General features: G+C 55.7%; 3 protein-coding genes across 7 annotated transcripts; 1 reads left to right on the top strand and 2 right to left on the bottom strand.

Annotated features, from left to right (window-relative positions):
• Positions 1–3393: 3393 nt before the first annotated feature.
• Positions 3394–12359, bottom strand: CCDC9 (coiled-coil domain containing 9). 2 transcript variants are annotated; one of them, XM_063139970.1, is made up of 14 exons: positions 12213–12359; positions 11912–12016; positions 11378–11530; positions 10965–11219; positions 10777–10860; positions 10423–10602; positions 8901–9106; positions 8454–8500; positions 7991–8117; positions 7686–7782; positions 6557–6944; positions 6159–6320; positions 6003–6043; positions 3394–3971 (listed from the first exon to the last, which is right to left on the bottom strand). In XM_063139970.1, the coding sequence occupies exons 1-14, from the start codon at positions 12213–12215 to the stop codon at positions 3954–3956; spliced, it is 1866 nt and encodes a 621-aa protein (XP_062996040.1). In that variant the 5' UTR covers positions 12216–12359; the 3' UTR covers positions 3394–3953. The 2 variants fall into 2 exon arrangements, with proteins under 2 accessions (XP_062996040.1, XP_062996041.1); XM_063139971.1 differs by having other exon boundaries at positions 10423–10599.
• A 14689-nt stretch (positions 12360–27048) lies between these two features.
• Positions 27049–39531, bottom strand: SAE1 (SUMO1 activating enzyme subunit 1). The gene is made up of 9 exons (XM_063140709.1): positions 39346–39531; positions 36054–36165; positions 34072–34245; positions 33688–33830; positions 33289–33388; positions 30985–31090; positions 28860–29004; positions 27669–27738; positions 27049–27297 (listed from the first exon to the last, which is right to left on the bottom strand). Exons 1-9 carry the CDS (start codon positions 39456–39458, stop codon positions 27205–27207), a joined length of 1056 nt encoding a protein of 351 aa, XP_062996779.1. The 5' UTR covers positions 39459–39531; the 3' UTR covers positions 27049–27204.
• A 554-nt stretch (positions 39532–40085) lies between these two features.
• On the top strand, positions 40086–63896 carry ZC3H4 (zinc finger CCCH-type containing 4). Of its 4 annotated transcripts, none has more exons than XM_063139665.1 (14): positions 40086–40280; positions 50061–50277; positions 50930–51040; positions 51404–51620; positions 52383–52528; positions 52618–52714; positions 52891–53036; positions 53943–54059; positions 57578–57689; positions 58053–58162; positions 58345–58709; positions 59108–59388; positions 59604–59861; positions 61642–63896. In XM_063139665.1, the coding sequence occupies exons 1-14, from the start codon at positions 40093–40095 to the stop codon at positions 63138–63140; spliced, it is 3864 nt and encodes a 1287-aa protein (XP_062995735.1). In that variant the 5' UTR covers positions 40086–40092; the 3' UTR covers positions 63141–63896. The 4 variants fall into 4 exon arrangements, with proteins under 4 accessions (XP_062995735.1, XP_062995733.1, XP_062995734.1 ...); XM_063139663.1 differs by having other exon boundaries at positions 52380–52528; XM_063139664.1 differs by having other exon boundaries at positions 52380–52528; positions 57578–57694; positions 58058–58162.
• Positions 63897–67738: the final 3842 nt, after the last annotated feature.

The following is a 67738-nucleotide window of genomic DNA, read 5'->3' as shown; positions in this document are numbered from 1 at the left end:
GAGAAAGTTCCGGAGATGAGAGATATAATTGTGTATCATCGGCATACAGGTGATATTGGAGGCCATGAGATTGAATAAGCTTACCCAAGGGCAGCATGTATAAAGAAAACAACAACGGGCCAAGCACCGAGCCTTGCGGAACACCTACTGAAAGGGGAAAAGAGGAGGACGAGCTGCCGTTAGCCGACACACTGAAAGAGCGACCCTCTAGATAGGAGGCGAACCAGTTATAGACAGAGCCACAGAGTCCAAGGTCATGGAGGGAATCTAAGAGAAGATCGTGATCAACTGTGTCAAAGGCTGCAGTTAGATCAAGGAGAATAAGAACGGAATAATGGCCTTTAGACTTGGCAGTAAGAAGATCATTGGTGATCTTGGTAAGGGCTGTTTCTGTGGAATGCAAAGGACGGAATCCAGATTGAAAGGGATCCAGAGCAGAGTTACTAGAGAGAAAGTCAAGACAACGAGAGTAGACCACACGTTCCAGGATCTTTGAGACAAGAGGCAACAGAGAGACAGGTTGGTAGTTAGACAGAGATAGTCAATCAAGAGTGGGTTTTTTGAGAATGGGAGAGACTATAGCATGTTTAAAAGCAGAAGGAAATGAACCAGAGGACAGAGAGGAATTAATGATGTGGAGCAAGGACGGGAGGATAGCGGGGATAAGATTAATAAAGTCGTGAGAGGGAATCGGATCACGGGAACAAGTGGAAGGCTTCGACGAGCGCAGTATTTTAGACAGTTCATCAGCTGAGACCGAAGGGAACGCCGAGAGATTTGCAGGAGGAACTGACAGGTGAGGAACAGGAGTTGGAAGCAGAGCAGAGCTGGCCAGACCGGAGCGAATAGTTTGGATTTTAGCATTGAAGAAAGAGGCAAAGTCATTGGCAGACAGAGAGGCGGGGAGAGATGGTGGATTAGGCTTCAGAAGAGAATTGAAGGATGCGAAGAGCCGCTGAGGGTGCCTAGCATTTGACTGGATCAACGTTGAGTAGTGCTGCTGTTTGGCCAGTGAAATGGCGGAAGAGAAAGAGGAGAGAACAAATTTGTAATTGACAAAGTCCGCCCAGTCCCTGGTCTTACGCCACAGGCGTTCGGCTGCCCGGGAACAAGAGTGAAGGTAGCGGAGGAAAGAGGTGAGCCACGGTTGGGGTTGAGAGGGGCGAACTATCCGAGTTGTAGATGGAGCAAGATTGTCAAGAGTTGAAGATAAGGAGGAGTTAAAGGAGGAGATGGCTGAGTCCAAGGAGACGGCTGTGAAGACAGAAGGAAGGGAGGAGGCTAGAGACTGAGAAAAAGCCTCATAGTTGATAGAATGCAGGTCACGACAAGGGCGTGAAGCGGGACGTGAAGGAGGGGGATTGTGAGTAATATTGAAAGAGACTAGATGGTGATCTGACAGAGGAAAGTCAGCAATAGAAAAGTCCAGGACAGAGCAGTTCCGAGTGAGGACAAGATCTAGACAGTGTCCAAGGGAATGTGTGGGTGCTTCAGACCAGAGCTTAAGATCGTAAGAGGAAGATAAGGAGCGAAATCGTAGAGCTGCAGTATCGTGAGGGTCATCCACATGGATATTGAAGTCGCCCAAGATCAGAGTAGGAGAGTTGTCAGAGAGGAGAAAGGACAGCCATGAGTCGAGATCAGAGAGAAATTTAGAGGATGAGCCAGGGGGGCGGTACAGAACAGCAACCCGCAGTCGCAGCGGAGCAAAGAGTCTCACCACATGTGCCTCAAAGGAGGAGAAACAGTGTGAAGGTGGAATGGCACAGGTCCAACCACAGTGTCCCACCCATGTTCCCTAGCAACTGGTGTACATAACCTTACTGCCTCAAATACTGGAGGTAGCACTTAACCATCAGGGCTAGTAGCCAGTGATAGCCTTCTCCTCTAGGGATTTATCCAAACCCCCTTTTAAAGCCATCCAAGTTTGTGGCCGTCACCACATCCTGTGGTAGCAAATGCCTTAGTTTAACTATGTGTTGCGTGAAGAAGGACTTCCTCTTATTTGTCCTGAATCTCCCACCACTCAGCTTCATGGGATGATGGCCCCTTTGGGTTTTGAGAGAGGGAGAGAAATGCCTCTCTGTCCACATTCTCCACCCCAGGCATCTTTTTGTATCCTGTCCACCCTCAAGCCTCCACTTTCCAAGTGGAATGATGCCAGCTGTTCGCTCCCCTCCCTGTTCTTCTGCTGAATACACACAGGTCCCACGCCTTCAGCTCTTCCGTCGGTGACTCCTCTCAAACTTCCTTTGCTCTTCTTATTAACATTCTACAGATTTTTCATTTTTCAGCACAATGCCATCAGCACAATGCCTCTGTCCTTCCCTCCTTCCCTTTTCCTCCTGGAGTTTCCCTCCCTGTCTTCATAAATTCCCATTGCGAAGAAAGAGAAGATTAAAGAAAAGCTAAATGGATAAATTACGGAAGAAAAAAGAGGAAAAGCGAGTGGCGAGGAGGGTTGCTGGCTTTGGTTCCATAGCAGGTCACATCATTCAGTGCAATATAGTTCAAGAGGAACCTCACCAAATAAGTGTGTGCAGGATTACAGTATGAATGGAGGAGGCAGGCGGACAGAGAGGCAGGGTGCCTCTCTGTAAGGGGGAGGGGCTGGGTAGCGGGAGCAGGAGGGGGCGTGCCTTGGCTCCTGCCCTGTTTGTGGCGGCCCACTGGGGCACACGGTTGGCCTGTTGTGGAAGAAGCCGAGACTAGGAAGCCCACACACACCCCGCTCTTCTGTAGCCCTCTGGACCCCAGTTGCAGGGGGAGGGGCAAAATAATGGAGTGGGGGAAGTGCCTCCTTGCCCCTCTGTGGGCCTTCTGGCCACATCTGCCTGGCTACCAGGGAAAATCAGCTGCTGGGCAGAGGGACCTTCCTGGGGCTGATCCAGCACAGCTCTTTGGCTGGGAGGGGGAGAGCCCCGCCAGCCATCTAAGCAGTCAGACCATGGAGCCTGGGGAGGCAGTGGGCTCCATGGTTGGAGCCCACCGTGGCTTGAAGAAGCAGACTGGACAGACACTTCTCCCAGAGATGCTCCACCCTGGATGCCTGCATTGAGCAGGAGGTTGGACTGGACAGCCTCAAAGGGGACCCGTCCAACTCCAGGATTCTATGATTTTTGGCTGTTCCCATCCCAACGCCACAGGTGAAGCTGGGGCCTCCCTCCCCCCACCCTTTTCATACCATTCTTCCACCCCCACCCTACTTTTAGAGACAGTAACCAAGATTTAGCCTTGACATGGAGGGGCACATAGGACAGAGACAACCACACGCTGCAGAAAACCAGAATGCCCCACGGGAGTGTGCAGCCCTTGCCTGCCCCCCCACCCCCACCCCCGCTTGGCCTCTCTCCTCCCCCGTCCCTAGCTCTGAACAAAGGAGTCAGGGCAGACTGATGGTGTAAAGGCTTTATTGTAAGAAACCCTTTCTTTTGTGCATGGTATGGAGCAGACACAGACACAACCCCACCCCCACACACACAAAAGCAGCAGGTGGGGAAGAGGCAATGAGCTTGACCCCCTTTCACTCACGGGAGGGGCCATATTCCCTTATCCTGGAAATGCCCAGGAAATGATACACAGAAGGAAGGATGGGAAGCGAGATAACAGACCAGAGAGAGAGTGGGGTGGGGGCTGGAGGCGGACCAAGCAGAGCCCCATCCCCAGATGCACAAGCCCCCCCCCCCCCACACACACAGCAGGAGGATGTAGGGCCCACAGTGCCCAGCTGCGCATGAATGGAGCGTTCACAGCACTCAAGAGTGGCAACGCAGGCTCTGGATTGCCAGTCGTGATGGGGGAGCAGAGGTCTACCCAACTGTGCAGGCCGTGCACAAGGGAACGGCTGCAGACGTGGGTGTGGGTGTCACAACTGTGTCCAGCCGCTCCCAAGAGAAAGATGCTCCCCTCCCCTCAGGTGAGGAGAAGGCTGCCTGGAGATGGCCTCCTCTGCTTCAGGCCTCCCGGTGTTCCTGGTGGGGGCGGCGAGAGAAACAGACAGTCACAAAACAGAAAGTGGATCCTGAAAGTAGGGAGGGGGCAGGCAAGCAGGTAGCAACACCCCCATCTTGCCCAGTGGCCGCTGAGACCCCTGGAAGAGGGACTCATTAAAGGCCTAAAACACTGGCACTGAAACGAACACATGAAAACTAAGCAAGCGCTTAGTTCATCCAGCCCAAACGCTCCTGACCCCAGGGGCCGGGGTGGGGGGAGGCCTAACTCAAAGGACTGCCCTGCAGTGCCCCAATGTGCCAGCAGAGGGAAGCACCCTCCTATTTCAATAACACCCAAATTAGTGCAGTCTATGTTGGGGGGGGGGGGGCAGCAATGGGCAAGAGACGAGGGGGGAGGAGCAGAGCCACACCCCTTGGGCGGCGGGGGGGGGAGGGAGAGAAGGGAAGAGAGGGCGCTTGACAGTGATGGGGGGCTGTATATCCCACCTGGCTTCCTGCTCCTATCCGAACATATCTTAATGTCTTCTTTGCTCCTGTCCATGCAGAACGCAACACACCCACCCCAAAGAAAGCGGACGTGGATCGCCTGCAGCACAGCCCAGCCAGTACCAGACCTCATCGCTCCCCAACAGTCTGTGCTGAGTTGGGGAGGGGCTGACCAGCACCCACCGCATGGACATTCCCCATCTCTCCCACCCCACGGCACATGGTGGGCAATTCCATGTGTAAGAAATGTAATAAATAAATAAAAATAAATAAACTCACAAAAAGATGAGCCCAAGCAAGGCAAAGCCAGAGAGGAGGAGGAGGAGGAGCTTTAAGGAGGCGCAGGGAGGCAAGGGCAGCCCGTCTCCATACCCACGCCTGGGGGCCGCCTCCAGAGCGAGCCAAATGCACCTGGGGAGGAGGTGCACCCTCCCCAGCCCCTGCTCTAGAGCACAATCCCAAGAGCAGGCTCTCAGTTAAACAGTTTAGAGAAAGGAGTGAAACTCATATTCACCCTATATCTCATCAAGCTTATTTTACTTATCTGGGGGAAGAAAACCTTTATAAATATTAGAAATAAATGTTACCTCTGTACAAACACGATTAAGATGGCAGATATTTAGTTCTTCAAATAATGTCAGTGCTAATAGAAGCTCCTGCTAGGTGTGGGAAAGCCTCAGCTGCACGGGGTGAGGTTTCCTACTTCTGGGGGCAGGGCGGGGGGCGAACTGGCATTCACTCCCACCCCAATATTTCTCTTTCTAGTCCTGTAGCCCCATCCACACTTTTAATCCCACACCCACAGAGACCAACTCAGATGATAAAGTGCATTCAGAGGCTAATAAACTGAATCAACCAGATTTGAGAATGGGAATTAAAATGAGAAATGCCGGTACAGGAGAACCACCCCTTCCTCAAGAGGAGGGCTGAACACACCCACCCCACCGGCACAGCGTGTTCACATGAATGGTGCCAGAGCTACCTCCATCATTCAGGTATTGGGGGGGGGGCGGTGTCCTGGCAGGGTGGCACTTCTGGGTAAAGTAAACTGCTTTATACTGTAAGTCGCTTTTGGAAGACAGCTAAGAAATATATTAAATAAATATAAAATGAAAGCTCCTCCTTGTGGGGTAGACACGCAGGGTGCACCCTTGCTGCACCCCAGGGCTTTGCTCAGGCGAAGGAAGCCATCAGCTGGTGGGCGGGCAGGAACACTGGTGGACCTGGAGGGAGGCACAAGCCGCCCCACCACCACCACCAGGGCAAGAGAGCCATGCAGAGAGAGGGACAAGCACATGCCGACAGACAGACAGATGGACGGGTAGGCGTAGGCCGGCAGGCAGGGCGCCAGTCCTCTGAGCAGCAGCTGAATGGATGGCCAGAGAGGAGGAGGAGGAGGAGGCGGCATGCGGGAACCAGGCAGGCAGAAAGAGGCACCAGCCAGGAGTCACCCAGAGCCATGCGGAGGCAGCACTGCGGGCGGCGGCAGCGGTGGCACTGCTGCTAGGGGCGGGCGGGCGAGAGTTTACAGAAGTGCACCCGCTGGAAGTTGGTGATCTCTACCGTGCAGGGCGCAGCTCCCGAGGCCGGCTCCAGCGCAGCTCCTGGGAAGACAGGAGAGAAGCCGTCAGCGCGTGGCACAACTGGCCCCCAGGAGGGAGGGGCGGACGGCTACCCCTGCCCACTACCCAGGGGGCACCTCTCTTTCCCCCCACCCACCTTGCTCTCCAGGCTCTTGCAGGTCCTCCTGTTCGGGCTTCGGCCCTTCCAGCCCCTTGACCATCTCAGGCTGCGAGGCTCTGGGGTCAGTGGGCGCCTCTCCTTCCACCACGGGAGATGAGGGGGGGCCCTGCTGGGCCAGAGAGTTTGCAGGGCTCCTCCCTGCAGCAAGAGAAGGGGCGGGAGCAACCCTGAGCAGAAAGCCAGACAAGGCAGGAAAGCCTGGGAGAACTGAACGGAGAAAGAGAGGAAGGCAGGGGTCCAGCCCAACCGGGGATGATCTGAAACCCACCCACCCCCGCCCGCAGGACCCCCACCACTTTGGCCCAGGCCAGAGCTCCGCTGTCCACCAGCACCCTCCCACCCACACCCACCCTGGCCCAGGTTTTGCTTCTCACCAGCTCTGGCAGAAGGCTCCTCCCGGGGGGGCATAGCAAAAGGGGCCTGGGCGGCGTCTGCCCGGGGGGAGCTCAGCTCCATCGCCTCTCCCCAGTCAGAAACCGGCTGGTATCCTTCAGCTGGCGAGAAAGGGGTCAGGGCGTTCCCCTCTGGGCTTGGCATCTCCGCTGGGGGGGGAGGCATGGCCAGGGACAGGTGCCCATTCTGGCCCGGCCCCTCGGCAGAAGAGCCCCCACGACTGTCGCTGCCTTCAGCTTCTTCTTCTTCCTCTTCCTCTTCTTCTTCTTCTTCCTCCTCCTCCTCCTCCCCCCCACTGACATCTTCCCATTGGTCCTCCTCTTCCTCCTCCTCTTCAGCTACTATGTGGGGGGAGGCAGGTGGCGCCACCTGTGGGATGGAGGAGAAAGCAGCCAAGAGTGAGCGGGTGGTGGAGGGGAGGGGAGGGGAGGGGGACACACCCGGTCCACAGTGGGAAATGGCCTTCATAGGCCAAAGGCTTAACGCAGCTCCCGTAAAACAAAACGCTGTATGCAGGGAAAGATATGAATAGAAGAGTCAATCACGAAAGCAAAGCGGAACAAAGAAAAATGCCCCGGACACCCCCCAAGTTGTCCATGCAGCTGAGCCTATGCGGCAGGGCCTTGCTATTTACTGTTTTACTCTGTACAGCACCATGTACATTGATGGTGCTATATAAATAAATAAATAAATAATAATAATAATCATAATCATAACAGCCATCCAGGAGGCCACCAGCCGAGGCTGCCGGGGACGGGGTCTGGTCTCAGCTGAGAGCTGCAAGGGAAGGGACCCCCCTCACCCCAAACGTCTGTGGGGCAGCAAGAGGGCCTTGGACAGGTGCTAATCACTGCTCCTGCACAAGCTTGCGTCCCCCATCACCACTGGACAGGAAATAGGCAGCCAGGCAGGCCCTGTGCAGAGCTGGGCCAGCCCAAAGGCAGCGGACCATTAAAGGCTATGGGAGGAAGGGGCTTCCCGGTGCCACCACAGTCCAAGGCCTGTCCAGTAGTGCAAAGACCCCCTGCCCAACTCTGGATCAGCTCAGGCTCCTGCTACAGGAGGGCTTCTCCACCAGCACCCCCCGCCGCCCCACCCCCACACACATACCTGCTCCATGGCGGCAACATCCGACTTCTCCTGCGCAGGTGCCGGGGCTGGATCTGCCACCACTGCCTCCTCCTTCTCCCAGCGATTGTCATGCATGCTGCAGAGGGAAACATGAACCAGGGAAAGACCTGCCACAGACCGTTCCCAAGCCCTGGAAACCAAGGGGTGGAGGGAAGGAGGGAGGGAACGGACAGCCCCAGGGACCCCAGTCCCTCCACAAATACAAACACAGAGCAAGAAGCAGGGCTCAGGGGTCCACGGTCCCAGCACCTGCCCCACGGAAGCCTTCATGAGGCCCGGCTCACCTGTAGGGCTTGGAGGGGCCGCTGGCTCGTGGGCGCCCACGGCCTTTGCCCTTCCTGCGCCGATCGGCCTGCTGCTCCGACAGGAACTCTCCAAAAGTGGGGCGTTTGGGGGGCCGCTTGGACTCATCTGTGAGAGAAGGAAAGGAGGGCAGGTGTGAGCCACAAGCCAGCACAGCCGCCTGCAAGCCAGAGCTCCCACGGTCCAAGGAGGGCTGGCGCTGATGTCGCACTCAGAGCCACTGCACGAGGCAGCGGGGGCCGCCTTCCCCCACTCTCTCCATGCACTCAGCCACGCTTGTCGTCAGGGACGCTGGCACTGGACAGCACCCACACGCACGCATGCCACCCCATGTCGTTGGGAAGAGGGCTGTGGGGCACCTCAGCCTCTTACCCAGTCCCCACTGCTGCCCCCCAGGATGGGGGTGTGGGGCTCCCCTTCCGGCTTCCCACATCTACTCCTTACCTTGCTTGCAGCCTGAGGAGACTCCAGTCTTGTCACCCTCTTTAAAGCTGGAAAGGGGAAAAGGAAAAGACAACAATGGAAGAGGCTTGGCAAAACCTCCCCTCCTTCAAGAGAATGCGCCCCGCAGCTGACCCCCTCCCCAAACGTGGATGTCTTGGCCTCATCTACACCAAGGAGGAGGATGTTGCGCTATGAAAGCGGCCCATGTCCATGGGCCCCAACCGTTGTCCGTGCACTTCAATACCGCTCTAAAGCAGTCGTGTGGCGCCTGCCTCTTTCATAGTGCCATATCCTGCTTGGTGTAGATGAGGCCTTGGACTGCCCTCCCTCCAAACCCCAAAGCCAGGCTCTGCCCCAATCCAGAACTGCTCCCAGTTCAACCCCCTCCCCAGCCGGCCGGCCGGCCAGCCAGCAGCCCCCCACCCCACCCGGGACCCAGGCACTCACGCCGCATCCATCTTCTCAGCATCCCACTCGCGACGCCATTCTCCCGTGGGTTGCCGGTGCCGCGCCAGGCGCTCCCGATCAATCTGTTCTCGCTCTTGCTTCCAGCGGATGTATTCAGCCCGCTCGCGGCCTGTCATGGAGAGCGTCATGTCCAGGGCCGCCGCCGCTGCCACTGCTGCGCCCCTGCGCCGGGCACTGCCGCGACCCTGGTGGGAAGAGACCGGCTTGCTCAGTGGAAGGAGCGGGTGTCATCTACCAGCACACACACACACACCCGCAGCTGGTAGATGACGGCATGGAAACAGCTGGCACGGGGAACCCAGGCAGGGAAAGCAAGAGAGGGATAATTGGGAAGGGCTGCTGCCACAGACCCCTTTGTTTTGTGCCAATTGGAAGTGGGGCCTTTGAGGCCATCAAGTCCAGTCCCCTGCTCAGTGCAGAAACAACAACGGAGAACAGGTTGCAACCCTTTTGAGTATCGCAGAGCACTCTCCCCCTCCCTCACCCAGTCTTCCCTTCTCAAGGCTAAACAGACGCAGACCCGTCCACCTTTCCTCATAGGACTTTGCTTCTCGTCCCCTGATCATCTTTGTTGCCCTTCTCTGAACTCACTCCAGTTTATCTGAGCAATTCATCAAGTCTGGAGTTTACTTGAGGTGAGGTTTGACCAGTGCAGAGTAGAGTGGAACTATCGCTTCCCGTGATTAAGAAACCATGCTTCGATCGAAGCCACCTAAAACTGCATTTGCCTTTTTTGCAGCTACATCACGTTGCTAACTCACATTCAGCTTGTGATCAACTACAACCTCAAGATCCTTTTCAAACATACTATTGCCAGTATAAATCTTACTTGCACCTGTGCATTTGATTTCTTTTTCCTAAGTGAAGAATTTTGCACTTATCTCTATTGACTTTCATACTGTTATTTTTGCCGTTTTCTAATCTAGGCCATTTTGCATTTGCATTCCTGTCTTCTACGATGTCAGCTCTCCTCCTGCCCGATTTTGAGTCATCTGCAAGTGCTGAGCATCTCCCTGACCTCTTCCTCCTAGTCCTTAATAAAAGCATTGGAAGAATCATAGAATAGCAGAGTTGGAAGGGGCCTCCAAGGCCATCGAGTCCAACCCCCTGCTCAATGCAGGAATCCACCCTAAAGCATCCCTGACAGATGGTTGTCCAGCTGCCTCTTGAAGGCCTCCAGTGTGGGAGAGCCCACAACCTCCCTAGGTAACGGATTCCATTGTCGTACTGCTCTAACAGTCAGGAAGTTTTTCCTGATGTCCAGCTGGAATCTGGCTTCCTTTAACTTGAGCCCGTTAGAGCTGCAAGGCACAGGACGGCACCCACACAGAATCTACCTCAAGCAGGAGGACCACGGGCGAGCATCTTGGGAGACAGTCCTCCAAACAGCGGTGGACTCGCCCAGCAGCAGCGCCATCCAGGCCACGTTTAACTAGCATGCAAACGTGTGGCCTCAACACACACACCCCCATTGCCAGCAGCAGCCGCTCCGTGCACCTACCGGCAAGGCCCACTCTTTGCCCTGCTCCATGCCCGTCTTGACCTTATCGAAGTCCGGTCCTCCCCAGTTGCGAATGTGGCGCCGGCTCCCCTCCCGCCGGTCCGACTCAGCAAAGGAGCCACTGCGCCGTGGGTCGTCCAGGAAGTTGCGCACTGGATTCTTCTCTTGGAGCCCGTCCTGCTGAGGAGAGACGCCTGGATGCAGCATAGCTCGAGGGGACCTCAGCAGAGGAGCGTTGCAGAGTGTGCCCCGCTCAGCCTCGAGTGGGGATCCCACCGGCGGCCCCACCCATCCGCAGCTCCTGAGCCCCCTCCCCTTCCCAGGACAGCAGCGGTGAGGGCCCCCTAGACTCACACGCTGGCTGCGCTCGTACTCAGCAATCTTCTCCATCTCCTCGTTCATCTTCTCGATGTTCTGCCGGCGACGTTCCTCCCACTCCTGAAGAGGGAGGGAACCTTTGCTTAGGAGGAGGAGGAGGAGGAGGGGGAGAGCACCCTTCCTGGACCAAGCTCCCACCCCTGGCCCCTGCTCCTCCCCCTCACCTTAGATCTCCTGTCAGGCCCTGCATCTCCTGCAGGCCCCCCTCGGCCCCGGGGCCTCTGGCTGCGTCCTCCGCGGCCCCGCTTGCCCTCCCCAGGGCCATGTGGGCCAGCCTCTTCCCAGCTGGGCTGCTCAGAGAGGTTCTTGGCTTGCGCAGAGCGGCTGCCTGGATACGGCCCCCCACGGGCATTGGGGCTGCTGCGCAAGGTCCGGGTGGGGGCGGGGGGCTTCCTCTCACTGCTGACCACACGCTTTTCCTGAGGAAGAGAGAACAGAAGGATTGAGGGGGCCCACAAGCCTCCATTCCCCCTTGTCCAAGCCCTCCCCCAGATACTGTGCCCCATGCTGAATTATAGAGTCCCGGAGAGGGGTCACAGATCATGCCCCCCCCCCCGTTGCAACCACATGGCCTCACCTCTGGGGAAACCAAGACCCGCACTGTGAGGCTGGGGGTGTCCAGCTCCCCTCGCCTCCTCTCCGGCACGTCCCCCTCTGCAGACCGGGGCCTCCGGGCTCCAGTCACAGCAATGCCCTCCTGCTCAGCCTTCTTGCGGTCTTCTTCGATCTCCTGGGGGTCAGGATGGGGAGGAATTTGTTGGGCCAGCCACGAGCCCTTTGCCTGGCCCAAAGCCCCCACTCTACCCCCAACTGCCCCTGCGGCAAAGGCCGGGCTGAGCTCCTTAGCCTCTCCAGCCTCAGGGCTTCCACCTGCGCCCCCTCCCCCCTCCGCGTTCACTAAGCGGCTTCGGATTAGGCTTTGAAGCGATTCTGCCCCGGGAAGGCAGGCAGGCGGGGGAGGGGAAGCGGCATGTGCCCCCGGGGGTCCCCAGAACAGGCGACGAAGGCCAGGCGTCCCTCCCCCGGGACTGGCGTGAGGGGCTCACAAGTGTGCCCCTCTGCATACGGAGCTCTGCGCGCTCAGCGCGGCCCAACAAGGCCTCCTTCCCACCTGGTAACGCTTGATGAGGGCCCGATTCTTGCGCCGCAGGGCCTCGATCCGCTTGTCCAGTTCCGCGTCCTTCTCTTCCTTCGACTTCAGGTCCAAGGAGGCAGACTGGAGGGGAGGGGAGAGGGAGAGGAAAGGATCAGAAAGGCGGGCGTCTGGCTGCCAGCGCCCCTGCGCCCCGGGAACCCGGCCAGCCCAGCCTCCCTCCCTCCGTGCCGCTGGCAGGCGAGCGGGGCCAGGGCGCTGCGCTGCCCCGGTCCAGCCTGCGCGCAGCCTCCTCCCAGCCAGCCGCTCCTCGGCTTACCATCTTGGCCAGGGCCAGAAAGGCCGCTCCGAGGCCCGCGGCGGGGCAGAGGCTCGGGCGACAGGCGCGGCGGGACCCAGGCGTCCGAGCTTCTGCCCTTCCGGCCTGCAAATCCAGACGCCCGGGCGCCGCCTGACCTCCTCCACCCCTTCCCCCTCCCGCGAGGAAGAGAAACAGTTCCGCCCCGCCCGCCACGTGGGCCCCGCTTCCGCTTCCTCCGTGGCCGGGGGAGGGGACTCTGGGCCGTGCCTCCCCCTCCGCAGCGGAGCGCGGCCGTGGCACCCGGGAGCCGCGCTAGCCGAGGAGGGGGCGCGCCCGAAGGGGCAGGCAGTCAGCCGGGCAGCCACCCGCGGCCGGGCGGGCAAGCCTCTCCCGGCTCCGCTCAGCCTGCCGCGCGGCGAGCGGATCCGCGGCCGCAGACACCACCCGCACTCGCCTAAGGCTGCCGCCCAGTTGCGCGCCGCTCGCGCGACCCTTTCGGCCTTTGCGCGAGCGAGGCCTTCGGCAGCCGCGGAGAGCGCCCCTTCCCGAGGTCTCCGCGGGGACGGCAACCTCGGCTGAGAAGCGGGCGCGCTCCAAACCTCGGCGCGGGAAGGCGCGCCCGGCCGGGAGGGGGGGGTGGCAGTTTTAGGCACCTCCCGGGCCGTAGGAGTTGCAAACGGCAAAGATTCGTCCATGATTGACTAACTTACCGTTGAATAAATGACCTCTGGGTGCTCAGCGGGCAGAGAGGAGACCGCGGCCTGGAGGGGGAAAGTCCCCTGCGCCCCACCCACCCCAGCCTCTTCTCCGTAGCTGCAGGAATGCTGACCTACCTCACAGGGATGTTGTCGTAGGAGCCAACGCAGCGGTTCCTGGGTTCAAAAGCCTGCGCGGCGGCGGGTCTCAATGTGCTTCGCCGTCGCTCACCCTGCAGGCGCTCTGTCCGAGCGGTTGCCCTTTCAGCGGCGCAAGGATGCGGGGGGGGGGGACACCCCTCTGGTCCATGAGGGCGAAAGGCCAAACTGCCCACTGGGTAATCTTCTTTTATCAGGACTGGCCCAAATCCCACCAGCACCTGCGCGCCTCACGAGATCCCCGGAGCTCTTCCTCAGGCTAGCCCAGAGGTGTGCAATGTGTGGTCCGCACGCCAGATCCTTTGGCCTGCAACTCGCATCAGCCCCAGCCCGCATAGCCAGTGGTGAGGGGTGAGGGGAGTTGTAGGCCAAAACATCTAGAGAGCCACAAGTTGGCTCGAGAGTAGAAAGGTGACTCGCGGGGGTCCGTTCCTGATCGGCTTGGAGGTCCGGCTGCTGTTGCCCTCGACCCCCGCGAGATGGCAGCATAGGACGGCAAGGCGGCTGAGCGGGGACGCGCGTCGGCGCGAGGGGGGGGGGAGAGAGAGAAGCACGGGAGAGAGGGTGGCTTCGGACGGGTGTCGGGCAAGACCGATGCAGGACCTCGTCCCGCACAAGCGCCAGGGGCGCGCTCGTGCCCGGCTCAGGCTGGGTCAGATCTGCCTGCTTTGAGTAGTACCCAAAGTCCTCCTGATCTTACCTCGGGCTTCATGTATCCCTGCAAAGACGAGCAAGAAAGTCACCATGTGTTTATTTCATACCCTGACTTTCTGCTAAAAAGAGTGCAGCTCACAAATACAGATAAAATGTGACATAATTGTAACATAACTACATTAAAGCACATCAGTGAAAAGAAACAACATGCTCCCACCAGTTAAAAACTTAGTTCAGTCAACAAGATGCCTCCTTGAGCAAGATTTCCCTGGTAGACAACCGGTTTATAAATCAAGCACACACAGAACCTAAAGCCTGTCTGAGTGCAAATGTCTTTGCCACCGGCAGAAGCACAATAAGGGCAGAGCCAGCCTTGCCTCCCTTGGCAGGGAGTCCCAGCGCCTGGGCGCAGCCACCGAAAAGGCCGCCACCCACATTCTGCCCAAGGTGCCTCTGAGGGTGGTGGGGGAGGGAGAGAGAGAGAAGCACCTCTTGAGGAGCTTAAATCCAGGTAGGAGCATTAAGGTCAAATCCGTTTTGACCTTGTGTCCTTTTGAAGAGCCTGGTCCCAAGTCCTGTGGGGCTTTATAGGTCACGATAAACACCTTGAATTGTGCCCATAAACAGACCGAAAGCCATGGAAGCCATTGTCACAAGGGAATCATGTGCTTCCTCTAACTGGCTCCCGGCAACAATCTGTCCACAGCACTCTGGACCGGCTGAACATACAGTAAGAGTCCTGGTGCTGGATCAGACCAAACAACCATCTAGCCCAGCATTCTGTTTATTATTAATTAATTAATTAATTACATTTCGATACCGCCCAATAGCCGGAGCTCTTGGCTGACACAGTGGCCGACCAGCTGACCATGGGAAACCCCAAGCATCACACAGTTGCAACAGCACCTTCCCACCCATGTTCCCCACCAACTGGAGGTAGCACATAGCCATGAGGACCAGTAGCCATTGATAGCCTTCTCCTCCGTGACTTTGCCCAATCCCCCTTTTAAAGCATTCCAAATTGACAGCCATCACTACATCTTGGGGTAGTGAATTCTATAGTTTAATATGTGTTGTGTGAAAAAGTTTTTCCTTTATCTGTCCTGAATTTCCTACCCATCAGCTTCATGCGATGATGGCCCCCTCCCCAATTGGGTTCTAGTATTAGGAGAGAGGGAGAAACATGTCTCCCTGTCCACCTTCTCCAAATTGTGCATCCTTTTGGGCACTTACCCACCTTTTTTCAAAGCTAAACACTCCCAGGTGTTGTAACCTTCCTTCACAAGGGAGATGCTCCCGCCCCTTGGTCATTTTAGTTGCCCTTTTCTGAACTTTTCCCAGCTCTGCAATATCTTTTCTTCATTTTTTCTTTTTGGTGCGGTGACCAGAATTGTACACAGTAGTCTAAATGTGGTCGCACCATGGATTTGTATATGGGCATAGTTTTCATAGTGCATGGCTGGGCTAGGTTTTCAATGCCCAGCCCCAGCCATGCATGATGGGAAGTGTAATGATGATGATGATGATGCAAGAGCTCTGGGCTGGAGCAGGGTGCCCGTTGCTAGCCCAGTCTACACAGCGGCGATCTAGGGGGTGGTTCCTGGCTGGCTGCTGTCCCAGCACCCACCAAGCTGAGGTCCTTGTGCTTGTTGCTGAGCCCCCTGACATATTTTGCAGGCTCTGGCGGAGTGTCACATGTTGGTCCTTCCTCCTCCGGCTGGTGCAGCTGCCAGGGACCGAATGCCCCAGACGTGCCCCCGCCAGCCTTCTGGGCACTTGCTTGGTGCAAAGGAGGAGGAGGAGGAGGAGGAGGCGTTGCTGGTTGCCTGCACCGTGAGTCAGTGATGCTCTGTTTCCATGGCAGTTGCTTTTCCTGCTGGGATGGCGAGCCCGGATTGGCTGAGGCTGCTGGAGTGGAAGAGATGGTTGGAGGGGCTGGACCCAAACACTGCCGCGGCTTCTGCTGTTGCTGCAATGGGGGCGAAGGCAAAAGAGCGAGTTTGGGGTGGGGGCTCCTGCTCTCGCTCGCTCTCACACACATGGAAAGTGTTTTTCTGGAGCTTTTATTTATTTATTTGCTTCTAGGAGAAGAAAACTTCACTTTTGGCTCTTTGCGGGTGCTGTCCATCTGCTGAGTAGGGAAAGCAGGAGACAAGCTGGCTGCAGGCCGGGAGAAGGGGAATCCCCTGGCTGAGATCAGGGAATTTCCCTCTGGCCACCTGAAGGGATCATAATCCCTTGGGTCCCCCCACCCCCACTGCCCCAGCCTCAAACTGCAGTCTGCTGCACTGTGCCCATCTATGGGGTGAGACCAAAGGAGGCCATGCCATCATACAGTCCACACCATCTTCCACCCGCACACAGAGTTCAGAGTGAGGGTCCCAGCCCACCACGAACCCTTGGAGGTGCTGCATCCGCAGGGTCCCCTGGGCTCCAGGCAGCCCAGAAGGACAGGACTGGGCTCTTTTGAAGCCACACTCCACCCCTCACCTGTGGCTGCAGGGTCAGAGCAGTCTGCCTGCTTCTCCAGGCTGGGTGCACAAGTGGCTGTCTGTAGGCACACAGCCCCTGACCCAGAGCATGCTGGCGAGAAGTGCCATGCAGGAACTTGGGCCCAGGCTGCCCAAAGACATGGGCAGGGCAGTCCCCGGGGCAGGATGGGTCCTTTGGACCAGAACCTGCCCAGTCCTTGGGCCTCTGGCTCAGGGGTGGATCCTGCCGAATCCCAGAGCTGGTGGGAGCTTGTGGGCCACTTGCATGAAACCCATGCATGAAATCCAGAGCAAGTGACAGCAGCCCAGCCTCTGCTTGAAGCCCCTCCCTCTCTGGAAGTGTCCCCCCCCCATGCCCTCTCAGAACTCCTGCCTTGGGTCAGGCCTGGGGGACAGCTGAAATTTCCTGTTTCAACCCACCCCATACAAAGGGTGGGCAGCGATTAAAAATAGTTAAATACAATTACCAATAAAACTACCTGGATCTGATCATAAAAATCCCTAAGAAGTCCCAATGTAAGCTGTGAATGCCTAGGAGAAGACGAAAGTCCTAATCCAGTGCCGAAAAGGAGACAATGTTAGCGCCAGATGGACCTCATTGGGAGAGCATTCCGCAGTTGGGGTGACACTCTCTTGCTGGCATCCCCTGAAGCTCCCTTGGAGGAGGAGGCACTCAGGCTTCAACTGCAGGGTCCGGGCAGCTTATTTATTAGCAACACTTGTGCAATGCTTCTTGTTTGCCAAGGCCATACCAGAAGAGGCGCCCCATGAAGTTGGTTGGTCCTGAGCTGTGTGAGGCCTTATGGTCAAGATCAGCACTGAATTGGGCTCAGAAGCATACAGGCAGCCAGTGCAATGGCCTCCACTATCAATCTGATTGCTGCATTTTGCTCAGCTGCACCCCATAGGCCATGTAGCTCTCTGGACATTTCCACAGGTGGCCTTGCTGGGCATCTGTTTGGCTGCCACCCCAACTCCCACTGCCTCCTTCCTGCCAAACAGGTTCCACAGCCACTTCTGTGAAACACTGGTGTGGGAGGCACTGTGGTGCAGAGGGCAGAACGTGCCCCCCCCCAAGGAACCCTGGCCTCCAGTCCCTGTTGGGCTAGAAACTCACCTGTTTGCCTGGGAAAGTTCCAACTTCTCTGCATTTGTTCACCACTGTGAAATGGAACAAGTCAGCTGCCCTGCGGAACAGACAGCAGGAAGATTCTACAGCCCCGCTTTGCCTGTGCTGCCACCTCCTTTCTTCCTCCTCCCATCCCCGGGAAGCTGCTTCCAAGGAAGGAAACTGAGGCAGGCCCAGGCAGCTACGCTTGTGCCCTGGACCACCAAGACTGTGCCTGCCTGCCAGCCAGCCAGCCACTCCTCCTCCTCCTGCAGCGCTTCTTGCCTTGCCTCTGACAAGGCGGGCCGGCTCAGAGGGCCGCGCCTCGCGTGGCGCGCCGGTCTGTGGCCGTGGCCAGCGCGGCCTCCCTCCGCCCGCCGTGTTGCCGTGGCTTTGGCCAGCGTGGCTGCCGCGTTCCTCTGGAAACAGGCGCCTGCCGGCCGCTGAGTGGCTACGCGCCGCCCCCCGGAGCCAATGGGAGCGCTCCATGCGCACCGCGGGGAGGGAAGCGCAGCGCAGCGCAGGGCAGCGCAGCGGAGGATCCAGGCAACCAAGCGCAGCGCAGCGGCTGGCCTTCGCCGCGCTCCGCCGGCCGTGCTGTCAAAGCCGCGCCGAGGGGGCGAGAGGCGAGGCGCTCTGTCCATCCCCCGCCCTCGATCGCGTGGCTCCTGCGGCCTTGCGGGATCTCTGCGCCCCTTCCCCACGGAGGCCAAGAGGTTGGCGGTGGGGGTAGGGGAGCTGGTACTGTTCTCGCTCGCCATTTCCCTGACGGAGGACTGAGGCCGAGAGACGGCCAGGGGGGTGATCAAGGCGACAGGGGCTGCTGAAGGTGGCCGAGGCGGCGGCTCGTGCAAGCGGCTCTTGGGCCGACCTCCTGCCCACGCTGGCCGGCTGCCTCTCCGCTGCCCGGGGGCCCCTGCCGGCCTGGAGGAGCGGGCTCGGACAAGGAGCCCGGGAGAGGTGAACGGGGCCGCTGGTCCCGGGAGAGCGCGCGTGACCTTCTTCAGCCTGTGCGAGCGTCACAGTGTCCTACCGAACAGGGTTGTTGTCCGAGGGAAGAGAGCAGTGCAAAGTCTGCCCAGCTCCTCGCTAACTGAAACTCCCGAGGGCCGAAGAGGGCCCGGTGGGACAAACAAGCAACAGGCCGGAGTGGGGAGGGGAGGGCTGTTGCTTCAGTTGCTCTCTGGACCCTTCCCCACCTGGCTTGTGAAACCAGCCCGTGCTGGGCTGGGTATCTGGACCTCGGTGTGCGTGTGTGTGCGCGCGCGCGCGCGCATTGAGCTGGCTGGTGGGAGATTCAGGACAGATAAAAGGAAGGATTTCTTCACACCGCGCAGATGAAGCTATAGGATTCACTACCACAAGATGTAGTGATGGCCATCAATTTGGACTGCTTTAAAGGGGGATTGGACAGATTCCTGGAGCAGGCTATCAATGGCTACTACCCTGATGCCTGTGTGCTACCTCCGGTATCAGAGGCAATAAGCCTACACATGCCGGTTGCTGGGGAACATGGGTGGGAAAGTGCGACCCTGCTCATGTCCTGCTTGTGGGTTTTCCATGGGCAGCTGGGCAGCCACTGTGTGAATAGAGTGCTGGGCTGGATGGTCCCTTTGCCTGATCTAGCATCAAGGCTCTTCTTAGTTTTTTAACTGTTGCCTGATATAAAATCTACCATTTTTAAGCAAGGTACTGGAGTCTGTGGTGGCTTCTCAGTTCCAGGTTGTTTGGGATGATGCTGATGATTTCGGTGCATTCCAGTCCAGGTTCAGGCCTGGCTTTGGGATGGAAACAGCCTTGATCACCCCCATTAGATGACTTACACCACGGAATGGAACAGGGAAGGGCCCCCTATTGGTTCCTGTGTGACCATCAGGGGTTCGACAGGCCCCTCCCTGGCCACTCTCCAGGAAGGCCCCAAAGGCCACTGATTTCCACTGGCCTTCCCGTAATCTGTGGGCTGCAGGTTTTATTAATGCAACCTGTTTTAATAGTGCTTTATTGTATATTTACGTATGGGTGATTTGTACACTTTTGTATGTCTTTTTATCCCGTAGGCCCCCATGAGAGGGTTCCACCCTCAAAGGTGGCCTAAAAGCAATTGTGCCTGGCCTTGGTCTCCCCAGAGCTTTGGCGGTGGGCACCTCGGCCTGACCCACCCAGTGAGTTCTTTGGGTGTTCCCAGGCTTTGCACTCCATGTCTGCGAGGCTGAGTAAGTGAACTGAGCTCATGCACAAGCACTGCGCCTTTCGGGAGATGGAAAGCCGTGGGCATGGTCTGGTTGCTGTGGACTCAGACTGCAGCTTCTCCACACCAGCCTGGCAGGTCCCAGATTTCAGGGCAGTGGCTGTCTGCCAGCGCAGAACAGCCCTTAGGGGGAGGGGTGCCCTGCTCCGGGATGGCATCCTGGCCCGGTGGGATCCTGAGCCCACGCCGGGGCCTCTGCGCCCCATCCAGGCTGACCACTCACCCGGGCTGCCCTCCTTTGCGCCTGCCCACCCTCCAGCTCCCGAGGATGACATCACCGCAAGGCGGGCATGTGCTGAGTGGTTGTCACTGGGCAAATTCGCCTTGCGCCGCAGCAGCCCCAGCAAAGCGTTACTCATGCCCGGCCAGGCGCATGTGCCAGCCCAGCCCAGCCCAGCCCTCCCCCTTTCTGCCAAGGAAGAATAAACAGCCAGTGATGTCAGTGCAGGGGGGGAGGGAGGAAGGATGGAGGGCTGCAATAGAGACAGCGGCGGAGGCGCTCCCACAGCCCCTCCGCCTCTTGCTGCTATTGGCCACAGCCGGCCTGCCCGTCCCGGCGACGGAGCGCTCGTTGGCTCCACGGCGCTTCTGCTCAGCCAGCCACGCGGCGAGATGCCTCCATCCACCGGAGGGCACGGGGGGGGCGGGCGGGCGAGCGGGCAGGCAAGCAGCAGCGCAGAAAGGCACTGGGCAAGGGGGGGCAGCGGGTGGCCTGGTGTTGGGCAGGGGCAGTCACACAGGCTGCATACCTCTCTCCCCCCCACCCCCGGTTTGGCATCTGGGCTGCAGGCTGCACAAGGAGACGAGCGGCCGACTCCACACCGCTCCCTGTTCGGGGCAATTTCCTTGCAGGCATCCAAGCCCCATTCTCTCCTGCGAGTGATTCAGGGGTTTGGTAAGGGCGCTCTTCACATGCTCAATAGCACTTTCTTCATTGAGCTGTAAATAGAGATCTCCATGTGTGCTCGGCAATATATCAGAAAGCGCTCCTGCCCTGAGCAGCTTACAGTGGGGAAAGGAGGGGCAGGAGCGGAGGAAGAGGTGAAGCTTACAAGGGACACAAATGAGAGCAGGAGCCATTGTACTTCTGCACTTCCGTAGGCTCCCTATCAACGGCGGGTGTGGGTGTGGGTGTGTTCCGCTCCCCTTGCCCCTGCCCCTGCCCCGCTTGCATTCTCCTCCTCCAGCAGGCAGGGCCCATTTCAGTAGCTGGAGCAGCCAGCCAGGCAGGGGGGCATCGCTGGCAGCTGATATAAGCACTCCGCCTCCTGCACATACAGTGTGCCAAGAAGAGCCACAGATGTGTTTAGGCATTAGTCTTCAGGCAAATGCCACTGGGCCAAGAACAGCTAGCCCTCAGGCTTCTCTGGGGCCCTCCCAAGCAGGTGGCCCCTGCACAGAGCTGCCAAGCAAAGTACCTGCCCATGCCCCCCCCCCGGAGAAGGTTGAGGGAGAGAACAGCCTCCTCCCCCTCCCCTCCTCCCCCTCCTCAGCTGAGGGGATGACCCACTGACCTGGCGCTGAGGCCCTTCGATGGGGAAGAGGCCCAGCACCAGAACAACGCCCACAAAGGCCCACAAAGGCTCAGAGTGCTGGAAATCCCCCACCAGCCTGCCTCAACAAAGGCAGCCTCCTCTCCTCTCTCTGCCCCCCCATTCCATTCCATCTTGGTGGACGGGGTCTTGGGGCTGTCTGGAGGCTTTGCCAAGCTCCAGCCCCAGCCCTGTCCTGGGGGGCTGATGCTGAAGGAAGGGCTCTGAGGCAGGTGGTTGGGGGCTGTCTGCTCCTCTTGCCCCTGTGAGCAGAGGCCGCCATTTGCAGGCAGAACTCAGGCAATCTTGCAAGAAGTGCTCAGCCTGTTGTCCACGGGGTTGCAGGCAGCCCTTCCTGGAAGCAACAGCCCCACAGCTTCTTATGGCTGCACAGGAGGCTGCAGGGCCAGGAGTGCCTTTTACCAGTGCCATCTAGCTTGCCAGCTGTGCTCTTTCCAAAAGAAAACAGACCTGGCCTCAGTAGTTCATCCCGAGTCACTTCCAGGCTGGGTTACTATAATGCCCTCTACAAAGGGCTGCCCTTGAAGACAGCCAAGAAATGTCCATTGGTTCAGAACGATGCAGCCAGACCTCCTTCTGCCAGATGGGGCGTAGCTCCATTCTGTTCCAGCAGCGTGGCCTTCCCATCTCCTTCTGGGCTCAGAGGTGCTGGCTCTGGCTATTGAAGCCCTCCATGGCCTGGGGCTCAGGAATTGCTCCCCATCATATGAGCCTGCTCAAAACACTGAGTAAGTGGCACCATTGCAGCCACAGACCCCTGCCAGAGGCTGGTCATCAGCACCTGGCGGGATCACCTGGCGTCGCATCCCGGGGCTGACACAGGGCCTCCACAGCATCCTTTTAAAGAGAGAGAGAGAGTGGGTCCAGCTGCCCTCACCTTCATGTCGCCAGAATTCCCCCTGGCCCTCTCAGGCAGTCTTGGCCAGCGCTTTGCAGTGCCCAACCTATCACCCCTTGCCTCCCTTCCTGCCTCCTCAGTTTATTGGGGGTAGAGGTTGGGGGGCAGGGAGAAGAGCACAGTGACCACATCAGCATGGGGGAGAAAGTGGGGTGGGGGAGGGGAGGAAGAGGTGCATTGCGGTGGGTGGCAAATCTGCTACACGCTCGCTCTCCCTTTGCTGCCAGACAGACAATGGGCCCAGCAAGCATCTGCCAGGGGTGGAGGGGGGGATGGGAACTGTGGCCCTCCAGATGTTGCTGGACGCCAGGTGCCACCATCCCTGACCACTGGCCCTGCTGGTTGAGGCAGAGGGGAGTTGTGCTCCAACCACCTGGCAAGCCACATGTTCCCCCGCCCCCCAGACTGGCAGCCGCTCACCGCGGGGGTTCATAGAATCATAGAATAGCAGAGTTGAAAGAGGCCTACAAGGCCATCGAGTCTAACCCCCTGCTCAATGCAGGAATCCACCCTAAAGCATCCCTGACAGAGGGTTGTCCAGCTGGATATGGGTCTCCTCGGACCCAACCTGCCGGCCCTGCGTGGCTGGGAAGGGAGAAGGGGCAAGAGGGAGCAGGGCCCGCGCATTGGTGGCTCCTCAGCAGGCCCCGCGGACATGCTGCCTGCCATGTTTTCACTGGAGCCTCCCAGGGCGTCTCTGCTGTAGCCGAAAGGGTTCGCAGGACGCTCCTTTGGTTTCATGGTTCGGAATGTTTCCCGTTCTATCTGTTTTGTATTTCGCTGCGCCCCTCCGGCTGCTGCAAGCGCGCCAACGACACACCCACGGGGGGCCTGCGAGACCAGCGGAGGGAGGCGGTTGGCGCGCCCCGCACGGCCAGGAAGCGCCGCAGCCCGGGGGAATGCGGGGCCGAGCGCCGTCGGGGGCTGCGGCGGGAGGGAGGGCGGCAGGGGCGGGGCCAGGCCAGGCCGCCCCTCCCGCGGGGGGATCCCCGGCCCTGCACAAGCCCGAACTTGCCTGCGGAGGGGGCGGGGCCGGGTGACGTCAGGGAGGGCGGGGCCTGCCGGGGCTCGGCAGCTGCCTGGTCCGCGCGCGCCTGCCTGCCTGCTTGGCTCGCCGCGAGTTCAGTGCCACCGCCGCTCCAGCTCGCTCGCCCGCTCGCGCCGCGCCGTCCCGTCCGCCCCGTCGGAGCCACCGCGCTGCCCAGCGACCCCCGAACCGCCCCGGGAGGGTTCATGCAGCTGCAGTAAGTGCGGCGGCGGGTCCGATTAGGGAGACCGAGTCGGGGGGGGGAACGTAGGGGGCGGCCGGGCGCACGTGGCTGCAGCGCAGCCGGGGTGAGAGGAGGGGGGTTTGGATCTAGGCGGGTGGTGGTGGTGGAGGACTTGGATCCGGGTGGGTGGAGGAGGAGGAGGGCTTGGATCGGGGCGGGGCGCCCCTCCAGGCGCGGCGCGGCCGGCACTGCTAGGTTTGTTTACAAACACGGCGCCCGTCCGCCCGCCCTCCTCCCCGATCGGCCGCCCCTCCCTCGTTCGGGCCGCGGGCGCGCCGGGCAGGCTGCGCCGTGCGGCGCCTTGACCGCCTGCCTCCTCGCCCGGTAGATCCCGCCGAGCGCCATGGCCAGACCACTGCAGGAGCGGAGCCGCGCCGAGCCGACAGCAGCTGTGCCCGGGAGCCCAGCCTGCCCTATGGGGGGGACGGTGGCCCTGCCGCCCCCCGTCTGCCGTCCCCCGCTCGCCTGGCCGCCCGGGCTGAACTGCATCTATCGCTGCGGGCGGGGGCAGGAGCCCCCCAGGAGCCGCTCCAGCGGCGCGCGCGGTGAGTGGCGTTCCGGTCCTGGCGCTCCGCGTGGGGGTGGCCTGCATGCTGCGGGGTCGCCCTGGTCTCCGCGCTCTCGGGAAGTGAGGAGTCTCCCAGCGTCTCTGACCATGGGCAGAGCGCCCTTCCCTCCAACTGGGAGGAGGCGTAAAAGAAACGCCGCGGAAGGCGCGACTTCTCCTCAGGCAGCCTCGAGCCCGGCAGCGCTCCCCACGGCCCTTCTCCAGCCCCAGCGCCGCCGTGGATCGGGTCCTTCCCGGGCGTCTCGGCGCTGGTTTTCGGCGAGGAAAGGGTTCCGCTGCTCCGGGAGGCGGGCGGGCGACAGAGCGCAAGCGGCAGGCTGGCCCTGGGCGCAGCCCAACGGGTCGCAGCTGCCCAACGGGCGAGCCGGACCCTTCCTTTTTCCTGCCGAGGCCACCGCGCCCGCCCGCCCGCCCGCCCGAGCGCTGGGCACACGAGGGCCAGGTCCGTTGAGGCCCGGCGTCCAAGCCCCTCTGGCCTCTTGCGCGCTCACGTCCGCCCCACTCGCCCTGCCTCTGCCGAAGGCTCCGGAGGAGCGCCTGGGTGGCGGGGCGGGACAGGACACGGGCCCTGACCGCCCTCCCTGGCTCCGCGGGCAGCGCTCCGTCCCGCTGCCCATTGTGCAGCTCCCCGTGTGTGTGCGTTGGGGGGCGGACCTCTGCCGCGGGGACACACCTCCCTCGTGCCCCTACAGCAGTGCTTGTGCATGCTGAGTCAAACGGGGCGGGGAAGGACAGCGAGACTGGAACACCCCCCAGCAGCCCAGCCCCAGCGAAATGCTGCACAGCAGCACCGTAATGAATGCGAAGGGGCACCTGGGCTAACATTGCCCCAAAGATAACACCCGTCATGCAGTGTGTGGGATGAAACATACCCGGCGGGGCGGGGCGGGAGAAGAACCCACAGAGTGAGGTGGGCTGAGTTGCAGGTGGGAGGGGGCCTGTGCAGAGACCAGCTCCGGCTCAGACAGACAGACAGGGTCTGTGTCCTGAAATGATCCCTTTCAGTGGCAACAGGCTGTAGTTGCCAAGGATACAGGAAGCGGAGCTCTCAGGCTCCCCCACCCCGCCACCCCCCACAGCTCTTGCTGCTCCGTCCCTCACCAGCCTCTCTGGGAAAGGGGCTGTTGGCTGCTTTGCCTTGACCTCCCTTTCCTTCCTTTTCAGGGAATGTGCAACCTGCCACCCACAGCAGCGATCACGAGGAGGCCCCGACGCGGCCGGAGCAGCAGGGGGCAACGCAGTCCAATGGGCACCTCCTTCCCAGGAGCCCGCCCAGCCTGGAGCAGGCCATCGGCGCCCGCCTTCGCCACATGGGAGACCAGTTCCACCAAGACCACGAGCAAAGGGTGAGCCTTCTGGGGCAGACAGGGGAAGGGATTGGGAGCAATGAGCGAAAGGAGGGGACCCAAGAGGGCCTCTCTCTAGCTCTGCATTCAGTGGCCACAGCAGCCAGCCAGATGTCCCACTGAGAAGCCCAGGCATATAGCCATCCTGGCCAGTAGCCACTGACAGCTTTATACCTGATGAAGTGAAGCCGGGGGAGGGGGGTGGAGGGGAGAAAGAGGCTTGGACTCTGGCTGCCTTTCACTCAAAGGCGGGCTGGAGCCCGACGTCACTGGACCTTCCTCCAGCTGCCAAGGAACTCCAGAGGCGGCCTGGGTTGTAGCCTCCTCCAAGGCCACAAAGACCCCAGCTGGGCCACCTCCCCCTCCAGCTTGTTTGCTCAGGGAGCTGGGCAGGTCCCAGCCGCTGACTCATGGCCTATAAATAGCCCTGGGATATAAGGCCAGGCACAGCAGGCGGGGCGGGGGGGGGGGGGGAGCTCACAGAGGCGGCAGCGGCGGTGGGACCAGCGGCCCTGCTGGAGTCCTCTAGCAGAGCCAAGTAGCGGGACAGGGAGGGTGGCAGCGCTGGAGAGGCACGGCTGGGCTGGGATTTCAGCGCAGCTCCACGAATCCCACTTTACAACCACCTTCCTCTTCCCCGTCCCCCACAGGAACCCAGGCCGCATGGTGTCCTTTGGGGCCACTTCTACCACGTCGTCTTCCATCTGCTGGGCATCCTGTACAACCTGCCTGCGAGGGGATAGCGGGCCACGGACCCCACAGCCGCTTGTGGAGGGACTCATGTTCACTTCCTGCTGGCCAGGAGGGCAACAAGCCACACCAGGACTTGAGAGTCACCTCGGCACAACCCACGCCGATGCAGCCCCCACCCCAGGCCTGCCGCCCAGTTGGGGCATCAGAGCGCCTGCCCTGGGTGGGCACGTGGCACACTGCAGGGTCATCGTTCTGCTCTGCCCCCCCCGCCCAGCAGTGCCTTATGGAGAGCTGCTCACTGGGGTGGGGTGGGGGTGAGGGGCACGTTAGCACTATGTGAATACTGTTCATTGAGCCTGTACAGGGGTGGGACAGGGGGGCGGGTGGGAAGAGACTTGCACATGGGACCTGTTGTCTGTGGGGGCAGGCCAAGCAGCGTCCGTTGTAAATAGGATTTGCCTGGGCCTTGGACGGGGTGTGGGGAGGGGTGCACGGAGCTGCATGGCCGTGGTGCAGCAGCTGCTGTATGTACATATTCTGGGATCTCTGTGCTTGTACATAGGACGACTTGGTGCTGCCTGTACATACTTGAGGGGGTGGTGGTGTATCTGTACCTTGGGGCGGGGGGTGGGTGGGGCGGAGAGAAAGAATTTTGTATGTTTCCTTTTCAATAAAAAATGAACTAAGGCAGCAGCTGTTCATTTCTGTACCGTGAGACATCTGGCTTCTGCCGCCGTGGTCCAAAGACTCCTCTGCAGTGGGCACAGGGCAGCCGGAGCGGGGCTCAGCGGCCTTCACACAGAGAGCAGCGGCCCTCACTGCAGAATGCTGGGCTCAGCCCCTGGAGGGCGGCCTCGCCCAGGAGCTGCTCTTTCCCAGGCAAGGGGTCGGGAGAGAAGGGAGGCCTCGTGCTGCCCCTCTGTTTGACCACAGAGCCGCCTCACAGCTAGAGAAACGGACTGAGCAAGAGAGCACCTGCCCAGCAGGGCTGTGGCGTTCCACCCTGACAGGCCACAGAGCAACAGCAGCTGCCGGATCTTGTCCGTTCCCGCGTCCCACCAACCTCCTAGTTCCAGCAAAGCAAGAAGAGTCCTTTGCTCAGCAATAACCAATGGGCACAACTTCCCCCCACCCCACCTATTTGGACAGGAGTGGAAACAGAGAGTCACTAAAAGAGGATTCATTTTATTGAGCGCTAAGGGAACACACAAACGCAAGTTGATTTGGAGGTGGGGAGAAGAGGGGAGGGTCGACCGCTCAGCCTCCACAAGGTAGCCCACGTTTGCCAAGGCTGTGGGATGCCTGCCGTCCCGAGAGACTCAAGCTCAGCTGGGGGCCAGGCACTCCACGACCCCGTTGCCCTTCATGCCATCGAAGAAGAAGAAATTGTTGAGCGGAGGATCTCGCTGAGACAGGGCCTAGAGACAGGAGGGGCGGGGGCGAGAGACATGAGCGGAGGTGCAGGTCTCTGGCAAGAAGCGAGGGAACTTTCCCCAATCACAAAGGAGGCGGTAGAGGAAGATGCTTGTAACACCTGCACTGCAGGCCAGGCCAAGGCCGCATTCTGCTTCACTCAAGGCCAAGATCCCCCACGCCCTTCCCCAGGAATGCTCAGCTTGGGGGGGTGGAGGGAGGGGGGAGAGAGGAGACACAAGATACAGTTTGCAGCTGTGCTGCTGATGGGTGGGACCAGCAACTCACCATCCACAGAAGAGAGCCCCCATCGCCCCCCAAATCCAGATCAACACCCAGGGGGAGGCATGCTTAGGCCAAGGAGAACACACCTTACCTTGACAGCCTCTTGGCTGAGCACTCCTCCAACCACAGCACATACAGGAGCCATTTCTGAGAAGCAGCAGCTAAGTGACAGAAACGGGGAACTGTCAAAAACTGTGCACCGGGCTGGGCTTGAGATCTGTGGGGCCTGCCCCTTTGTGAAGCCAGCAGGAGCAGACTGGTGCCCTGCAGAAGGCAAGGGCTGCATCCCGTGCCCCCCTCGGTCCACTGTCACCCAGGCAACACAAGCCTGCCTGGCGTGTTCTCCACTGCGCACCCGGCTAGTGGGAATTCCACACGGTCCAGGGTGGCTTGGGCAAGGTGCCCCCACATGCTCCAGACAGCTCTGCTAAACATAGCCCCCAGCCGCTCGCCCCCAAGGCAGGCCCACATTCCTCTCCCCGCATTCTGGCCAGTCCCCCGGTGAGCGGCGTGCAGCAACATGCCAATGGAAGGGGCTGCCAAGCCCAGCCAGTCCCCAGACGGGCACGGGAGGGGCTGCTGCCGCTGCCGCCCACCTACATAGCCAGCCCCCCTCCCCACTAGGAAGGAAACGGGAACAGCAGCCTCTCCACCCTCCCCGAAGCAAGGTTGCCCAAGGGCAATGAGCCACCAGCCCAGGAAGCTTCCAGGCAAAATGTGGAGCAGCATAGCACAACTCCCGGGCTACCCAGCGAGGACTGTACATTAAGTGTTAATGTTTGAACCTGGGGTAGGGGGTGTGAGGAGGGCACTGAGCTCCTGCCAGCAGACAAGCTGCCCCCCCCCCATGAAGTGGAGCAGCCAGCGCAGAGGCAAGCAGAGTGGACAGGCAGAGCGACCACCGGCCACAGAGAACCCCCTCCTCCCTGCTTCTTCAGGGCCTCCAGCCAGGCCACGCAAAGGGGACGCAGCCCTGTCAGCGCTCACGCGGATGGCTTGCTTCCCTCCCCAGCGCCCTAAGCCAGTCTCCTTCCCCAACTCCTGGCGCCTCAAGCAGCCTGGACACACAAGGCCTCCACGACCCAGAGGGCCGCTTGGCAGACAGCTGCCCAGATGTGCCATGGCACTACGGGCCAACCGGGTGGGTGAGTGAGTGCTGAAGCCAAGGGAGCAAAGCCTAGCAGTGGCCTGGAATGTGGGCCCTGGCCCAGGAAGGCAGGGGAAGGGCCAGCCTGAGCCAGAAAATACACCTCTGGGGAGCAGAGCCCATGGAGGCACTCACCTGACGAAGTCATCAGGGAGCAGGTCGCTCCCAACTCCCAGAGAGGCCAGAACATCGGTGCGCATCTGCAGGAGCAGCTCTGCATCCTCTGCGTAGCTCTGCAGGGAGGGATCGCGACCCTTTTCGGTCCGGAATTTCAGGAGCACTGCAAGAGGAGACGGCAGTGAGATCGTGAGCTTCACAAGAGGGGGCAGACATGCCGTAACCCTGGACTGAAGGACCTCCAAGATGGCCCACCCTCCGGCCACCCTCCTATCCGGCAGTCTCCTGGAGCCTCCAGCTGTCCTGGGCCCTTGGACCTGTTGAAGACTGTTGCAAGTGGGCGCCAGAGCTCCCACAGAGTGCCAGTGGCTTCCACAGGTCTCACGGGCGGCCCTCTCCACACTGTGCATCACACCGCCTAAGCCATGCAAGCACTCTCCACCGTGCGAATGAAGGTGCAAAGGGGACAGGCACGCACACAGAGTGGCGCATGCAAGCGCCCAAGCAGGACAGCCCAAGCGCCCACTCAGACAAACGCCATCCTTCCACGTGGGCCCTGCGTGCCTGAACTAACTACTGCAGCAGGCAGCCGTCTCCTCAGGGCTGGGTTCCAATCCACAATTGATGTGGGTCACAGAGTCAGGGGAGAGAATGCAACACCAGGCCAGCAGCCACTTCCCAGAAACAGCTCCCAAACTGCAGGTGGCCTCCTATGTCCAGATATCGAGGGCGGGTGGGCAGGGCGGACCCCACACACCTGACCAAAACAAACCAATAAACCCGCAAGTTAGGTCAATGGCTCATGATAAAATTCTGTGGTCATAAACGAGAATGGTTTTCCTCAAATTGACAGGATTCTTTGACACTGTGCTTGCAGTGACTGCTTTGGGCCGAGAGGCTGGAAGCTGGACCAGCCGCTCCAGGTGGACCCGGCTTCGGTGAATGCCTCGGCCTCTGGTGGCACTCGGCCTCCTTGCTCCGGCCCACTTGCCTTCCCAGCACGGACAGGGAAAGAGGCGGCATTATGGCACGAGGTGCCCCGTCATGGGGCACCACCCACCCACCCAGCATGGCACCCCAGTGAGAGAAGCCACATCCCAGGCTGGCATAGCACGGCATTTTTAGCCAGCGGCTGCTATCCTCAATTTTCAGCCTAAAAAAAGAAGAAAAAGTTGGAGCTGGCATCCACCCTAACCCATCCCAGGAAGTGGCTGCTTCTCTCCTCCCCCTCCCTCATGCTCTGCCCATGCGCACAAGTGAGCAGGCAGGGCACCTCCTGGCCCAGCGGCGGCGACAGCAACAGCCCCTACAAGCAGCCAGCGGACGGCTTCCTGGACTCAGCTCAGGCTGGTCTCTCAGCTTCCCTGTGACCGGCAGCACATACCCCATTTCTTGCTCCTGCACACAGACGCACACACACACGAGCACGTGCGGAGACACAGGCAGATGGTAACCCTTTTCCCAAGGGATGGGGAAGGAGGGAGGGAAAACCAACAAGGAAGGAGGAGAAAGATGATCTCCCAGAACAACAATGGTTTGGAAAAGATCATAAAGCACCTGCTTGATTCTGCAGGCCAAAGTTGCACCTGTATCCTAAACTCCCCTCGTCACCGAGAATGAGCACGATGTCAACCCTCTTGCCAGCCAGTGGTGCGTCTCTTCAAAAGAATGGAACAGTTCTGCCCTGGACACCCACATTCTGGCTGGCAATGGGGCTGCTGCTTTGCAACCATGCAGCATTGCCCTGCATTAGGGAGATGGACACAGATCAAAGGGAAGCCCCCCCTCCTCAGGCCCGGCACGTGTGCATACCCCCACCCCCCGCACGCCCCATATCTAGGGAAGAGAGCTGGGTCCTCGTGTCACCAAGCAGAAGCATCCAAGGGATGAATGCCTGGCCTGTTCCAGGGACAGTCGCGCAATGCCCTTCGCCTGCCTCAGCTGCGCCTGCACAGAACTCCCCTGCTGCTCCATGGGACAGCAAGGAGCTCACGTGCTTTTGCCAGCTGGACACAGCTCCATTGTCTGCCACGGTCAGGGGTCATATGATCCTAAGAAGCGTGTCATGTGACACGATGGAGCACTGCCCCCTCTGCTCCCAGGGTCCAGCACACCCTCACTCGGCCCCCAAGGGGCGCTTCACCTTGGAGCAGGAAGTAATCCGGTGTGGTGCGCTTCAGGACTGCCTTAGCCTTCTCAGTGCTCCAGCTGACCGCCAGGGCCTCTTTCAGGAGGCAGAAAGCCACACGCTGGGGAAGAAGCAAAGGACAGAGAATGAATGGAAACGTGCCAGCTCAGACAGAGGCCAACTGCCCTCTGCTTGAGCGGAAAACACCCATCCCACTCGCAGCAAGAACCGACAGCACAGAAGCCCGTGAGCAGTCATCTTTCCAGGGAAACACTGCAAGGCAGAACTATAGGCCTGGTTAAAGCATGGAAACCCCCCACCCCCACCTCCACAGGATGAGAGCTCAGCTGTCTTGTTTTCATTATTTTGGTACACTTTACTTGCTATCGAAGAGAGCTTCAGCTATTGGGCAGTATAAAAATGCAATAAATAAATCATTCTGAACAATTCCTCCCTTCAAGGAAGCTTACAACAGGGTTGCTCAGAGGTGACTCGGAATAAAACACACCTGGCAGCAGGGGGCGGGGGAGGTTTTGAAGGCTGGGTGGGGCTGGGCTGGCTACATTTTGGGAACATTATCACCCCATCTACGCTGCCCCGGCGCAACCCATGCAAGACCAGATGTCTCAAGCCAGGGAATCCAGGGCTGCAGACAAAGCAAGCAGCGTTCTCGTCCACATGAAAATGTCCTCTCCAAGCTGGAGTGTGTTCAGAGGAGGGCAGCCAGGATGATCAGGGGTCTGGAAACAAAGCCCTATGAAGAGAGACTGAAACAACTGGGCATGTTTAGCCTGGAGAAGAGAAGACTGAGGGGAGACATGATAGCACTCTTCAATTACTTAAAAGGTTGTCACACGGAGGAGGGCCAGGATCTCTTCTCGATCCTCCCAGAGTGCATGACACAGAATAACGGGCTCAAGTTAAAGGAAGCCAGATTCCAGCTGGACATCAGGAAAAACTTCCTGACTGTTAGAGCAGTACGACAATGGAACCAGTGACCTAGGGAGGTTGTGGGCTCTCCCACACTAGAGACCTTCAAAAGGCACCTGGACAGCCATCTGTCAGGGATGCTTTAAGGTGGATTCCTGCACTGAGCAGGGGGGAGGGTTGGACTTGATGGCCTTAGAAGCCCCTTCCAGCTCTACTATTCTATGATTCTATGACCCACGCTGCTGCTGCTTCTCCTCAGTTCCCCCTAGAGGCTGGGGGGGCTTAAGAAAGAGCATTTTAGCACTCAAGTCTCCTTATGATTTCACGCCCAGGAAGCCCCACAACATCACTTCACATTTGGGGAGGCGGAGCAGTGACCAGACCCATCAGCCAGAGCTCATTTTTTTTTTAACTAACAGAAAGCTATAAATCAAACAAATAAATGCTGCCGCCCAAATTCTTTAGATGCCAACTTGTGCATCCACCACAGCTCTATCCCTCCCAGGCTGGCTCTATTCTCCATCGTCACACCCTATCCTCAACCCAGTAAGGGCCAACGCAAGCCAGTTTCCAGGCCTTCCCTCTCTCTGCCCCCACAGCTCCTTGAGAAAAAATCCCAAAGGTCTTTGAAGACACTGAACTCTGGAAGCAGAACCCTGGAGGGCAGGACGGGCTCACTCTGCCCAAGTCCTCTGTGTCCCGCCTGGCAAGGCTCGGCACACAATGCGTACAGCCCTAGCGGAACTGCCGTTTCCCACAGCAGCCCCGGTCCTGATACGGCCATTCATGTCCAGGAGCCCCCCGCTCTTGCCCACCTAAAGAACAAAGCTGCAAGCATGTCCTTGAGGTGATGCCCTTTGACAGAGGCCACGGGGCTGATTTGCCCAAAACAGAGCTAAGGCGGGCTTTCCGAGGGAGGCTGGCTGACCCCTCGGAGCATGTGGGATGGCTCCTTCTCATCTCTGCATCATTTAAGCCTGCTGAGGGCTGCCACTGAAGGCCGCTCAGCCAGAGTACAAATCTTCCAGGAAAAGGAAGGGGAAGGACTGCAGATGGGTCTGGAGGCTAAGCAAAAATGGATACGTTGCACTGGGTTGGAGGACAAGGGCAGCCTGGCCTGAAGGCAGGAGGAGGAGGAGGAGGAGGAGGAGGAGGAGGAAGGCGCAGCTCAGTAGCAGCAGCAGGCCTGGGAGGAAAGCCTAGGAAACTACGCACCGCTGCATGCAGCTAAAGTCAAACAGAGGGAAGAGGGGAAGGCGCCTCCAGCAGAAGCAGCCTGGCGACTGCCTCCTCCCTGAAAGAGCAACGCCTTGCTGGGTGCAGGCAGGGATCCTCCTGCCTCTGCTCCAAGGGGCCCCTGGGCTCCTCAGACGCAGCGCTCCCACACACCTTCTTCACCAGGGTGGTCTCCGAGAAATCCAGCTTGGCCTTCTTTGCGTCAGGCCCGTCCTCCACTCCCTGGCTGGCTTTGCTGAGCTTCACCTTCTCTCTACAAGGCACAGAGAGAGATTAACACCACCAGAGCTCACCCGCCCTCCTTCGCCACACCTGCCTGACGTTCATCAGGGCAGGAGAGGCAGAAGGAGCAACACAGAGGAACCCAGGACAGCTCTCTGGCGCCCTCCAGTGGCCATGCTGCAGAGAGAGGCGATCTGCCGGGTCGTCTCTCCAAGCCCCTGCTCTCAAGCCTGGAGGCCCCCTGCGTGGAACCCCCCAGAGCCAGTTCAGGGGTGTTTCCCAGCAAGCTCCCAGCTGCAGCCTCGGCCCCCCAACCTCAGGCAGACTCACTCCACAAATTCATGCTCGCCCAGGTTGGCAAACATGTAGCCGTGGTAACCAAAGACATCGCCCATGAAGAACTTGATGCGGTTCTTGTGGCAAATGTGGTCGACCTTCAACAGGATCTCCCGGGAGCAGCATGTCAGGCACACCTGCAAGGCAAAAGCCGGGCGGGGCGGGGCGGGCGCCTTCAACAAAAGAAGGCATCCCTTCGCCCCTCGCCTTGGACTTGTGGGACGGACGCTCAGAAGCAGAGGCAGCTCTCAGGCATTCGGTGAGAGCAACGCGGAGTCAAAAGTGGCGTGGGGCTCTTCCCCCTCCTGAAGCTCTTAGCAAGGTCTGTGGGCGCTGGTAGGCAGGCAAGCCAGAGCCGCCCCTCGTGCCGAAACTCACCACATCGAAACGAGTGAAGAACTCGTCAGGCTTCTGCTCGACGTCCTCCGGGTCCGCTTTCACATCCACCATGGGATTGAGGTCCTGCGCACGCTCCAACGAGGCCTCCGCCCTGTTCTTGCCCAACGAACCCACGGGGATCAGGAACTGCGCTCGTGTGTCTTCTGGCGATACCTGGGTAGCAGAGAAGAAGGAGCCCCCTCGGAATGGACTCGCACTTAGGGACGAGGGTGAACTCAAAGCTGGGGGAAATCCCAGGCACCCGGAGAGATAAATAACAGCCCCGGGATGGCTGGTATTCCTGGCATTTTGTTCCTGTTAAGTAGAAGCACCCAGGAGAAGAGGGAGGGGCCAATGAGGGTCCCCCGTCTCCCCCCCTCAGCGCTGAGCCTAACCCACCTTGCTGCAAGCACTTTTCCAAAGGGAACTGTTGCTCCTTCTGGTCCCTCATGTCATACAAGGTCCTCATCTCCATTTTATCGTCAGGACAATCCTCTAAGGTAGATTAGGCCGAGAGGCTGTAATCGGTCCAAGGTCACCCAGCCAGCCTCATGGCGGAGTGGGGATTTGGACCCAGGTCTCCATGCCTGGCTGTAATCTGGCATTGTAGCCCTCCACCACATTTACTTGCTTGCATGCTGCTTTTATGTCAAAACACTGGTGGGCCGGTTTGTATTTTGTAATAATAATGGTTTACAATCTAAGGGACACATGACACAAAAGCAAAAAGGAATGAAGGAAGATTCACTTAGTTCAGCTCAGAACAGAATCCAATTAAAATATCGCCAAATACATCTGGGCTGCCTGGGTATGGGCCTGCCTGGAATCCCAGTAGTGCCACTTAAATTACTCCAAATTACAGGAGTTTAGGAGCATTGGAAGCTGCCTCAGACCGACCATTTGGTCCATCTTGCCCAGTACTGTCGACACTGACCAGCAGCCGTGGCTCTCACTCCAGGGTTTGTCAGGATTCTTTCCTAGTTCTACCTGGATGTGCCGGAAATTGAACCCGAGGCCTTCTGTATGCAAAGCAGGTGCTGTGCCACTGAACCACTAAACCCCTAGTTTAAGAGCACATGGGTGTTAACCAGGTGAAAGCCACGATAACCTTCAGGATCTCCCCCCCCCCCCCCCCGGAACGGCTCTTCTGTGCCTTTAACCATTGCAGGACATTCAGAAATTCGATAGGGAAACATCAGGCAGTTGAAAGGCCTTTCGTGCAGCTGTCAAAAACACAGGAGGCCTAAAAGGGAGATGACAGCATTGCCCAGGTGTGAGCTGACTGAAGCGCTAGAATGGATGTATCACTGCTTAAGCAGCAGAAGAGCAGGCGCTGTCTTTGCGCCTTGCCCTGAGGAAGCGCACGGAGGCTGCGCATTTGTGCTCTCCCAACAAGATTCCTCTTGGATTCCCTTTCTTGCAAACTCTTGCTCGTCTCCTGCTAGAAGCAAAAGAAAAGAAAAAGATCCACCTTGTGGCCAAAAATCCACGTGCTGCATTGCAATCACAAAATTAAACCTGCTTTCCGCTTTTCACATCCAACGCTCATCTAAATAAAATATGATTCCAGCCTCACTCCGCTCTGCACCACTTCCATCAGAGCAAGAACACCGGCAAGGGAAGATCAGCTTAGCCTCCGTGGGATACAAAGGCCTGTTTACAACTTGCCACATTATGGCTCTCCTTCCTCGAGGCCCTTTCTCTTGTATTCCTTGCGTTAAGCTCGACACCAGCACTATGCTGAATTCTTGCCAAACGCAAGACAATTTTGCCTGGAAAGTAGGATAAAATGAAGGTTTGTCTGGGCCAGTAGGCAGATGCACTCTCGCACAATGGCTTATGGTTGCCCTGATATGACCAAGCCCCCCACTGCAGGATTAGGAGACGCTCAGGTACGCAGCGTGGCAGGGAACATGGGAAAGGGCTCCTGTAGCTGCAGGGATCCCCTTGCGACTTGCTTCGCATAACAGAAGAACACCCACCTGCTGATGGTCAAGCATGGTCAGAGCTTTGACGCCTGCCAGGATGAGGTTCTTCGCCACTTCCGCTCCCAGGCCTTTCATGCCTACCAGCAGCACCCGAGATGCCCGGAGGCTGAGGAGCAGAAGAGGCAGCAGGCATTAATGCCCCCCCTCCAATGCCAGTACCTGAGCCTCTGGCAGGTGGCAGCTACTATGCAATTCAATCTAGGAAGAAACCAACTGCCAACCAAAATCAAGCAGTCAAAAATGCGAGTGGCAGGTTTTTGTCTAGGGTCAGCTGATCAGATTAGATCCTAGAACCATCTCTGTCACTTGAGGTCAGGTGGCCTCGGTGGCACAGAGTGCTTTCTACCAACTCTGGTAGGTGGCCCAGCTACGCCCCTATCTGGACAAGGATAACCTGGCTTCAGTTGTTCATACTCTGGTAACCTCCAAATTAGATTACTGCAATACCCTCTACATGGGGAGGTTGTGGGCTCTCCCACACTACAGGCATTCAAGAGGCAGCTGGACAACCCTCTGTCAGGGATGCTTTAGGGGGGATTCCTGCATTGAGCAGGGGGTTGGACTTGATGGCCCTGTAGGCCCCTTCCAACGCTGCTATTCTATGATTCTATGGGGCAGCCTTTGAAGACAGTTTGGAAGCTGCCGCTTGTGCAAAATGCAGTGGCCAGAGTGATAGCTAGAACAGGGAGGTTTGAGCATATAACACCAATTCTGGCCCACTTGCATTGGCTGCCTATACGTTTCTGAGCCCAATTCAAGGTGCTGGTTTTAACCTATAAAGCCCTACAATTTTTGTGAACTGCCCAGAGAGCTCCTGCTATTGGGCGGTATAGAAATGTAATAAAATAAATAAATAAATAAATACATGGCCTGGGACCGCAATACCTGATGGAACGCCTCTACCGACATGAACCTACCCGTACACTGTGCTCAACATCTAAGGTCCTCCTCTGAGTGTCTGCTCCGAGGGAAGCACGGAGGATGGCAACAAGGGAGAGGGCCTTTTCAGTGGTGGCCCCCGACTGTGGAATGATCTCCCAGATGAGGCTTGCCTGGCGCCAACACTGATATCTTTCAGGCGCCAGGTTAAGACTTTTCTCTTCTCCCAGGCATTTAACAGCATTTAACAACGCTAAGTTTGTTTTCTAACGGACCCCAGAACTGTTGTTTTTAAATGGATACTGTTGTTTTTATACTGTTGTTTTTATGTTCCTGATGGTTTTTAAATTTTGTATACTTTTTTGTTTACCGTTTTAACTTTTGTGAACTGCCCAGAGAGCTTCGGTTGTGGGGCGGTATATAAATGTAATAAATAAATATCAGACCAACCAATTATTAGCCAGTGAAACTAGTCATTTTGGTTGCCAACCACAGTGGCTGGAGGGCCGGGAAACAAGGAGGGCTATTTGGGAAGGCAGGTGTTTTCTGGACAAGCTCCCACCCTGCTGAGGGCCATGGGCCTCCCAGGGCCATCGTCCGTCCATCGGAGGGAGAAGGCTGCCCACCAACACCAGTCATCCTTAGCTGGGAAGGGGGAGCACCATGGGTGTGGTAGGGGGAGGCACCCACGGAATACCTGGGAATAGGGGAGCCAAAAGCTTTGGGGCAACGGGGGGAGGGGGAGAGGGGCACATCTGGATGGAGCAAAAGAGTGGCATTTCCCACCCTTTCAACACATACTTGAGACTGAAATGTGGGTTATAATCCAAATTAATCTTTCTGTGAGTGAAAGCGAGGAATAGGTGTTGCTTACTTTGGGTGTTATTCATTTATTACCAGTACTTATATACCGCTTCTCATTTGAAACAAATCCTGGAGCAACTTACAAAAGAATAAAGCGAACAAAAATTGCATACATGTACACACAAAGTAATACCACGACGCCGGCACAAAGACCGTTCACGGCTGGGGGAGGAGGCCAAAGCAAGCAGGCGCCTTCTCAATAGACGCCCAAAGGACGCCGGCCTTGAGGCCACAAGGGAGATCATCCCACAGGGCCTGGTGCCACAGCATCGCCAAAGGGAGCAAGGGGGCCTCCCCGGAAGACAGCAAGTGGCCTGGGAGATGGGCATGGCAGGTGGCGTCCCTGAAGGTATCCTGGCCCTGAACTGCACAGGTGGCATTTATCACTATTTGGACAGATGTGGAACCCATCTTGCTCATTATGGGATAACGGGCTCCCTCCTCTCTCGCCTCCCTCAGTCTTGCAATGTTGCGGGGCAGAAATCCCCCCCCCCAAGCCAGCCAGAAGCTTTTAGGGAGCAACTGTGAGTGGGGAGAGACTGCCTGGTGCTTAGGGAGAAAAGAAGGGCAGTGGTTATGGTGGGGCATTTCTCAGTGGGGCAGACAGCAAAGGAGTGAATTGGGAGCCGTGACAAGGAGAGGCAGCTCCATACTCCCCCCCCCCCGTAAGGCAACCAGGGGCTAGAAGGGGGAGAAGCAGGCGACTGGGGCCAGAACGGAAGGGGCTGATGGGGGGACGGCACCTCGGGCCCTTCTGGAAGCAGTGGCTGTGGGTTGGCTTCGGTGGCCCTTGCTGGAGAGAGGGCAGGCTGGACCCAGAAGTTTGGGGAGGAGAGAAGCTGGGGGTGGCTGGGACAGAGCTGGGGCTGCGGCTGGAGGGCAGGGGGCGGGAGCCAGGGGCAAGGCTGCTGTGAGCACCACCACCGCCACCACCCCTGCACGGGGCCAAGCATCTTCCAGGGCCAGCATCCGACTGTGGTGCTGGAGGAGGAGGAGGAGGAGGAGGAGGAGGTCGTGGCCGCCATGGGCGAGGGCTGCCCACCAGCACCACCAGCCAGCTGGCAGGAAGGAAGGAGCGGCGCAGGGTGCGGAAGAAGACACAAAATATTTGGGAATGTGGGAGCCAGGTGCTGCGGGGGGGGGAGGGAGGGGAGGCGCGCTCTGTCGGGGAACATCTGGACCCAGAACCACCCTGGGAGGGGCCCCGAGGGGGGGGGCTGTCGCTACTCCCAGGGTCTTGGGCCCAGCCGGGCGATCGGGGCGAGTGGCCGCGGCGGGCGCTCTGCACATGCACAGGGGAAGAGGCAGGCTGGGCTCGGGGGCGGCGGGAGCTTGCAGCCAGGGCCGGCGCGGCACTTCCGGAGCTCCAGGAGGCGAGCGGCGCCCAGCCCAGCCCAGCCCGGCCCTTCGGTCGCCTGCGGGGCCTGCAGCGGCCCCGGGGAAGCGGGCGGCGGGGGTTGACGACAGCCCTGCAAGGGAGGGAGGGAGGGAGGGAGAGCGGGCCTGGGCCTGGGCCTGGCTGTGCCGGCGCCGCTGCCGTTACCGTTTCTGCGCTTCCAGCCCCCAGAGCCGGATCTGGCGGTCATACTGCGCCGCCTCCTCCTCGCTGATGACGCCGCCGCCCGGGCCGGGCTCAGCCTCGTCCTTCTCCACCATGCCTGCCTGCCTGCCTGCCTCCGCGTGGCGTCGAGCCTTTGAATCGCGGCGCCTCTCAGCGCGGGCAGGTTCGTCGCGCGGCCGCTGGCGCGCTCTCGCTGTTTCGCGCCCGCCCGCCCCCTCCTCCTCCTGCCCGTGACGCAGCCACGTCCGCGACGCCGCGTCGCGCGGTGACGTCGCGGCCGCCCCTCCCCCGCTGGGCTCGGCCATTTCCGTCGGCGCTCGGGCGCTTCCGCCGCCCTTGCCGCGGCCTGCCCTCCCGCTCCTGCCCCTCCCCCGTCGTCGTCGTCGCTGGCTGCTGCGCTCGGGTGTGGCCGCGCGCTGGCTGGCTGGCGGGGCGCGGGAGAGCGGCGCGAGCGCGCGGGCCGAGTGTCGCTATCAGGCGGGCGCCATTTTGTGTGGTGCAGCCTCGGAGCCAGCCAGCCAGCCAGGCAGCCGGCGAGCGGAGCGCGGCGCCTCAGGCCCGCCCTGTACAGTGACTGTGCCCCGTCCCGCCCGCCCGCCTCTCTGCCGCCGCCGCCGCCACCGCCTCGGCCTCGTCCTCCGCCGCCTCCGCTCGCTCGCCCGCCCGCCCCAGCCCGTCCCCTTCTCCGCGCCCCCAGCCGCTCGGCCGGCCGGCCGGCCCTCGCCCCCCATGGCCGTGGAGAGCCCCAGCGTGCCCCCGCCCAGCAGCCCGCACTCGAGCCCCCCGTCCCCTTCTCCGGCCGCCGCCCTCCACAGCCACAGCCACCACCACCACCACCACCACGGCAGCCTGGGCCTCGGCGGCGCCAGCGCCCGGCCGCTCCAACAACACCACCACGGGCCCGGCCCGGACGAAAGGTCCAGTACCCGCCTCTCTCTCTCTCTCTCTCTCTCTCTCTCTCTTCCTCTGACGGCGGGGAGGGGGGGCAGGAGGGCAGCGCGACCGGGGGAGGCAGGCAGGCAGGCAGGCAGGTAGACCGAAGCCCGGGAAGGGGGGGGAGCAGGTGCCTCCCCACTCCCCACCCCCGACGGCTGTGCCTGGAACAAGCCCAGGGCCGGCCGGGGCGGAGGAGGGGGTGGGGGAGGCTGTGCGCGGGGGGGGGGAGAGGAGGAGGAAGGGGCCTTAGAGAGGGATCTGCGTATCCCCCCCCCCATATACATCTCTCCATCAGCCCTTTGTCTTTAGTCCCTGCGCAGGGCGAGCAAGGTGAGTGGGTCCCCCTCCGTCCCTCCCTATGGGGAGGCAGAACGTGCTCCCCACCCTCAAGGCCATCCAGCAGCAGCCCTGCTGAGACGAGCCTAAGCCTGCCACGAGCTAGGGCACGGGAGGAGGGGAGGGGAGGGCTGCTGCGTGCACCAGAGTGGGCGAGAGTCGCCTCGTCTCCCCCCCCCCCACTTCCTGGGAGGCAGGTGGGCAGTGCAGAGTGGCTGCTGATGCACCTTTGGTGTTGTGTGTGTGTGTGTGTGTGTGTGGGCGGCCTCACTCCCTGAGGAGTTCTCTCTTTCATGTGATGCAGGGGTTGGGTTGGTAAGTAATCTCTTTTATTGAATAATTCAATTTGTACCTTGTTCCTTTCTTTCCCTGCCACAAACAAAGGCCAGAAGTCAGTAAGCATTTCATTTAAGGAAACAAGCAGAATTGTGCCCCTCTCTGTTGAGCTGATTGGTGCATCTTCCTTCTATGTGTGACATTAACTTAAGGAAGTACTCACAAAAGCACACACTCACTTTTTATTTATATATATAATTTTTTTAAAAAGCCCAGATTTCTGCTATAAAGTTTGCAGAGTGAACCCCCCTCCCCGTGCAGCTCCAGCTTGGATTCCATATAGACGTTTTAGTCTACAAACTCCATCTTCATTCCATTACATGGAAAGTGGATACACACTACTGCACTTGGTGCAGGTTTGCTCAGATAAACAGCCATTGTTTATGCAACAATAAGCAGTTCTAAAGTGTAACAAATCACAGTGCCCCCAAAGTCATCACACACTCTTCTGCCCTGCCCCCCCCCCAATTGAGGGTTTCTTTGGTAACCAGTAGACATGTACAGTGTAAGCACTTTATTAGAAACCTTTTTCTTCCTGTTTTCATTGTCCTTTGGTTAGCCACATGTACTGTGAAAAGTTCATGTTTGTTCCTCACACAAGATAAGTGAATCCAAATTAGAATGTCTTCCTGTTGTGAACATTAGGCTGCTAGTATCCAGCCCCCAACCTGGTGCTTTCCAAATCCTGTCACTCCTGTTCTTTGTGTAAAACAAGGATATGCATTTTGGCCCATAGTGCAGTATTCTCTTTATTCGGATGGCCGGGGGGGGGGGGAGCGGGGGGGTGGATACCATTTATGAAGGCCACACATCCATTTATATGGAATAATTTTGGCTTGTTCCTCTCACTGCTTTCCTCCTCTACCACAACGTTAATTCTGTATACCTGTGCTAGAAAACATGATTTACAAAACAAGAAAAACTAAGCTTAGGATTTTTTTAATTTTATTTTTAAGAAAAAAACAACTTACTAACATGCACACATGCTGTTACGCAGTTATCCAAATACCTTTTCTTTCATGTCTGGCTATATTCACACCATGGAATCAGTGACAAAGTTACTATTGTTATTAGTTTGGCTTTAATTTCCCAGATTCCTTTTTCAATCACCAGCCGAGCTCTGGTGGCCAGAATAGGTTGAACCATCTGGCCAATATGATTTTAGCGCCAACAGGATAGAATTGATTGCATCTAAATAATTTATTTTATGAAGCCAATATACATCATAATTTCAAAGGATAAATTCCACCCACAGCTATTATAAAAGCCCACGTTTCCACAATTTAAAAACTTAGCTGTTTTATGTCTGCTTCTACTGATCTTCCAGAAAACTCTTTTTGCTAATAATGTCATGAGCAGCCTGAATCCATGAGGTTGAGATGGGTCAATGAAACAGAGCAGAGGTAACAGTACTGCTTGCAGAAAGGTGTGATGTGATACCAAGAGTTGCAGGAGATTTGCGCCACCCTGTGAATAGAGGCTGGCTTAAATATAGTTTACCATCTCGCTGCTGAGACTTCATCCTCAATTTATAATTATAAGTATCTATGTAGAGCCTTCCCTCGGTGCTTAAAGCACTTCACGCACATTTTGTCTGCCTTTGGGGTAGGCAGGCAGGCAGGCAAACCAGTGCTTTCTGAGGTTTGCTAGGGTTATTAAGTGGGGGTTGTAAGGTTTTCGATTCTTCTGCCAGGTAGCTGTCGACAAACTTAAGCAGGGAGTTGCACACACACACACACACACACACACACACACACACACAGAGAGAGAGAGAGAGAGAGAGAGAGACAAGGTGAGGATATGTACAAAGCCACCTTTAACATTTCACAAAAGAGGGTGAACTACTTGGAAAGTACATGTTCTTTATACCCTAGGCACTGACCATTTGTCTGGCAGCTCTGTATGATGCTAATTGAAAAGTAATTAAAATATGAATCCCAAATCTGCATCTTATGCTGGTATGCTTGACAAATTCCATGTGGATCATCCTCTTGTGCCTTCAATAGCTTTGCAGAAAGAAAGGGAGATTTTATGTGGGAGCTTTTCTTAGCCCATTGCAGTGCTAGGTCAGGCCAAGGCCCAGCTGGCATCTGCTGAATTCCCAGCTCCGTTCTGATGTCTGAGACCCAGAAGTCCTGTCCCCTGTTGAATCTGGCAAGTGCACTCTTGGGTGAATGACGTCAGCATAGGATGCCATGAGTCAGCATAATGGCCAGCAGGAAGGATGAGGGAAAGCTAGCTGTTGAAATACAAACAAATGACTTCATTAGCTGGCAGTTTAAAGACAACCAGTACAAAGCTAGATAGAATACTAAATCCTTTATAAAAGTAGACCCCAGACCCAGAAATGTCCCTTTAATTAAATATGCAGCAGTTGCATAGTGCTTAATATGACTGGAGGTGGGCAGACCAAGAGCAAGATTTGAATGAGGGTGGGGGGTTGTTGTTGAGTGCTGCCTCTTGAGATTTTCTGGTTGGGGGACGTAAAAAGCAGTTTTGGTAGCAGGAGGAAGTAGCTGGATCATTTGTCGCAAAGAAGAAGGCAGAGTCATTCGGAAGAAGCGTCTTGTGCCTGTCGGTGGCTGCTCTCTTGAGGCGGAATCTTTTTAATACTCAACAGAGCAGGGTCCTACTTCTTCTGTATTACTCCCTTGTACCTCAGTTGGCTCATCATTCGGTAGCAACAGGTTCTGTTGGAAAATGTGTTTCCAAAGAGGGTACATAGATGATTCAGAGATAAAAGGGCTACTTTTGGATTAGGGAAGGCCGTTGTAGTTGTTCAAACAACTGAAGCATTCCCCTCTCCCCCGGTAATAATTGCCAGTTGAGGTTTTCAGAGAGGGCCAAGAAAACTATGGGTCTGACTTGCAACCATAGCTTGTGCTTGATCTTCTTTAAAAGTCAGTAGCGGCCTCTTTTTAGCATATCACTCCTTTGCTGAGGGAATTGCACTGGCTACCTATTGGCTGCCGGTGGTGCTAGTGTACAAAAATCTAAACACTTTGGGAATAATTTTAATTTGCTTATTTAATTTGCTTTCTTTTACTGTTTATATCTATGTTGACCGCTCTGGGATCTGTGTTAGATAATTGAGCAGTATATAAATGTAAATAAATAAATAAAAGTCTAGCCATGTCCGGCATTAAGGAGATTAAGGCTTCAGGTGTTCTCCTCACCCTGCCATGGTAAAGCAACTCCTAGTGAAACCCTGTCATGATCTGCAGTTGAGATGGAGAGTAAGTTCCACTGAATTCAGTGGGGCTAACTTGCACTCCCCAAGTAGGATAAGACTTGCATACAGAAGAGGCCCCGTGGATTCATTTCAGCAGTGCTTAGCTGAGCAGCATTTCCATCCAGATCGTTTAGTGAGATCCTTGCTAGTTAGTAATTTTGCCAGCCTAAAGATGCATCAGTGTTTTATATAACGCCAAAGATTATGCTTTTGTCCATTGCATAAAGTGCATTTATAATATAGTAGGTAGGGAAACGTACACCACACACTGTTATTTTACTTTTGTGGAGTTTCTGCTTCAGGGAATATCCCCGTTTGCTCTATTCATGGTTTGTTTCAGATAGAGCGGGCCAGTTTTTCTGTGGCTTTGACACAGTCTTTGTATTTAGTCTTCATTCACTGGCTAAATTATAACTCCGTGTTCTCCGCACAGGATTGTGAGATCTCAGGCCTAGGTGGGTCATTGTTTTGCTATGGATCAGCAGCCTATGCAGATCTTAGCGGGTGCTGTAGGGTGCTTCTTTAGCCCCAGGTCCTAACTGTAAGATGCCCTTCACCCGTGGGCATGCACAAAGGCAGTTCAGGAGGAGGGGAACACCTCCTCCGCCTCCATTTCATTGCCACACAGGCTAGTCCAGCAGGATGGGATTTCCCTGGCTTTCGACTTTTGTGCCATCAGGGGGCAGCACAGACGTCTAGCTTGATTGTCTGCAGAAAAGTTCTTAGTTGTGTCAAGTTTCAGGCACAAAGTTGGAAGGTAAAATTTTTCTTGCAAAGATAAACGTACAGATTTTAGTTGCTGTAATTAAAATAGGAGATTCTTGCACATTCAGTCAAGTAAAACCACAAGCATTCACCACTTCCCTGGTGGCCTTGGATTTCTGCCCTTCCTCAATCGGTTCAAAACATTGCGCTAAAATCTTTCCTGTTGCTGCATTAGGGTTGCCCCTGTCTTTCAGCCTGGGCGCAAGACCCCTGTCACGTTCATTCAGAGCTATGCTTAAAGGTTGTGTCTTCCCTTCAGCTTCCGTCTTGTTTTCACTTCAAGCTCAGCGATTGTTCCCCCTTTCAGCCTTGCCCTGTGCACCACCCTATGCCTGGTGGAGCTCCCTGCTCCCCAGATCTGTTGAGCCGCCTTCCTGTGCTGACCTCAGGCTTCACTTAACTCTCCCCTCCCCAATCTTAGTTGATCTCCCTGGCTGTCTTCTGTTGCCTCGTGTTCTTGGCACTAAGCGTGTGTTGTAGTCATGGTTCTTTGCTGTCGGCATGCACGGCTCCTTATATGGGCTTCCAAGGGCCGAGCGATTTCTGCCCCAGGTCTTGGAGACTTCCATTTTCTTGCATGTCTGCTTCAACAGGCTTCAATCATGTGATCTGTGAGGTCACCGCGGGTGACTGTGAGGTCATATTTTGCCTGAAGCGCAGCATTCTGCAGAGTTAGCAGGCGGGCCAGGTGTTCTCCCCCCAGTATCAGCATTATCCTCCGAAAGCCCCATAGCCACATGGCAACCACGCCGCTTTGCTCTATAGCCAGAGTGAACACATATGGCAAGCTCTACAATGAAGTTGGCAGAGCCCTCTAACTTCCAGTAATAATCTTGCTCAGAGTTGCTGATTAATAACTTCTCACACAGCCTTAAGCCACCAAGCTTTCGGTCACCTTCATGTTTTTGCTTAAACCATGTCAAGAGAGAGCATAATAAGGCTGCAATCCTACACACACTTACTAGAGAGTAAGCCCCAGTGAATGCAATAGAACTTACCTCTGAGTAATCATGTATAGGATTGGGCTGTAGGTCTCCAGTGCCTTCCAAGCAGAAGGCTTCCAGGCGTTTTTATTACTCGGCAGGCTGGATGTGTGTATTTATGCCCATGTGGGGATGTTTAGGTGAAGGGACCACAGGAAAGAAGGGGGTGGCGAAGACAAGATCCAGCAGCCCTGGAACTCCCAGCTTATTCTCCTCTCCTCTGCCCCCAAACACCGTAATGCTATTCAGATTCCTCTCTGCAAAACATTTATTTGCAGGGATATGAAATGTTGGGTGTTCTTCTCGAATTGTTCCAGGATTTGAACAGTTTGAGCTATTCAATTGTCTTGCAAGATTCGGTTCTGCTTAGGTGTTAGAAATGACGGTTTGCACACTTTTCCATTTGGGGGAGTATTGTAAAAATTTCCAGAGGCTGCTGCCAGCTTGGATCCCTTTCCCGTCTGAGGGAAGAACGTGGCCATTGGGGATGGTGGCGGCACATTGCAGCCGATAGGCTACGTGCTGTGTCTTGATAGAGGTGTTTGTGTGGAGACAGCGGAGGAACTGACTTCCGTGCAGGGCTCCTGCAGCACACTGGTGGGCTCCCTGGGAGAAAATTAGGGGCGCCCCTGGAGCCAAGCAGCCCTTGAGTTGTGAGGCGGCCTGAGAAGAATTTGCAGGGCAGCACGAAGTCTTTGACAGTGTGAGCAGGAGGGAGGATTCTGCGGGAGTGAGATGTGAGACATTTAACACACCTGAGGAGCAGCCAAGCCTGGGCTGAGTCTGAGCTTTGCTTCCCTGCCCCACCCTCGCCCCGAGGGCAGCAGAAGAACGATGCCGTCAGTAATAGCAGGAGAGCAGGTCTTGCCTCTTGCCCCTGCTAAGGAGTGTGGGCAGGTGTGGGTGTGCCACCCGTTGTACATCTTCATTTTGTGAAGCTGGGCATTTCCTCAAGCGCCTGTTGTGTAAACCCAGGAAGCCTGACTTGAAAAGCCAAGCTCCAGACCTATTGGTCTCAGTTTATAAACACTAAAGCCGCAGCAGCCGTTGACTGGTGTAAGATAGGCAGATGAGGTGGGCGCCTCATGTGAAATACCGCTTGATGGTATTCTGTTTTTAATGCAGCAGGCCTGGCAGGCGGGTGTGGAGATGGAAGGCCGAACTTCTGAGGCTGTCGTTGTTGTGGCGACTGGCGAGGGGATTATTATGATTTCCACACCTGGCTGCCTGTGCAGGTATGCACTTAGGAACATAGGAAGCTGGCCTTACATTGAGTCAGACCCTTGGTCCATCTAGCACAATGTTGTTGACACTGACTGGAGATGATGTGGGTTTTCTGGAAAACTTTTAATTGGAAAATTTTCCAAATCAAAGTAGGGTCATTTGCTTCTTTTCTTGCACGGAGGGTCACCTCCGTTACAAATGTCATTGTGAAGCAGTCCCAGTGCCATCTTTGTGCTAGAGTGCGGCTACCTTGGAGTGCAGTTTCTTTGGGTTTCACTGTTGTGCCATTTGTCTTAAAAGCACTGAAATGCCACGTGTTATTTTGCCACTGTTTTTAAAGATGATCCACTTGCTGCTGGCCTTTCAGAACTCCATAGCTGGGCAGACATTAGGTTGAATTCAGTCTTGGTCATACTTTGAGTAGATCCATTGAAATCAATGGGACTTAAGTTGGTCATAACTAATATCCCACTGCTTGTTGTCAAAAAGTATGCCTGGCTTGGATTCAAAGAGAATCATAGAATAGCAGAGTTGGAAGGGGCCTACAAGGACATCGAGTCCAACCCCCTGCTCAATGCAGGAATCCCCCCTAAAGCATCCCTGACAGAGGGTTGTCCAGCTGCCTCTTGAATGCCTGTAGTGTGGGAGAGCCCACAACCTCCCTAGGTAACTGATTCCATTGTCGTACTGCTCTAACAGTCAGGAAGTTTTTCCTGATGTCCAGCCGAAATCTGGCTTCCTGTAACTTGAGCCCGTGATTCTGTGTCCTGCACTCTGGGATGATCGAGAAGAGATCCTGGCCTTCCTCTGTGTGACAACCTTTTAAGTATTTGAAGAGTGCTATCATGTCTCCCTTCAATCTTCTCTTCTCCAGGCTAAACATGCCCAGTTCTTTCAGTCTCTCCTCATAGGGCTTTGTTTCCAGACCCCTGATCATCCTGGTTGCCCTCCTCTGAACACGCTCCAGCTGTTATATCAGGTTACATTTTTGGGTGAATAACAGCTGCCATCATCAGTTCTTTGTGGATAGGTAAGGCTGCAGCCTTGCGCCTACTTCCCATGGATTTACATCCCAGAAGCTTGAAGAAGAGGGATGAGCTGATTTCTCGGGTGTGTCTGTCCTCATGAGATAACAACCAAGGGCGGAGGGCTGGCGGGCTGGCCTTTCCCCATTGAGTCCTTTCCCCTGTTGTGGTTGTCTGTGCAAGAACATCAGGCAGCAGTGAGCAAAGAGACTGCGTGTTGCCGCCCTTGAGTGGGAGGCAGCCCCAGCCATTTTCCCAGTGACGGGCTCACAAGCACGTGCCCTGCTGGGAGCAAACATTCGGAGGGTTTTAGGTTAACTTTAAAAACAAAACTTTAAAAACATTTGTCACCACGCAGAGAGAGACTGAGCTACTGTAGCAGAGGGGTGGTGCACCGGAACAGATTACTCTTTCAAGGTGCTGAATGTCAGGCAGGGTGGATAAAAGTCAATGATTTTTTAAAAAGATTTTTTTGAAAAAAAACGCAGATTTTTTTTTTATTTAAAATGGATTTTTTTATTTAAATCGGATTTTTTTAATAAAATGCTTTTTGAGGAAAAATCTATCTAAAGATAGTTTTCTATTTAAGATATATTATAGTCCAAAGGTTATCATGAAATAAGGATTCGTTTTTAATTATGTAGCATGAGGCTATATATTCATGCAATGTTTAATTTTTTTGGTAAATGAATTCCATTAATCCTTTCACAGTGTCATGCTCTGTAAGATTATTGGGCAATTTTTCTATCTAGAAGATATCACAGATGCTTGGCTTTACAGTTCTCAAAACTGTGTCTGCAGAGATCACAACCCCATTGTTCCTTTGCAAATCTATGTACACAGAATCAACCCCTTACCTCTTAAGTGCTAACTTTCAAAAAAATTCAATGAATAGAGTGCACTTTTGGGGGGCGGGAGTCACATGATTAAATCGAGTCTTTCTGAGTAGTGGTTTAAATCATTATTTAAATCATATTGATTTAAATCAAATCCACCCTGGTGTCAAGCCTTGATTACTTTTCAGGACTTTCTTTACATTATCCTATAAAATGGGGATAATGTCAAATCTTTTACAACAAAATGCGTGAACTGCTTCCTTGTGAAATGTTTCACGGCTTTGGGTTGGGATGAAAGGTGCTGCTGGTTCTACTACTTGCTGTATTTAGAAGGCCAAGAGAGGAAATGGGAGTTCAGCTGTAGCCGAAAGCAGGCTTCCTCAACCTGGTGCCCCCTGGATGTGTTTGCCTACAACTCCCATCCTCTTCGGTCAGCATGGCCATGGGCTTTGCTGCCTAGGCATGATGGGAGTTGTTGTACCAGCATATGTGAAGGTATCAGTTTGGGGAAGTTTGGGCTAAAAGAAGGGCTTTTTCTCTGCTTCTGTCATACTGCTTTTCTGTGTGCTCTTGAAGGGGTCCCTTTAAAACTTACTGTTCTGTGCTGGTAGCCAAAGGATTATAATGAAGGTAAACCCCGATTTCTATCTGGATAACAGCCTGTTGAAGAGGCCACTGTTTCTTGCTTTAACACAGATACATCCAATCACCGATCGGTTTGCACAGTCAAAGAAGTTTGCACATTTGATGGTTGCATTTGTTGGTGCGCCTGTGTTTGTGTCCTCCCCGGGAATATTGTCTTGGGATGAGAGCCATATTCTTTTTGGGCAGGGGTGTCCAGCAGAGTGGGGACCGGTTCCGGGAACAGGCTTGGCTTGGCTCTTTTCTAGTGATCTGCTCAGACTGTGAGGTTTGAAGGGCAAAGTGGCGCTTGGTATTTAGAATAGCTTTCAATTTTGAAACTTACCTGGGTCGCCTGCCGTGCCCCTTCCTGCCAAGTGATTCTGGTCATGTGTCATTGCAGGGAGGATGGGGAGCTGGAAGAAGGGGAGCTGGAAGATGATGGAGGTGAGGAACCCCACAATGCTTCAGAGTCACACGAGAAGAGTCGGAAGGAGAAAAATGAGAAGCATCACACTGACTCAGATGAAGAGAAGACTCACCGGAGGAAAAGGAAGCGTCGGAAAGAGCGTGAGAAAGAGAAGCGGAGGTCAAAGAAGAAAAGGAAATCCAAGCATAAGGTGAGTGAGGTGAAGGTAGCATCGGGAGTACCGAGTTCAGCCTCCACCTCGTCCTCTTTTCATGCCTGCCCAGATCTGGGAGTAGAGGTTGAGGGCACGCAGGGAAGGCCCAACCACCGGCTGCTGCCCTGCGTTAAGCCTCTTGGCGAGGATCTCTGGGCCCCCGGCATCAGCCGTGCAAACAGAATCCTGGCCACAGAAATCACGACAGAGGAGATGGTGCACAGGCTGTAGCAGGGTCCAGGAGCAGCGGAGGCTCCTGAAGAACGTGGACCTGTTGGAACTAGAAAGAGGCACGGCAGAGAGTGACTAAAAGGTGTTGGAGCCTGGAAGAGTTTTCTGGGTTAAAAACAGCTCCTAGTTCACACTTGCCCCCCTGGAGAAAATGAATGGATGATAAGAGGCGCCAAAACTGTTTGCCAAATTCTTGGGGTCCCAGCTCCCAGTAGCTTTTGTTGTCTGAGTGCCTTTCGAATCCGCCTTTTTTCCTCCTGAGGCTCTGAGGTCTGACAGTTGCTTGGAGGCATCGGAGTGCTCTTTCAAGGATCAGCCGAAACTGGATGAGCAAAATGGGGGGGGGGGGGGAGGAGGGGGAGGAGGAGGAGGAGGTGTGTGTGATGGTGATGTGTGATGGCCCTGCCCTTCCTCGCAGCGCCATGCCTCTTCCAGCGAAGACTTCTCAGACTACAGTGAGGACTCGGATTTCAGCCCGAGTGAAAAGGGGCACCGGAAGTACAGGGAATACAGCCCCATCTACTCCTCTGTAAGTAGCGAACACCAGAAATGCTTTTGGCTGTGGCCAAAGAATCTGGCCTGGTGCTGGCTGTGGTCCTGCAGGCGTTGTGTCTCTGGGCGTGGAGGCTGCTCCCTCCCCATAGCTAGGCAAGGGTTCCTATGCCATGGGAATCGGAGTTTAATGCCTTGGGGATGATGCTATTTGGGGCTCTGTGTTGGAATGAAAAGGTACCACAGCGATGGTGCTGCTAACTGTGTGGAAAGGGTGGGTTTGGAAGGGGATGTTGGCTTGTGAGGTGTGACGAGGGCCCGTTTGTACTTCAGAAGCTCACCTCCAGCTTATGCGCACCGTCCGTTCGTTCTCCATAACCACTTGTGTGCTTGCCTCCAGTCCCACCAGCAGTACTCGTCATCTCACAGCGCCCCAAAGAAGGGATATTCCAAAATGGAGAGCAAGAACTACCCCATATATGAGGAATATGAGAATGAGGGCTATTGTGACTATGAGGGAGAGGATGATGAAGACATGGGGAAAGAAGAGTATGATGACTTCGCGAAGGAGCTGAACCAATATCGGAGGGCAAAGGAGGGGTCGCACAGGGGGCGAGGTACGGCCGTCTTCTCTAACCCGCATCTCAAGAGCACCCAGCATGCTGCTTGATAGTTATTTGGCACAGAGGTCGAAGCAGTGTTTGAGGAGTGTTACGTTCTGTTCATTGAATGTGGCCCCAAAACAAACTTTGATGCGCACCTTGGAAGTCAGCAGCCCTCTGCCACTCAGAAGAATTTGATTTGCCTTTCTGAATGGCTGGCAGCACTGGCTTCCAGGATGAGTGCAGGTTCTGGGGCAAAACTTTAAAAACAGGGTGCAGACACTACCTGGGTTAGGGTGGAATCAGGTTTGTATTCCTGCTCCCTTTCATCATGAGTGAGGAATTGTGTGGCTCCTGCTGCCGGGTTCCCTCCAGGCTGGCCAGCTGCCTCCAAGAAAGCTCTTGGGTGCTTCTTTCGGCTTGTCCAGATTCAGATGGGCTTTGGTACCAATGGTGCATTTGCCTCTTGGGTACCCAGTATTCTCAGCTGAGGTCCATTGCCACAGCAATGCTGCTTTTATTTCATACTCCTTTGGAAGTTTAGTTCTAGGAAGACTTGCACACGTGCACATGCACCTCTTGAGTGGTGTCCGCTCGTTCCTGGAGCCAAGACTAGGCTTGCCAGGTGCCCTTGCAGGGCAGGGCAGCTGTTCCCACATGCTTTTGTGACATTTCTTGTGCGCAGGGAGCCCTGTTAGTGTGTTTCACGTGATACCTAGTTATGTGCTGGAGTCTGGTGCGTTTTTGTTTTGGGCCTCATCTGATTTGTGTCAGCAGGAGGTCGTGGCCGAGGACGAGGCTACCGTGGCCGTGGAAGAGGAGGGATGAGAGGAAGAAGCATGGGTCGAGGTAGCCGTGGCAGGGGAAGAGGAGGAGAGCACCCTGAGGAGGAGGAGGAGGAAATGTATGAAGAGGAAATGGAGGTGAGCTGGCAGGTTGGGCCCTTGTCCCCGGCCCAGCACCCTTCTTGTTACGATCCCACCGTGTTGATTCCTCTTCTCTTGAACGGCAGTATTGTGAAGGAGAAGAGCCCGTGGGCGAGGAGGGATACGACGACTACTCCAAGGAACTGAACCAGTATCGCAGAAGCAAGGAGGGGAGGGGCAGAGGTAGGTGGCCCTGACGGGCCGAGGCTTCAACCGTGTCAGGTGAGCGAGCCCTGCCCCGTGGGTAGACTCAGCTTTTGTTTATGCTGCCACGGTTGGGCTCAGCTACATAGTGGTCAGTGTTGGCCTAAATGGACTGCACGCTACAGTTCTCATGTCAGGAAACGGCCTTGTTTCAGGCATGGGGCGTGGCCGAGGGCGTGGCTCCAGGGGGCGAGGAGGCAAGGGCATGGGCCGAGGAAGAGGCCACCGAGGAAGAGGAGGAGGCATGGGCAAAGGAGGCGGGATGAACGAAGAGGACGACTACTACGACAACGACATGGGGGTGAGTGGCCGCTCCCCTTGCTCAGGTGGCGTCAGCCTCTCTGGACATGTTGTAGGTCTTCCTTGGGCGCTGTGGGTTGGTGCTCCTCTTGCTTCTTTGTCTGCTTGAAATTAGATGAGCATTTAGTCCCCACCAGGCAGAGAATGCTGTTGGTAGGCGGTTTATCTCAGGGGAGAGCAGAGGGTAAGATCGACAGACGGTTTGGACTTGAGCTCCCAGAAGCCCCGGCCAGCTTGGGCAGCGGCCAGGAATGCTGTGAGTTGACGTCCACAGCAGCTCCACCTTCTGCCTTCTGCTCTTCTATCTGACCCTGGAGGTAGTGGCTGGCCTACCGGGGTGGGGATTGCTGTCGCCCTTAAAAGACCAGGTCTTTCATTCTGAGGGTGATAATAGATTCGGTCCTGTTTTTGGCTGCTTTCACCCGCTAAGGCTGCTGTGCCAGCTGTGAGCCTGGCTGCTGTTGTAAGCACTTTGATAACCTCTCGTTTGTATCATTGCAGTGCATTATATACCGGGGGCTACCCTTGAATATGATTCAGAAACTTCGGTTAGCGTACAATGCGTCTATCACCTGGGACCAGGCACATGGGTCCCATTTCCTCAATCATAAAATAACTAAATTGACTCTTAGTTTGGGCCCAAATCTAGGCGCTGATCTTAATCTTTTAACCCCTAAATGGCTGGAGTCCAGAATACCTCAAGGACAGCCTCCTCCCACATGAGCCTGCTTGGCTACTAAGTTCTGCCTCGGAGGCTCTTCAGTGGGTCCCTTGGCTCTCCCAGGTGAGGCAGGTAGTGTGACCCATGATAGGGCCTTTTCAGTTGTAGCCCTCCAGCTTTGGCCTGCGTAGAAACCAGTGATAGGCGAGTAACATATTTAAATAAAACCTTTTGTGCTTCCCATAGGATGGTGGCGGTGGCAGTGGAAATTACAGGCGGAACGACCACGATAAGTCCCACCAGCAATCAGATAAGAAAGGGAAAGTTATCTGCAAATATTTTGTAGAGGGACGTTGCACCTGGGTAAGTGTCCAGTGCCGGCTTTCATTTATTGCTGTAAAGGGATGTGGTGGTGGGTGCAACACCTAAGGGGTGGGCTTCAGTAGTAGGATAGAGAGCAGGCGCCCGGTTCAGCGCCCAGTTCAGTAAGAACCATGTTTTAGGAACTGGAAGAGAAATGCCCCCCCCCCCCACCTTCAAGGGGAACAGCCCGTTTGCTGTGGGTCTTGCTTGTTGCCTAGAGATGTAAAGTTTCCGGAAATGTCGAGGCCATGGGGAAAAAATGTCTGTCAGTAAAACATACTTTAGATCCATACTTTTAATAATGAATGAAAGAAAGAACTATGCTGAGAATCTCACAGAGAGCATTTTCCCACATGCTTCATTATTTCCAGACCTTTTGCATCTCCAGTCTTTCTATAAAAGTGTTCTTCATACGTAGTAACAATATATAAATGCTTTGTCTTCTAAAAGAAAATATTTTATAATCGAAAGGTGTTCAATTTTTGGGGGGGGGGAGGGGAACAAAAGCAGTCCCTGGGGGAAAAGACGGGGTGGGTGTGGGGTGGGTGGGAACACCTTTTCCCCAGTTTTTTCCTGGGCCTTCACATCTCTCTTGCTGCTTGCATTGTGCTGGGAGTGGAGAACTCGCTTGCCAGGTTGACCGTGACTAAAGCCAAGAGAGACGTGGGGATAGTAGTGAGTGGACAGCAACAGTTGAAAGTAGTCCATTTTCTTTCCATGTTGGGTAGATTGTGCCTGCTGCTAGCTGGGCATTCTCCAGTCTTTACACCTTAACCCCACGCCCCTATTTGGTGGTGCCCCTGATGTCCACGTGTGGCTATGGGGGAGGGTGGAGTAGGCATATAGGCCAAGCTCACCTGCCTCAGCTGTTGTGTGCCGGGGTCTTTGCTCTGGCTGTGATGCTGCAAAGGAAAAGAGGTCACAAGTGGAATGGAGTGTCTGTGCTGCTCCTCGTAGCCTTCACTATGTGGGGTAGTGGCTAAGGTGTTGGACTGGGAGTGGGGGGGGTCTGAGTTCTAGTCCCCACTCGGCCATGGAAACCCACTGGGTGACTTTGGGCCAGTCACAGACTCTCAGCCCAACCCACCTCACAGGGTGGAGAGGAGGAGGAGGGTTATGCATGCTACCTTGGGTTCCTTAGAGGAAAAAAGGCAGGATATAAATGAAATAAATAAATTGTGGGAGCTTTCCTGCATGGGGGGGATGGCTTTTGCACAACACCTCCCCAGTAGGTTGCTGTGTGTGAGACACGGGTTCTAACCGCTGAGGGCTGTTCCACCAGTCCATAGTTCTCCCTACGTTATCTAAAGGGTGAGAGATGCATGTGGGACTGGATTCTGGGAGCCCTGCTTTGAGGCACGATGGCTTCCTTTCAGGTGGGTCAGAAGCTTTGCCCTTGACAGCGCTGGATATGAAAGGGGGCATTTGTGTCTTCAGACAGAATGCTTGTCCAAGAGCTCTACGAAGACGCAAGGTGCATTCGTCATCCCTTCCCGCTCTCCTTGAGATGGGTCCTTGCTGGGAGCGCAAAGCACCCTTTCACCAGGGCTATTTATGAGTTTGCTTTAGTAGTTAAGGCTGCAGCCCTCCACACACTGATGAGGGCAGAAGGCACAATGGACTCGTTGAGTAGACATGCCTAGGGCTGTGCTGCCACCGATTTAAACTATTTTATTTATTAATATAGCATATTTATATACCGTTTCTTACACAAATCTCACAAAGCAGTTTGCATGAAAAATTAAAATGGTAAATTTGAATAAGCTTATATAATTAACAGCCAAGACAAGCTATAGGAAAAGAGTTTTTTCTTCTCCCCTCAGAGCAAGATGGCAGTTGGGGGTTGGGGGGAGCTCAGCTGGAAGGAACATTGGGAGAGAGATAGCGGACTCCTCCCTCGTCAGACTCTTCTGTAGCAGAAATACAGAAGGGAGCCATAGCAAAGCGGCTGCATCCGTCACTAGAACAAGACTCGGATTTCCCGGCCTTTTTCATCTACAAGGAAGGACTTGTCAATTTTCAGTCTTACAATACACCACTCACCATCAAACAGACTTAACACTTAGGTGCTCTTAAGTTCTCTAGGCAGGAGGAGCCAGCAGGATAGTTCTGGGGCCTGTGCCTTGATGGGCACGAGATGTGTGTCTCTGTTGACTACAGGGGGAGTCAGAGAGTTGGAAGGGTTCCCCTTGAGGCCATGGAGTCCAAACTCCTCCTCAGTGCAGGAATCCAGTTTAAAGCATCACTGACAGATGCTGTCCAGTCTCTGCTGGACTCCCCCCCCCCCCCCCCCAGTGAAGAAGATCCCACCATCTCCTCCGAAGGCAGTTGGTTCCGTGGCCAGACTGCTCTGACCTCAGGAGGTTTTTCCTGACGTTCAGCCATGGCCCTCTTCCATGTTGCAGCCCTTTAGGTACTTAAAAAGAGCTGCTCTATCTCCCCACAGACCTTAAGGCTAAACATTAGCCTGCCTGTTGTCTTTGTTGTCCTTTCAGTGGGTCGGCCTCTTGTGTGAATTTAGGATTGTGAGTCCGCCCCGCTTCTCTCCTGCCCATTTTGCCCCCTGTGCTGGTGGTGTGCTGCAGATGCCACAGTTGTGGTGGCACAACCATGGGGCAGGATTGGCACAGGTCCATGACACTGTGGGGTGTCTTTGGGTTTGCCTGGCCCAGGGGGCTTAGTAGTGACCCTAGCATGGAGGCAGGATGGGATTGAGCATTCCTTCGATGGCCGCTGTCCTTTCCAGGCTCACTGCCAGACCGCAGGAGATATTGGTATCTTGCCTACCCTGGACTCCTCCTCGTCAGAGGGTGAAGGGGAAGGGCTAGCTCCAGCAGATGTTGAGGAAGGGACTAGCAGCAAGGTAGGACAAGAGCCCTTGCTGTCAGGGGGCAGGCAAGACCCAGCTGAGGCCCTCCAGCGGAGTCTGACAATGAGGAAGGGGGTCATGAGGCTCCAACACCAGCTGAGCACAGGCTCAGGAGAGCGAGGGATCAGCATTGGCAGGCTGCCAGAGCTCTCAAGCTACAGGGCTCATTGGCAGCACCTGGCGACAGGTTAGGAGTTAAAAGGGATCTGAGCTGCCCAGGGAAGATGCTGGAAACAATGTGCAAACCCCAGTGTCCGGCCCGTCCAGCTCTCTGCACGTTTGCACGCCTTGGTGAACGCCGGACTCCCTTGGACTGCAACCTCAACTCTGCCTGCATCTACAGCCCACTTTGGGGCTGTGTTATTCAACTCTGCCGGCGTCCCAGCCAACGAAGGAAGTCCAGCTGCCGTTTTCCTGGCTCGGCCTCCACATTGATAAGGGCAGCCATAAATCTCTGCTCCTAGCCAGCAAACACTGACAGTTAGCTCATTGTGTGTGTGTGGGGGGGGGGAGTGTTTCTGGGACCCAGGGACAAGCTGCTAAACATCCTTCGTATGCAGATGTCAAACTGTGGTCCCCTGAGACCAGGAAACCTTTTCCTTAGGACAGCGGTCCCATTTGTGTCTAAGTGGTGCCTTCTGCTTTGCAGGGGGAACACTGCAACTTCAGCCATGATATTGAGCTACCAAAGAAACGGGAACTGTGCAAGTTTTACATCACTGGTTACTGCGCCAGAGCTGAGAACTGTCCCTACATGCACGATATCCTTTCCGGTTGTTTCTGCCCAAGGCTCTTACGTCCCGCATTTTCAGATGAAATCTAATCCCAGGGAAGATGTGGGAAAGTAATCTTTGCCCTCCCAGTCTGCCTTTCATCACCTCAAAAACCAGCTATCTGCAGGCGCTTTGCCAGTTTCCATCTCAAAATGGCTGAGCCCGGCGGCACATATGAGCTGGGGAGTCATCACCCAGTGTGCCCCAGAGACAGTTCATGGCCACCAGCCGTGGGGACGTTGGGATCTCCGGAGGCCGTGGGCAGCGGAGCAGGGGAAGTGGGTGTTGCGAATTGGGTGTGCTTTGTCCTTCTGCTGCTTGGAATGTTTCCCTTTCCTTAACGCCTCGCACGGGACTTCCCTTGTAAGCTCTTTCACACGACGGGGAATTGCATCAACGGGGATGACTGCATGTTCTCCCATGAGCCACTCACTGATGAAACACGGGAGCTTCTGGATAAGGTAAAAAGGCCTGGATGGCGGCTGTGGCTGCCGTCGAGATTTGCTTCTCCACCCAGGAGGAGCCCCTTACAGAGGCTGGCCTTGACCAGCAGCAGGCAGGGGTGGCGATGGGGAGGGCGGAGGCGGCTCCGTCCGTGGGCAAGCTACCCCCCTCCCCTGGCATGTGTTTTTTTGCCCCCTAGATGTTGGCGGATGATGCTGAGGCAGGAGCAGAAGACGAGAAGGAAGTGGAGGAGCTAAAGAAACAGGGCATCAATCCCTTGCCAAAGCCCCCTCCTGGGGTGGGATTGCTGCCCACCCCCCCTCGGCCACCGGGACCACCAGCCCCAACGTCTCCCAATGGCCGGCCGATGCCTGGAGGCCCCCCTGCTCCACCCCCGCCGCCCCCCCTGCCGCCCCCCGGGCCGCCCCAGATGCCGCCTCCATTGCACGAGCCCCTTTCACCTCAGCAGCTGCAGCAGCAGCAGGACATGTACAAGAAGATTCCCTCGCTCTTTGAGATTGTGGTGAGACCCACGGGGCAGCTGGCGGAGAAGCTGGGCGTGAGGTATGTGCCACCTCCCCTCACAGATGTGGAGACACAGCAGGCCGGGGTTCCGGAGTGAGTGGAAAGGCAGAGAGAGAGAGACAGAGAATTGCGGGGCAGGGGGGGGGTTGTCAGCAGTGCAGCTGGTGCACCTTTGGCCTCTAGCCCCAGCTGGAGGCAGCCAGAGTGCTTCCGGTCCAGGTTCTGGATGTGAGCTATTGCCCCCCCCCCCCGGTCTTGCTAACCAGAGACTTCCCAGGCCGCGCTCCGTGACTCCTGTCCTGCCCCTTCCTTCAGTGAGAAGGGCTGCAGCAGAGCCCCTTCGGGGCTTCCCCAGTGGGTGCAACGGCTGCTGCCCTGGGCTGCTTTGTGCCTGTCTTGATGGGACTCCCTGGCGCTTGCCACTTTCCTCCCTCTAGGCACCCAGGCATGTCTCCGCCTCGGTTCCCTGGGCCTGGGCATCCCGACCTGCCGCCGGACCTGCCCCCAGACATGATCCCTGACATGCTTCCTGACATGTGCCCTGACATGCCCATGGGGCCGGGGATGAACTCAGGCCCTCCCATGGGCCCCGGGCTCCCAATGATGCCCTTCGGCCCCGAGGAGATGCCTCCCGGGCCCCCCGCACAAGACTTCTATGACAATTTCTACCCGCATCCGGAAGGTTTGGAGATGGACCCCAGCCTGATGGGGGGCCCAGGTAAGCCTCCGCTGGGTGGTGGGCGGGGCTGCTTTGCACCTGCTTTGATTGACATGCCTTTGCCAGAGGGTCGCGGCTGCCTGCGTGGCCTGTGGTAAACGGAAGGCTATGCTGATGCCCTCAGGCCCGGTGGCTCCTCGCGCCCCTCTGACGCACGTCTCGGTGGCGCCTGAGGCTTGCTCACGTCGTCTTCTCGATGGTTCTTTCTCTGGCAGAGGGGGGCTACGGGAGCTACGAGGAGATGCACGAGCTGCCCGGGGAGAACGTCTTCCCTGACCCCTCCCTAGAGCCGGATCCCTTCTGCGACGGAGGGGTCTCCAGGCTGCAGAACCCGCCCAGCAACGTCCCTGACTTCCTGCCCTCCACTCAGAGAGCCCTGTACCTGCGCATCCAGCACAAGCAGCAGGAGGAGGAAGAGAGGGCCCGTCGGCAGGCGGCGGAGGGATGCAAGCAGGAACGGGAGCATGAGGAAGGCAAGTGGCTCCGAGGGGCGCGGGCGGGCGGGCGGGGGTCCCTCCAGGCCAGTCTCATCACCAGCCTCACTTCCTTGAGTGGCTAGGCTAGGCAGCTTCCATTCTCCAACTGTTGGAGGGGTTCAGCCCTCTCTGGCCTCCTTCAGCCCTCTTAGTTCCTTGGTGTGTCCCTGGACCCACGGCCTGTGCCTGGACATTTTGTGGCAGTGGCACAGGCGTGGTTTTCTGGAGCTCCGGCTGGTGAGAAAGTGGCATCTTTCATCTCAGTTGAGGACTCATCAGCTGCCGTCCAGGCTTGGCTCTGGCATTCAGAACTGTAGGTGGGGGCTCAGAGGACTGAACGTCCTTGCATGCCCTCCCCCTCCCTGCCCAGCTTCTGCACATACACAGCTAGCATGTTGGAAGGGGGGGGATTCAGTGTTTCCCATGGGGAAAGTGCCTTCTTGGGGGGCCCTTCACAGAGATCAAGCTGGCCTGGAAAGCCCCAGTATTTTCTTTGAGAATTTAAGACAACGTGTTTATATTTTTTTTATTTTTTATTCTCCTAACATTTTAATAATCTAGAAATACATTTTAACATGGTGTTTTAAATTTGTAATTTTGCATTGCTGCTGTTTTTATCTGGTTGAGCTTTTATATTGTATTTTATATTATGGTTTTATACTGTTGTTTTATACTTTGAATGGTTTTAATTTTTGTGAACCGCCCAGAGAGCTCCGGCTATTGGGCAGTATAGAAATGCAATAAATAAATAAATTAAATAAATAAATAAATTTTGTCACCCAGCTTTTACTCCCCCCAAAATGATAAACTACATAATGAGATCACTTTTACAGAAAGACTAGAGCTGTAAAATGTCTGGAAATAATGAAGACATTGGAGAAAGTGTTATTTGGTTCTTCCCTGTCAGATTCCCAGCATAGTTAGTTCTTTCATTCCTTATTAAAATTATTGATCTAGAGTATATTTTACCCAATAGACATTTACGCCCAGTTTCCCAACACTTGAGTAGAGTCACCATTGTGTGTTCTTGACAGTTTGGGTTTTGTTCTAGAGAGTCCTGCGTTTCTGGTGCTGTAGCAGTCGTGTAATGTAGTCCTACGCTACTCTATTCAAACTAGAATTACAAATCTACGGAGTTTACTTTTAAAAATCATTAAATATAATGATAATGTTATGAGCAAACTATACGTAAAATAACTTTAGGAACGGAAAGGCTGCTTTATGTTCCTAAAGCAGCCCCCTTCCCAACCTGTTGCCCTCTGAATGTTTTGGATTGCAGCACCCAGCATCCCCGGCCTTTGGCTTTGCTGCTTGAGGCTGATGGGAGCTGAAATCCAAGATACCTGGAGGGCACCAGATTGAGAACGTCTGCCTGAAAGCATCAAAGCCACTATAGAGCTGTAAAACGCAGTAAAAAAAAAAAAAGAACAAGTGTTGCTAATTTTCCCCCTTTCCCAAAATTTCCCGTTATTCTGAACTAAAATGGAAAAACCCTGTTGTTGTTTTCCCCCATGGCCTCAAAATTTCTGGAATTTTTTCATCTCTACCTGCAGGCTGGTGATTTTCAGTGAAAAGAGTTTTGTTCCCTTTCTAAAATGTTGCTACTTGCCTTCAGGGCTGTGGAGAGGGCAGCAGCCCCCAAACTGAAATAAATATTCCAGTAAACTTACTTGTCAGTATGGGCTGATTTGGGGCGGGGGGTCGCAAGAGACACACTTCAGCCGTGAGTCGCTCTTCCATGCTCTGCTCTCTCCCCGTTCCCCCCTCCCCGCCCCAGGCGATACCGGCAACTGGTATTCCAGTGATGAGGATGACGGCAGCAGCAGTGTCAGCTCCATCCTGAAGACGCTACGGCAGCAAAGCTCCAGCAGGACCCACGAGGACCCGGCCAACAACGCCAGCCCTGCCTTGGGCAGGACTGACCCTCGCCTGCAGAAAAACCAGCCATCAGGGAGCGGCCGGCCGGCCGACCCTCGTCTCCTGCGTGATCCCAGACTGTCTCGAAACGCGGAGCCTTCTGCTCTGCCTGGCGCTGGAGATGTGGGGCCCACTGACCCGCGACTGGCGCGGCACGCTCTCCCCTCGGCACCTAAGCCGGACCCTCTGCGTTCCAGCCCCACCGCCGGTCAGAAGGCTGCTGCTGTTCCTGAGGAGGAGGAGGGGGAGCAGCGGGCCCTCAGGGACAAGCCGGTCACCATTCCTCTGGACGCGCTGCCCAGCCACACCCTCCGGGACCCCCGCAGCCAGCTGCAGCAGTTCAGCCACATCAAGAAGGACCTCCTCCTCCTCAAGCCCAGTTTTGCCCGCCTGGTGCTCTGGAGCCCCGAGGACTTGATCCCCCTGCCCGTCCCCAAGCAGGAGTTTGTCCCTGTCCCACCTGCCCTCCAGCCTCTGCCTGCTCTCGACCCGCGCCTGAACCGGCCCCAAAACACCAGCCTCGCAGACCCTAGGCAGCGGGTGGCAGCCCCCGCAGAGCCCGCTGCCAGCCCTGGTTCCAGCCTGCCAGACTTTGAGCTGCTGTCCAGGATATTGAAGACGGTCAACGCAGCCGGCGGCAGCCCTGGCCCAAGCGACAAGCCCAGCGATCCCCGGACGCGGAAGGCCCCTGCAGACCCCAGGCTGCTGAAGACCTCCGAGCCTGCGCCCTCGGGGGGGCCCTCAAAGCCCACTGACGCCGCCGGCACCCCGTTGCCAGCTGGGCCCGTTGCTGGCTCCGAGGCCGCGGCCCCCAGCATTGCTCCGTATGACCCCCGGCTGCTGACCGCAGGGGGGCTGAGCAGAGGCCCCGGCCAGAGCAGCGTTCTGAGCGGGATCAGCCTCTATGACCCACGGACCCCCAGCTCAGGTGGCAAGGCTGCAGAGTGCGCTGGCGAGGGGAGCCCAGCTGCCAAGGCCTCCGACGGAAGCAAAAGCGGAGGCCGGGGGAAGGAGCCGCTGTTTGTGCGCCGTTCGGCGCTGGACCAGCTGGAGATGGAGAAGCCCAGCGCAGAACCTGCCACCGACCGGTACAACAGCTACAATCGGCCTCGGCCCAAGGTGGCAGCTGCTGCCGCCACTGCCACCGCCACACTTGCTACAGAGACTGCCACGCAGCCTGGCGTTCACAACCTCCCGGTGCCCCCGGTCTATGGCATGGTGAAGCAGGCAGCTAAGTCTGGGGCAGGAAGCCCATTTGCTGGGAATAGCCCTGCCCAGGAGGGAGACCTACAGGACGCTGGCTCCTTAAAGGATGTTTTTAAAGGCTTTGACCCAACTGCCTCCCCGTTCTGCCAGTAGTATTAAAAGACTTGCACGTGCAGACGGGTGTTCCAGAGAAGCAGCAGTGTTCATAACTTTTTTATTCCATTAATGCATCCCTTTGCCATATCACTTGTATATACGTCCTTTGGGTTTTGCTCAGTGCTGTAGTGCGTAATCTTCAAGCGACTTTGTAAACAAGTAATCAGAGTAACTCAAGTAGTACTAGCCAGTATTGTGTGATGCCCCAAGAGTTCCTTCTTGGACTTTTTTGAGGTCCGCCTGAAATCATTCAGTGTCTTCAAATCTTCTTTTGAAATCTGGGCCAGCTAAGTCCCACCAACCCAGAGCCCTTTCTGTGCACAGTGGGCCACGTCTGACCCCCACCGGCTTCTCCTCTTCAGCACGGTCTGTGAGGAGGAGGAGAGACTGGTGAAAGAAAGACAGTTCCTACCTGTAGCGTAAAGGGATGAAGCTGTCAGCCATGCTGATCTGTAGAATATATGTATCTTCATTTCCGAACTGTAACAAAATATGTGTATCATAGCCTTTTAAAAAAAAAATCTAGTGAAAATTGCCATGGAGAAATAACCATGTTGGATTATTTTTGTAATTGTCTTGGGTTTTGTTTTAAGTACCTGTTTTCCTGCCATTTCCTTGAGGTTGCTGGATGATGATGATGATGAGATCCAGCTGGGCTAGAACAAGGTGGGGGCTACGCTGGGTGGGTGGGTCCTGCATTCTACCAAAACAGAGTTTGTAGTTTTGAAATTAAATTATTAATATCCCTCTGGATTTTGCGTGTATGTCTTCTACGCTCCTCTAAATAAGCAGGGACTGCCAGCGCCCAAAGTTGCATGTAGATTATGCAGTTTCCATAAATAACAGGCAGTTTCTCATATCTTCTGTGGAGGTACAGTGGGGTACTTAAAGTGAGCCAGGCTGCCTCAGGGTCACCGTTGCAAAGGGGTTCATGTAAAATGCAGCCTGAGCACTTTGCGGGATTCCGTGCCGTTTCCAAAGTGCCCTTTTGGTAGCATCAGAAGAGCAGCTGCCCGGCCTTGATTCCCCCACAGTAGTTGATGCAGACCAGAAGCCAAGTAACTGTCTCTGCTATTGAGTTCTTGAAGGGCTGGGTGTTCATGAGAGCAGGCCAACTGCCCGGTCCAGTCTTATTCCCAGGCAGAACCTGTTTTCTACGTAGAAGGAGCCTGTCTTGGTGACTCTCCGTGTATAGCTCCAGCCCCTGGATTGGGGCTGCTCTCCTCTTCTGAGGAGGGGGCGTCTGGTTGCCTTTGTGTTAGAAATGCAGGCGTTTTGCCCTGTCCCTGCAGCCGCTCAGTCCTGTCCATCATAGGGTTTTTTGGGTGGGCGGGGGTGGGAGGGGGGGCAGACAAGCGGCTGGGCTCCAAGCGTCTCCTCATGCTTTGTTTGCCTGCACTTACGGGATGTCGAGGCAGGATGTGTTTTGGAGGTGCTGGTCTGAAAAAGTATTTCACCACACAGGTGTTAGCAGCTCTTTGGAAAGTGTTCCCCCCGCCTTTAAACAAATGCCGTATGCCGTATCCGCTTGTCAAGGGTGAGGTGCCTGTGCCCTTCCTGGGCAGGAGCCTGCTCAGGAGACAGGGAAGAAGTTGCTGAGCATTTGGAAAGGGCCCCCGAGTGTTTCCCTCTGCTTTGACCAAGGCTGACAAGGGGGCTGTTGCTGAACTGCCCCTGGAAGCCCCTGGAGCAGGTCAGCCTGAGTGATGACGGCCCTGTGTGAGAGAAGGGTAGAGTGTGGATCGGTTCACGTGTAACGACAAACCCTGGTTATTTAAATCATGAGTTGTCATTATGTGTGAGTGAGGGAACAAGCGCCCTGACCCCTGTGTGCTTTTCCCTTTCTTTTGAATCAGCTTTAATCAGCAACCCAGGAACGCCATGTTCCTGGGTGGTTATATGCGATATCTGAACCCAGCCCTCTGGGTTGTTTGGGGTTAAACCAAGCTTTGTTTGGGGTTAAGCTCTGGGTTCAGATGTCACATCAGGCAACCCAGCAACGGAAGCAGCAAGCACACAGGAGGCAGTGTGCTTGCTTCCGTGCTGGCAGCCCCGCCAATTCTTGGGCTGTTCAACCCATGAATTGATGCTACATGTGAACCAGGGCAGTGTCTTAGGTGTAGGCATGTCTCCTACAGCGGTCTGGTCTGTAAAGGGCTTCTTGCTGGCAGTATTGGAAGTGGTGGAGCTCATCTGATTCAGCTCTTTTGAGGGGAGAAAAGTATTTAGCATTTGAAAAAACAGCTTTAAGGAGTTTGCACTGTTTTGGGGGTGGGGGCGCTCAGGGATTGTGAGGAGCATCATTAGTACCCTGTCTTAGCAGTGTTCAATTTTAAAAGACGAGGGGTGGGTCGTTCATTTCCCCATACTTGTGCCTTTGCAGTTCCTCCCATTTCAGGCAAAGTGATTTAATTTAAAATTTTCTTTCTTGCCTGGGGAACATAAATTCCACAGTGTGTTGTAGAGACTGGTTTAAAAGGGGGGAAGGAAGAGATACATCTAACTACAAACTTAAAACTAGTTTTCCTTGGGGGAAAGCCAAGGTATGTAGCCAATTGCCTACTTACAAACTTACAGCAGTTTCGCTGTTACGGCTCTGCACACGCACACACGGGTGCCTGGCAGTTGTCGTTCTGTGAGAGGGGGAAGGGCCTGGAGCAGCAGCCTCCCAAAACTGCAGTTCCCGTGGCGCTTTGCTGAAGCTGTGACTCTTAAACTGGTGTCAAGTTTGTGAGTGTAACTTTCAACTGGAGAGATTATTTGTGAAGTAATTCTGTCTTGTGAGCTTGCTTAGGTATAGATGCCCAGTGACATTTGTATGATAAATTGGATCTTTTGTAAAACAAAAGCAAAAAACAAAAAACCTCACCCCCAAAATCCCTTCAGTAGATCACAAATGGCAAAACCTGAATCCTTCGCTAGTTGACGAAATCGGTCACCTGCCAGAGCTTTATAAAAATGCAATGAAATGTAAATATTATTTGAAAAGGGGTTTGTATATATTGTACTGGTATTTTTACAGTGAAACTTTGGTTGCATGGCTCTGTTTACTTTTTTTTTATCACACATTTGTCTTCCAACAATGTCATCCAGATTCAAGTCTCCTATCATTGTACTGCTGACATTAAATGATGCAGTGATTTTAAAGGTTGCTGCCCGTCTGTCTGTCTGTGGCATGGTGGGATCATTGAACGCTCCTGTGGGAGGGAGATGCCAAAATCTGGCAAGGCTCCTGCTTTTCAGTCTGGGAATGTGCAGCAGAGCGGTGGGGGTGGGGGGAGGGGATGTCCTGGGACTATTAATTGGTGCTGCAAGAGGCTCCTGAGACTCTGGGATTCTTCTTCGTGGTCTCTGTGCATCACACATATGGGCTCTGCGCAGGGCCAGGTTTGGAAACTTCTCAAGCTGAAATCTTTTTAGGCGGGAACCCCTCCCCCACCGTCCACTGAGCATGCTCAGGGGTTCCCGCCTAATCCCCTCAATTCTCTTCAACCGCCTGTGGGTCAACAGCGTTTTGGAGACTTCTCTGTGGTATAGTGTATTGGATATACCAGAGCTGAAAAATCTATCAATTCTTCTTTCTTTTCTTATCTCTCCAGTTTTCTATTCTTTCCTATCGAAAATAATAATAATATTGTTTTATTTGTTTTGTTTGTCTTGTCTTGGTGCCTGTGGCACACCAAGGCCTGTTTAAAAAGTGTTCCAACTGCGGACAGAAGATTTCGCAAATGGATGGGCATTCCTTCTGCCTGCTCTACTTGGGGGAGACTCATGTTGTGGAGTCGTGTGCTTTTTGCCTAAAATTCTCAAGGCAAGCACGTAAAAACCGCGCAGATCGCCTTCGGGCTATTCTCTGGGAAAAGGCTTTGGAGGTAGTAGATAAACCGAGAGCGGCTTGCGTTTCTACATCTCCACACAAGATGGAGTCTATGCCCCAAAATCCTCCGACAAGGAGTGAAGCCTTAGCGGTTCCCCCCTCCTCCTCTCAGTCCGCAAAAAAAGCAGCAAAGAAGATCTCTAAGAGAGCGAGAGAGCACTCTGAGGCTGAAAACCCTCAGAGGAAAAAGAGCAAATTGAAGGGCAAAGATGGAAAGAAAAAACCATCGAAATCGATCTCATCGGTACCGAGGAGCCCGGTACCGAGTATTATTATTATTATTATTATTAATTTATATAGCACCATCAATGTACATGGTGCTGTACAGAGTAAAACAGTAAATAGCAAGACCCTGCCACATAGGCTTACATTCTAATAAAATCATAATAAAACAATAAGGAGGGGAAGAGAATGCAAACAGGCACAGGGTAGGGTAAACAGGCACTGGGTAGGGTAAAACTAACAGTATAAAGTCAGAACAAAATCAAATTTTAAAAGCTTTAGGAAAAAGAAAAGTTTTTAGCTGAGCTTTGAAAGCTGCGATTGAACTTGTAGTTCTCAATTCTGGAAGAGCGTTCCAGGCGTAAGGGGCAGCAGAAGAAAATGGACGAAGCTGAGCAAGGGAAGTAGAGACCCTTGGGCAGGCGAGAAACATGGCATCAGAGGAGCGAAGAGCACGAGCAGGGCAATAGTGTGAGATGAGAGAGGAGAGATAGGA

This window comes from Elgaria multicarinata, chromosome 13 (genome assembly GCF_023053635.1).
Source record: "Elgaria multicarinata webbii isolate HBS135686 ecotype San Diego chromosome 13, rElgMul1.1.pri, whole genome shotgun sequence".
NCBI lineage: Eukaryota > Metazoa > Chordata > Lepidosauria > Squamata > Anguidae > Elgaria > Elgaria multicarinata.
Note: the sequence above shows the minus strand (reverse complement) of the source record. Positions and strands in the feature narration are given on the sequence as shown.

Excerpts from the sequence above, each read along its gene's own strand:
- ZC3H4 (XM_063139663.1), top strand. The coding sequence starts at position 40,093 with ATGGCCGTGGAGAGCCCCAGCGTGCCCCCGCCCAGCAGCCCGCACTCG. Across the intron at positions 50,278-50,929 it reads AAAGGAAATCCAAGCATAAG|CGCCATGCCTCTTCCAGCGA; the intron begins GTGAGTGAGGTG and ends CCTTCCTCGCAG. Across the intron at positions 57,690-58,052 it reads GAACTGTCCCTACATGCACG|GGGACTTCCCTTGTAAGCTC; the intron begins ATATCCTTTCCG and ends AACGCCTCGCAC.
- CCDC9 (XM_063139970.1), bottom strand. Across the intron at positions 8,118-8,453 it reads CTCCTCAGGCTGCAAGCAAG|ATGAGTCCAAGCGGCCCCCC; the intron begins GTAAGGAGTAGA and ends CTTCTCTCACAG. Across the intron at positions 7,783-7,990 it reads GGCCCCTCCAAGCCCTACAG|CATGCATGACAATCGCTGGG; the intron begins GTGAGCCGGGCC and ends TTCCCTCTGCAG.
- SAE1 (XM_063140709.1), bottom strand. The coding sequence starts at position 39,458 with ATGGTGGAGAAGGACGAGGCTGAGCCCGGCCCGGGCGGCGGCGTCATC. Across the intron at positions 36,166-39,345 it reads GGGCTGGAAGCGCAGAAACG|CCTCCGGGCATCTCGGGTGC; the intron begins GTAACGGCAGCG and ends TCTGCTCCTCAG. Across the intron at positions 27,298-27,668 it reads TCAGCCAAGAGGCTGTCAAG|GCCCTGTCTCAGCGAGATCC; the intron begins GTAAGGTGTGTT and ends TCCTGTCTCTAG.